This window comes from Mesocricetus auratus, unplaced genomic scaffold (assembly GCF_017639785.1).
Source record: "Mesocricetus auratus isolate SY011 unplaced genomic scaffold, BCM_Maur_2.0 Super-Scaffold_100008, whole genome shotgun sequence".
Classification (NCBI taxonomy): domain Eukaryota; kingdom Metazoa; phylum Chordata; class Mammalia; order Rodentia; family Cricetidae; genus Mesocricetus; species Mesocricetus auratus.
The window spans coordinates 2,735,613-2,807,701 of NW_024429192.1; the positions used below are offsets into that span (position 1 = coordinate 2,735,613).

Here is a 72,089-nt window from a genome sequence, read left to right on the forward strand (position 1 = left end):
ATATTTAGACTTAAACTTTTGTTTCTACCCCAGTCTCATACATAAATTATTCTGCAGGTTCCTATGATATTTTAAAATTGGTTTTATACATGTAAGTCTAATCCATCTGGGATTTATTTTTGATGGCACATAGCAAGAATTCCACTTTTACTGTTTTTTTTTCCTACTTGGAAAAAACGAAGTGTTTTTAGAGCATTTATTGAGCATTTTATCCTTTTACCACCAATCCAAGATGCCGCTTGCTTTACAATGCACCAGACATCTAAGCACATGACCAGAGTCCTAGATCCTCCAGTATGAGCTTTTCGGTTGACTGAATTGTCTCTGCTGAAATAGCACACATTTTAAATTTCTGTAACTGTACAGCCAGGCTTAGTCCCTGTTGGAGTGAGTACTAGATTGTTCTCCCTGTAAGAAATGAAAGTGCCTGGTTAACAGAGGGGCTGTGTCCAGCCAGACACACCAGAATGCCCTTCCTGAGTTTGGAGGACAATGAAAGAACAGAGTCATTGCGACCTCAAAAAAAAATGGCTGGATCGGTCCTTTGCTGCTCTGAGACATTAGTAGATCCCGTGGCTGGGCTCAGTATCCGAAAGCACAGAACACGCCGTGCATGGCCTGTCCCTTTTCACCACTCCAGGAAATGCGTTTGGTGTTGGTGAGCTATTTCTTACAAATCCTGAGATGCGTCTGATCACCTGTTTTGAGTCTTCATGTTCCAGGACGTGTGATGGGGATGGGGGGAGGGGGGCTCTCTGAAGCTGCATGGGTGGCAGGTGTCTTGCAGGCTTGGTCCTGATTTATGGCCCTTGTGTTTGTGAGGTGTGTTCCTTTCTAGTTTCATGGGGTAAGGAGCCATCCCTATTCTCTTCCTTTCCTGGGAAAACCGTATAGAGCTTCCAGATTTTTGGGAGAAAAAAATTGACAACTTTTTAAAATGAGAGCCATCTGATTTTTCTCATGCCAGGTTATCACCCAGCTCACACTCCGGCAGTCACCCCGTCTGCCCGTGTCTCCCTATTACTTTGAGTCCACTGATTTACAGAAATAATAGAGCATGGCTTCCAAAGCTAGGATGGAGAATACATTGGGGCTATCCTTTACATTAGCTACGGATCAGTAGCTATGGAGGAAGCCACCTATGACACCCATAGGACAACCGAAGAGCCCCACGGAGAGGTCCATGAACCAAAGAGCTGAAGTCTCCTCCCTACCTCCAGCTGACAGATGTCTGTAATCCTGGCCAGTGTCCAGCTGAAGCCTCTGGAAGGTTTGAGATAGAGCAAACCCATGAGCTCCTCACCAGGCCTCCTCACCAGAGCACCAGTAAAATCACAAACATTTGTGTTTTATGCTCCTGTGTTTTGAGTAATTTGTCATGCAGCTGTAGATAATAGATGCTTGAACGGGAATAATCGTTATGAATAAAAAACTCAAATGAGCCAAAGGATTAGGATGTTTGTTTATGACTAGAAACAGCTAAAACAAATGAGTTATTATAGTTCGGTTGTTCCCCACGAATGGAGTTTTCCAGTAAAGCCTGGGTATTTCCAGCAGGGAAAGCATCAGCTTTCACTGTGACCTCTGGAGCACACACCTAACCCACTGATGTGGCGCAAGGTTTCCCGGTGTTTGGCCAACAACAGGAAATGCAGACTTGGGTACGAGGTTGCTAAACCTAATCTCTGGTACATCAGCCCTTTATGCCCAAACCTGCCCAAGTGTCCCTGGAGACTGTGAGAAACTCCAGCTCCTCAGGCGACCAGGAGACTCAGGGCCTACAAGTGTCCAGGGAGGTCCATCAAGGCAGCAGTGCAGATGACAGTCTGGAAAGAGCACCCCGAGATCACCTGCTTGGTTGATGTGAACATTCGGTGTTTGAGTTTTCACCTACTCAGCAAGACCTAGAGGCAAGTCTGAAAGAACCTCCAGCGGAGTCAGTGCCTGGAGATCAAAGAGGAGTAGCGGCTTAGAACCAAGCACACAGAGTGACATAGCTGTGGTCATCTAGGGGGGATGGCTGGGGAGGCCTCATGGTCTGAACTGTGTCTCCCGAAAGGTGGGGAAGTCATCACCTCCAGTTCATAGAAATGAAAGTCGTCTATCAAGAAGTAGACTGAAGATTACCAGCTTTAGCCAAACTTTAGTAGGTGACCACTGCAGGGTGAATGGAGTGTCCAATACCCAACACTGCAGGATTAATGGAATGTCCACTGCCCAACAGTGGGTGACCTCTGAGGATAAATGGAGTGCTCACTGTCCAACAATAGGTGACCAATGCAGAATGCATGGAGTGTCCACTACCCCAACAGTAGGTGACCACTGCAGAATGCATGGAGTGTCCACTACCCCAACTGTAGGTGACCACCACAGAATGCATGGAGTGTCCACTACCCCAACTGTAGGTGACCACCACAGAATGCATGGAGTGTCCACTACCCCAACAGTAGGTGACCACCACAGAATGCATGGAGTGCTCACTGCCCAACAATAGGTGACCAATGCAGAATGCATGGAGTGTTCACTACCCCAGCAGTAGGTGACCACTGCAGAATGCATGGAGTGTTCACTACCCCAACTGTAGGTGACCACTGCAGAATGCATGGAGTGTCCACTACCCCAACTGTAGGTGACCACCACAGAATGCATGGAGTGTCCACTACCCCAACTGTAGGTGACCACCACAGAATGCATGGAGTGTCCACTACCCCAACTGTAGGTGACCACCACAGAATGCATGGAGTGTTCACTACCCCAACTGTAGGTGACCACCACAGAATGCATGGAGTGTCCACTACCCCAACTGTAGGTGACCACCGCAGAATGCATGGAGTGTCCACTACCCCAACTGTAGGTGACCACCGCAGAATGCATGGAGTGTCCACTACCCCAACTGTAGGTGACCACCACAGAATGCATGGAGTGTACACTACCCCAACTGCAGGTGACCACCGCAGAATGCATGGAGTGTTCACTACCCCAACTGTAGGTGACCACTGCAGAATGCATGGAGTGTCCACTACCCCAACTGCAGGTGACCACCGCAGAATGCATGGAGTGTACACTACCCCAACTGTAGGTGACCACCGCAGAATGCATGGAGTGTTCACTACCCCAACTGTAGGTGACCACTGCAGAATGCATGGAGTGTCCACTACCCCAACTGCAGGTGACCACCGCAGAATGCATGGAGTGTACACTACCCCAACTGTAGGTGACCACCGCAGAATGCATGGAGTGTCCACTACCCCAACTGCAGGTGACCACCGCAGAATGCATGGAGTGTTCACTACCCCAACTGTAGGTGACCACTGCAGAATGCATGGAGTGTCCACTACCCCAACTGCAGGTGACCACCGCAGAATGCATGGAGTGTACACTACCCCAACAGTAGGTGACCACTGCAGAATGCATGGAGTGTCCACTACCCCAACTGTAGGTGACCACTGCAGAATGCATGGAGTGTCCACTACCCCAACTGTAGGTGACCACCACAGAATGCATGGAGTGTCCACTACCCCAACTGTAGGTGACCACCGCAGAATGCATGGAGTGTACACTACCCCAACAGTAGGTGACCACTGCAGAATGCATGGAGTGTCCACTACCCCAACTGTAGGTGACCACCACAGAATGCATGGAGTGTCCACTACCCCAACTGTAGGTGACCACCACAGAATGCATGGAGTGTTCACTACCCCAACTGTAGGTGACCACCACAGAATGCATGGAGTGTCCACTACCCCAACTGTAGGTGACCACCGCAGAATGCATGGAGTGTACACTACCCCAACTGTAGGTGACCACCGCAGAATGCATGGAGTGTCCACTACCCCAACTGTAGGTGACCACCACAGAATGCATGGAGTGTACACTACCCCAACTGCAGGTGACCACCGCAGAATGCATGGAGTGTCCACTACCCCAACTGTAGGTGACCACCGCAGAATGCATGGAGTGTCCACTACCCCAACTGTAGGTGACCACCGCAGAATGCATGGAGTGTCCACTACCCCAACTGTAGGTGACCACCGCAGAATGCATGGAGTGTCCACTACCCCAACTGTAGGTGACCACCACAGAATGCATGGAGTGTACACTACCCCAACTGCAGGTGACCACCGCAGAATGCATGGAGTGTCCACTACCCCAACTGTAGGTGACCACCGCAGAATGCATGGAGTGTTCACTACCCCAACTGTAGGTGACCACTGCAGAATGCATGGAGTGTCCACTACCCCAACTGCAGGTGACCACCGCAGAATGCATGGAGTGTACACTACCCCAACAGTAGGTGACCACTGCAGAATGCATGGAGTGTCCACTACCCCAACTGTAGGTGACCACTGCAGAATGCATGGAGTGTCCACTACCCCAACTGTAGGTGACCACCACAGAATGCATGGAGTGTCCACTACCCCAACTGTAGGTGACCACCGCAGAATGCATGGAGTGTACACTACCCCAACAGTAGGTGACCACCACAGAATGCATGGAGTGTCCACTACCCCAACTGTAGGTGACCACCACAGAATGCATGGAGTGTCCACTACCCCAACTGTAGGTGACCACCACAGAATGCATGGAGTGTTCACTACCCCAACTGTAGGTGACCACCACAGAATGCATGGAGTGTCCACTACCCCAACTGTAGGTGACCACCACAGAATGCATGGAGTGTCCACTACCCCAACTGTAGGTGACCACCGCAGAATGCATGGAGTGTCCACTACCCCAACTGTAGGTGACCACCACAGAATGCATGGAGTGTACACTACCCCAACTGTAGGTGACCACCACAGAATGCATGGAGTGTACACTACCCCAACTGTAGGTGACCACCGCAGAATGCATGGAGTGTCCACTACCCCAACTGCAGGTGACCACCACAGAATGCATGGAGTGTCCACTACCCCAACTGCAGGTGACCACCACAGAATGCATGGAGTGTCCACTACCCCAACTGTAGGTGACCACCGCAGAATGCATGGAGTGTCCACTACCCCAACTGTAGGTGACCACCACAGAATGCATGGAGTGTCCACTGCCCCAACTGTAGGTGACCACCACAGAATGCATGGAGTGTCCACTACCCCAACTGTAGGTGACCACCACAGAATGCATGGAGTGTCCACTACCCCAACTGTAGGTGACCACCACAGAATGCATGGAGTGTACACTACCCCAACTGTAGGTGACCACCACAGAATGCATGGAGTGTACACTACCCCAACTGTAGGTGACCACCACAGAATGCATGGAGTGTACACTACCCCAACAATAGGTGACCAATGCAGAATGCATGGAGTGTTCACTACCCCAACTGCAGGTGACCACTGCAGAATGCATGGAGTGTCCACTACCCCAACTGTAGGTGACCACCACAGAATGCATGGAGTGTCCACAACCCCAACTGTAGATGACCACTGAGGATGAATGGGGTGCCCACTGCCCTGCCCAACAGAACGCTCCTTGCGGCCATTACCCAAGTAATTGGTGAGCATCTTGTCGGCTTCGTGTGAGAACCCGCCTGACATCATGGTGGAGTGACAGGCTCTCATGGTCTAATGTCCATAGAAAGCCCTAGGAGAGATTTCCAGGGCTTTCTCAGATCTGTAGACTCGGGCTCTTGAAGGTGGGCGCTTAGGAGTCTCAAATGAGCCCTCCATGTGCATGCTCTCTTTCCTTTCTACAGGGCACTGTCGTAGTTAGCTTGGTCATTCTCCTTTGACAAGGTGCTGTAGGAAATGACAACTTAAACTCATGACCTCACCTGGATGATGTCTGCATTGGGGACAGCGACAGTCTCTGTGGAATACAGACAAAGTATTGAAGAACTAATTATTGAGTGTTGGGCTTCCGTGAGTAGTGTGGCAGAGACGTCTCTTTAAATAGCTCCTTAGCTAGGCTGGCCACACTCCCGTGGGTCAGAAAGCTGTCTGGACTCTCAGTCCATTGGTTTTTCTGATGCATGTACCGGTCCCCTGCGGACTATGGCGAGAAGCCCCATGGCACCCTTTGCACGGTGGACTATTTCGAGCAGCCCATAAGTCCCTTTGTACAGGGGGACCATTGGGAGCAGCCCATGCCTCCTGTTGCTGCTCCGTGACTCCTGTTTCCACAGGCTAACAAGATGCCAAGCGGTGCTTGAGATTTAAGGGAAGGAATTTTGAAGTGGAAGAGTCGAGGAGACCCATGAGTTTTTCCTTTCCTGGAAACCGATGCTTTGTGGGATGAAGAGGGGTCTCCTCAGAACAATGCTAGTCTTGGAAGGGCACGTTTCTCCCATTTCCTGTGATTGCCACTAAGAAATCCCTAAATAGATGCTGCTCCTCTCTCTGTTCCAGCCCCGCCCACCCCCCCACGCTGCATGTGCATGATGGGTGTGGGGCATGTCACGTTTTCTTCACATTTTCTTTCAGCCGTATCGAGTATTTTAAGTGTGCTATTTCCAATTCGGTGCAGGAATTCTTAGACATGTGTTCAGTAGAGAACTGTTTAAATGGCATGAAAGTAAAATCTTCAAAGAGGGCAGGAAGCGCCAGATTTCATTCTGAAGAAATGGGTCTACTCTATTTTTGATGTCCTCTATGGACTATTTCTTTTTGTATTCGTGTGTGCTATATTTATCTACCTATATTTTCATTTACATGCAACATACTGTTAAAGATGTATTCTTTTTTATTTTATTTTATGTGTGCGGGTGCTTTGCCTGCTTGTATATCTGTGCATTACATGCGTGCCTAATGCCTACAGAGGCCAGAAGTGGGCGTCGGATCCCCTAGAATTACAATATGATTGTGGGCTGCCGGGGGGGGGGAGGCTAGGATGTGAACCTGGGTCCTCTGGAAGAGTAGCACGTGTTTTTATCGGCTAAGCCATCTCTACAACCCCCATGTGCTCCACGTTTTATACTTAAGCATATACTCCGGAGTAGACTGCAGAATGTTAAAACTATTTTGACTTTCATACTTTTGAAGTCTTGAGGGCAAGACCCAGACCGATGGTAGGCAAATCTATCACTGAGCAGCAACATCCCCAGCCTGGTTGCAAAAGTCAAGTAAGTGTTACAGGAAAACTCTATAGATTTCAAAGCACGAAGAACACAATGTTGCAGCCTTGGAAATGTTTGCTCTAGCCTTTCGGGAGTAGCAGAATGTATTTGACCTTCCTTAAGCAATCTGTTGTAGGGCTGTGCTACCCAGTCCAAGGTTACATGCCTCTCTTGCCAGGGCACAAAAACGTGATCTTACTCAAGGAGTCAAGAGTACCAGGGAGTTTGAACCCCAACGATCTGGTTCCCACTTGTTATACCAGATGCATGTTCTTCATTCTCTGGCTCCAGGGGACATTCTGGAAGAAGTGGTGTGTGGCCGTATTGACTACATCATATTTGACTGAAAGTATTGCATGGAAGATGCCAGGAGGAATGGCTCTCTATTTTAGGAAATATTGTAAAAAAAAAAAAAAGAGGAACTGGAAAAACAAATCGTTTGTAACCTCCTCTTGAGACTTTCATTAAGAGAGGTTATTCTCAGATGAAGGGGATTAAAGGAAAAGGGATTTCAGTGTTGGTTCATGCCAGACACTGAGCGACTGGAGCTCAACTTGTGATGAAATAATTGTACAATGTGCACTTTGCCGAGGCTGAGAGCTGTTCACACTACCCCACCCCCATTAAGGATCCTGCTAACTGGAAACAGGCTTCCTACAGATCACTGCAGGTTTCCTATAGATCACTGATTCTCAACCTTTCCAATGCTGCAACTCTTTAATATAATTCCTTAAAATTATTTTCATTGCTGCTCCATAACCGTAATTTTGCTTCTGTTACGAATCACAATGAAGATATTTTTGGAGACAGAGGCTTGCAAAGGAGATGTGACCTACAGATATAGAGCACCATTACAGGTGTTCTTCAGTAACCCATGGCAGTCTCTGCTTCAGGTCTGTAGAGTCTCTGAGAACATTTGTTCTCACCTAATGATGGGACAGGAGGGATGACACAGCCTCCCCCTCTTGTAGCAAGAGTGCAGTCAAGCACACACACACACACCAAAAAAAAAGGCGCAAAGTTTCTAGATGGTACTGTGAGCAGGAGCCAGCCTGGCAGGCTGTACTAGGTCAGGCTTTCTCCATCCCAAGGTGGCTGGGTCGGGTGGCACGCTACAGGGTTACTGTACCATTAGCACTGGCTGCATCCAGGGGACCGGGGGTATGTCATGTCTTCCATATCTACAGTTTGATTTCAAAGCTGTCATCACAGGTGAACAACTAAAGGCTGTGGGTGGGCGAGGCTCCCAGTGTCGTGATGCTAGCCGGTAGCTGTGGAAATCAATGGGGGATGTCTTTCTCCGATGCCCAGACATCTATATAACATGCTTCCCTGCCGTGCGTTTCATAACTTGCCTTTTAAACAGAAACATAAGGAAACAGAGAAGGATTAGCAGGTGGGAGAAAAAAAAACCCTCACTGGGCAAGGTTTCAGTTGGTTTTGTTTCCTGTAAGGATCAAATCCTGAAGTTTCCTTTTCTGCCCTTTCAAAAGCTAGAGTCTTGGACCAGAATAGGAGCAGGTTGGTAGTAGTAGCCCACCCCCAGAATCAGAGCTGTTAGAGTTCCTCATAGGCAACCTCCCCCTGACTCTACCTCAGAGATTACACTGCTCTCCAGAGACCAGGCAGGAAGCCTGGAAGGCTGTCTGTCTGGCCACCACAATGGTGCACCAAGAACATCACAGTTTCTTCACAACTTAAAAGAGAAGGAAGTCATTAATTTGATTCCTTTAGGCAAGGATTTCTGCATGATCAGGACTCGAAATATACAGTCTGGGTTTTTCACAGTTGATGGAATATGCAACCCATTGACTTTTCTTTATCTTAGCGCCAAAAGCATCAGAATGAAGACAAACAGGGTTAGTGGAGCGGTTCTGAGTCACATGACAACACAGTCCTCCAGACCCCAGTGCCCTGCAAGTGAACACCTCAGCAGCCTTTGTGACCATTCCTTTCCCTCGGCACACAGCCACACACAGCATTTATTTTGTCAGAACCTTGGAGAATCCACTGGAAGCACACAGCATCATTAGCAAGCCTGGGTCCTGGAAGGGTAGCACAAAGCGTTGTTAGCAAGCCTGGGTCCTGGAAGGGTAGCACAAAGCCTTATTAGCAAGCCTGGGTCTTGGAAAGGTAGCATAAAGAATCATCAGGAAGCCTGGATCCTTGAAGGGTAGCATACTGTATCATTAGCAAGTCTGGGTTCTGGACTCAGGATAGGGTATGGAAGAAGCTTGACTATCTCTGCGGGTCTGTGGAATAAAGAAAATGGTAGTGAATGAAGAGGCAGAGAAAGGAATTCTAAGAAGTAGGAATTCTAAGAATGAGCTCTATGATGGTGTTTAAATCTAGAGTCAAGGCAAAACTGGAGGTTTTCAAATAAGCCAGGGAGCTTGCAGGACCGAGGCAGTGAAATCCCACGCCGGCCATGGTTGAAGGAAGCGGCTGTATCCAGTTCTCTGCCAATGAGGAGGTTTCCTTCTCGGAGAAGTTTGCAAGTCTGATCTGTGGGGTTCCTGTTACCCCACAAACCAGGAAGCCTTTCTTTAGGCAGGCAGAAGCACAGCGAGTCAGTGGGGAAGAACATGGTGAGTTCTGACGGGAGTCAGCACAGAATGGCAAAGTTAACATAAAGCGGGAGGGACCCTCCTAACATGGCACACCGGAAGGTTGCAGCACTATTTTTATACTTTTCTCTGATATACATATATATCCTGAATTACCGCGTAATAAACGCTGATGTGGCACGCCCACCTGGAATCTCGGAAGACTTCGTGACACTCGGAAATGAGACTGCCGATGTAGTTAGTCAAGGAGCCAGATGAAAGCATGCTGGGTTACCATAGACGTGGAATCCCTTAAAGAGTCAAGAACACAGGACAGTGAATTCAGAGAAACAGTCCCGTGAAGCTGGAGGCAAAGCCCAGAATGATGTGGCCGAGGAGTGAGCAGGGACCAGGAGCGTCCCCCGGAACCTTGAAAGGCTGGGCGGTACTGACGGCATCTTGTTATTTGGACCTTTGGAGAAACAGGAGAATAGATGTTTTAAGCCATCAGGTGTGTGGTAATTTAGATAGAAATCCTCCCAGAAACCAGTTAGACCCAGTCTGAAGCTCAGAGGGTTTTCAGCCTTTAGACCATTTGAAAGAGGGGAGATGCTTGAGCCCAGAGATCCAAAGGCTTTGCTGGAACACCATTAGCCCAAAGCTTGGACAATTGGAGGCTGATTTCATATTCCATTGTTCTCCCTGTTCCCTGCTGATGGATTTTTTCCCTTCATCTATGTTTAGGGGGTTAATTATCTGGTGAGATTTACATTTGTTGTTTGTTTTCTATTTTTCTCTATTCTACTGCCTCCTGTCTGCCTTTGAGGCGAAGACCTTAAAAAACGCACACCTAAACGGCCGGGCACGCCTGCAGCTGTGTGCGTGAACCCACCTGTGTTCACTGTCGTACGTTATAGGACGAATGTCGTTGTGTGAGCGCGTACGCCTCCTTCTCCCGGAAGTGCCACAGGATAATAAGGAGGGCAGTTACGCTGTGGTCGGTCTTCTTCTCGGGTAGTCTTCAGATCTGCAATAGTTTCATCAGCCTCTGTGTGTGTGTATATGTGTGTGTGTGTGTCTGTGTGTGTGTGCGCGCGCGCGCGCGTGTGCGCGCGTGCACACGTGCTAGTATTCGCAATGGACTCTCTCACTGTGACCATCTTTTCCTTTAAGTCCTTGGGCACACACACGGGTGCTTCACAATCCTCGTGACTCCACAAGGTTCGTTTCTAACACTGGCCTCTTGACGTTCTGAGTCTCGGTTTGTTTCTACAAGTGTCCACGACTGTCTGATCGTCGTGGGTATTGAGGGCTCTTGTTTTGGATCCTTGCTCAGAGATGCTCCCCCTCTCGAGGCAGTGGGACCATAGCCTCTGCTCTCATGGGTTCAGTTGTTCCCATCCTGGCAGCTCCTCTGCCTCTGTCTCCTCCCCCAGGCCAGCAGCTTGCTGGTTAGGAACCGTATCCCCTGGCTTCATGTACCTCGAGGCTGCGGATGTCTGCGTGAGCTTCGCCAATTTCTGTTTCCTCTTGAACAGGTTAGGACGTGCCCTGGACAAGAAGCCATCCTTTAAGTGACCCGTCTTTAGTGCCCCAGCAACACTGACTTGAATGATCGTTTACCGCATCTGCCCACCGGAAAGTGTGGCTCCATTCCTCTGCTCTAAATTGAGGATTCTAAATTGAGCTAGCCATTTGAAGGGAGAGCCGGAAACGTCCAGCAGGGACTTGCTTCTCTGTTTGATCGAAATTTTCAGCACAGTGAGTCGCTCAGAGACCGTGGAGGTTACAGTTTCATCTCTCAACTTTTTTTTTTTTTTTTTTGTCTAGTTTGAATTCATGCTCTTCCCACGGGCAGCTTCCGGGAGCTGAAGGGATTCACCAGCCCTACCCTGTTGGTGTGCTTCCCTGGCCTTTGTCCCATACCTGGCTTGTCACCCCTGTGACACTAACACATTCAGAGTCTCCTGACTCCACAAGGCCTACCTGGACCATCAGCGGATTTAAATGTTCCCCTCCTGTGTTTGGACTTTTCAGAGAGACCACAGGGTCTGCGACGTTCTGCTGTCCCCCAGCTCCCTTATGGAGCTGCGGACGGTGTTGGGGACAGTTCCTGGAGACTGTGACTCAGCACACAGACTCGTTTCCTTGTCTGTGTGGGTAGGCGGCTGAGCCTCAGCTTGGGTTTCCTGGGTCGCCTGCAGGTGTGCTCGGGTTTGGCCAAGGGACTGTCAGGACAAGCCCAAAGATGAAACAGCAAGCTTATTTTTATTTTTTGTCTCCTGGGAGAAAATAAAACTCTGGCAGTCTCTCCAGACATGAGGATTTCGCTGTGTGCTGTTGTTTGCTGAACTGATCCCAGAAAACAAGCAAGCGAGCAAACGCAGTCCCTCAGCTGAGAGCCCCAGGGACTGTTGGGGCATCTACACAGCAGCAGGGGCAGGAGTGTGCACATCACCACGGGGTCCTTTGAATTTCACAACCTCTGAGGTCAACCTGCTCTTACACAGCCCTCCCTGTGCACACACAGCCTTACCCCCAGCAGACTCACCCCCCCAGATGCTCCATTCCCTACAGTTGAGGTGACCAGCTTGGATCCTGGAACAGAGCCTCCACCAACCACAGTGTAGCTGCTCTCCTTATTATCCGATGGCACCTCCAGGATGAAGGAGGCGGAGGCGGAAGTGCTCACACAACGGCATTCATCCTGTAACGCACAACGGTGAATGCAGGAGGTTCACACACAGCTGCAGACGCACCTGGCCATTTAGCAGAGCTATATAGAAAGTCACACCGAGACTGCATTAAGGGACGACCCTTCGCTTATATCTAAAGCAGGGCAGATGCGTTTATCCCTCCCAGCCCTTGCCGCAGAGATGAAGTGTGTTCTCATTCAGGTCAGTGTAACGTCAAGTCCCCCTTGGTCTTCCTGTGGCAGCCTTGAGGGGAGAGCGGCATCGGAACTGCTGCTTTCGGAGACAACAACTCTCTGTCTCCATTGTTTGCAGTTATAAATGGCGCTATCAATCTGAGAGCCTGAGCTTGGGCTCTCTGGGTAGTTACACAGCTAACAAGCTCCAAGAACAAGAAGCAAGGCGATAAATGTGACAGAGACCACATCCACCCTCCCTCTGCCCTCCTGCCTTCTTGTCGGCAAACTAAAAGGCAGCTCCTGGCTGAGAGCACGATTCTTGTCAACACTTTTCAAATTTTAATCTATTTTTACAGAAAATCGCCTTTAAAGTACCGTGATGAATTTTAGTATAAGAAATAATAAAAAACTGTGCTTCAGGGAGAAATAGCATCCATACCCTTCAGGCAGTGGCCAGGGAACTGTTGCCCATGTCTGAGCTTTATTATTTACTTTTTATTTATTTGCTTTACTGTCTCCGTGTTGTTCGGGGTCAGGAGAACTGTTCTCGCTCAGATTTAAGAAGACTTCTTTAGCCATTGAGAAATATAAGGGTGCCACACAACCCAAGTGAAGTTTCCTGTGTGGTTTCCTATGGCTGGTTTAACGCCCCATGGACAAAGGGTTGCAATGTTTAACAAAGGGTCACAAGGCCCTTGAACTTACCGGCGTCTGGGGAGAGGCCTGGGTGTTGCAGTGTGCTTGTGACTCTTCCAGAGGACCCGAGCTCAGTTCCCAGCGCCCACCTCAGTTAACTCACTGCTGCCTGCGACTGTGGCTGCCAGGGACCTGATGCCCTCCTCTGGATTTTGCAGGCATAGACCCACTCACATACACTGCTTTAAGGTCTTGAGCTATTTAGACCTAAAAACCATCAGCGCTAGTAATTTTCCTTGTTTATAAATACTGATTGGTCCCCTTTTCTAGAAGACTACTCAAACGAAGCTGTATCCATGACGGAGTGAAACCACAGACGTCAGTGGCAAGTGGCATCGTCATCAGAGAAAACGGCGTTAGCGGATGACGCTCGGTGACGTCTGTCACATCTCTGCCCTGTGCTGTCTGCTTGTCGGGCTTCTAGCTGTCCTGTCAGAGAGCTGCTGTGAGCATCACTGTTGTTAATAAGGGAAACGAGGCCCTCCGTTGTAAGGGACTGGTCGTAACCATGCGTGAAGTCCGTACGCGCTTATGGAATAGGCTGGTGCTTGTCTGGGGCCCTCAGACTCTCTTCCTTCCCTGTTGATGCGCAAGGTTGAGTTTTAGACTCATTCTGATTTGGGAGCCACGGGGCTATGTAGACGGTTGACTGTCGCTGAAAAGAGTTCGTCGCTCAAAATTCCCAAGAGGAGACGATGCCTACACGATGGGTAAACACATGGAGAAGCACAAGAGCCATTCAGGCAGGAGAGGGGGAGGGGGAGGGGGTGGAGGAGGGGAAGGGGGAGGGGTGGAAGGAGGGGGAGGGGGAGGGGGAGGAAGGAGGAATGGGGGAGGGGAGGAGAGAGGAATGGGGGAGGGGAGGAGAGAGGAATGGGGGAGGGGAGGAGAGAGGAATGGGGGAGGGGAGGGAGAGGAGGAGGGGAAGGGAGAAGGGGAGGAGGGAAGGGGAGGAGGGAAGGGGGAGGAGAAGGGAGGTGAGGAAGAGGGGAAGGAAGAGGGGGAGGGGGAGGAGAGGAAGGGGAGGGGAGAGAGAGAGGGGAAGGAGGGAGGGGAGGGGGAGGAAGGAGGGAGAGGAAGAGGGGAAGGGGAGGGGAGGAGAGGGAGGAGGGAAGGAAGGTCATTTATTTCCCAAAAATATCTGGGAAATTCAGGCAAATGTTGGGTTTAATCCAGAGGATTTGGGTCTGGTCTAAACTTAAATTTAATTTCAGCAATCTTCATCAGTTCTGGAGTTACCAGGACAAGTCGGCAGCTCTCAGCCAGAGGGTTCTTTTGAGTCTGGGCGGATCAAGCAGTGATTTTGTTTTTTTAATTGTCACAATGTGAGGCCACTGCTGGCATCTAGTGGCAGAGGCCTAGGATGTCTCCGCCATCTCCAGGTGCTCCCTGTGGCCTCCAGGACCAAGTATCCCAGTGTCCAATAACAATAGAGCTCAAGTTGAGAAATCTTGGATTGAACCAAACCCTTGGACCAGCCCAGGCTGTGTGACTTCCACCAAGGCAGAGCTAGTCTTGTAAACAAGGACTTACTGAATTGGGATGCCCTCCTACTTCCCTGTGACCCTTCCCAAACCAGGACAAGCAACTCCTGCTGACCCTGGAGTCTTGCTCATTGCACAAATTCACCAGGCTGGGCTGGAGTTCTGGGGATACTCAGCTGATCTTGACCCCTGGCCATGCTGACCCCTACGGGTCCCAACTAGTCACCATCCCCTGCAAGCGGAATCCTTCCTCACAGAGGTGAGCCTGAGGCGTCGCCGGGTGCCAGTGCTTTGTGTTTTCTGTGTGATCCTGTGCGAAGGAAGGCAGTGTGGTTAGATTTCCACCAGTCTTTCCAATCGAAGACAGAAACCCGGAGCTTGGACCTGGCTCAGAAACAAGGTCTTTCTATTAGCTATTTCTAGACCAAAGAAATAAATCACACACAGGCACACACACACACACACACACACACACACACACAGAGAGAGAGAGAGAGAGAGAGAGAGAGAGAGAGAGGGAGAGGGAGAGGGAGAGGGAGAGAGAGAGAGAGAGAGAGAGAGAGAGAGAGAGAGAGAGAGAGAGAGAGAGAGAGAGCAGAGAGCAAAGAGCAAAGCACTTCACTTTTTTCTTGGGAAGGAGAAGAAGTTGTGGATGGTGAAACCAATTGACTTAAACTGTTTCTCTTCCCTCGCATTTCTGGGTTAGAGAAACTGGGCTTGTACTTCTTGTTCCACGACCTTGGGTATAGTTTAGGGGCTTTAGACCCAATTCAACTAGATGAAATGACTTATCAGTACTGTGTCCTTGGGTGTGTGACTTAGCTTTTGCCTCAGTTTCCTTATTTGTCAAGTGGAGATAATAGTACTGCCTACAGACAGGGTTTCTGTGATAATCGGGTGGATAAATATTTATTAGGCGCACAGAGTGGTGTGTGACCTTCAGATAAAGTTGCCCAAGTGTCTGGATATGTTCTGAGGTCTCTCCCTAGCCGTGGCACTGGGTGAGTCAAGGGTGTGTTTTTGCTGATTGGATACTCACTTGGAACCCCAATGCTGGCCTTCAGCCAGCACCTGATTGAGAACCAGTACACTGTGTTTCCTGGGCTTGACTTCCTAAGTGGCGCGTGCTTTTAAGCCATTCCCATCAATAAGGTGAAGTAGAGAGGTCTTTGTTTACGCTGACTTTCCAGAAATTGTATTCACAGGGTTACGGCCTTTCTCATTGGACCATGTGCTATATGTCAGCTATATCAGCTCCTTCTTGAAGTCTTCCCCTGCTTCCGTCGGGTGTAGAGGAAGTTGTTTGGGGTTGGGATTGCTGGTGACAGTCATAGAAGGCACACAGAGTCAGTGAAATCTAGCAACCCTGTTCTGTCCCGGGAGATAAGGACCTAGAACGGGGAGGTCCGAGATATAACCAGTCTGGAAGGCTTCAGACAGTGCCTCCGTTCCCCGGTCCGTTAAAACCTGGATTGCCCAGAAAGGAGAGGCTGTGAGCCACCAGCCACTGTCCTGCTCTCTTCCTGGCGAGAAGAAATGTGGCCTCGGTGACCCTGGGAAGCCAGTATGGCCTTCTTCCCCACTGGGTTTGGTCTGGGAGTGTGGTGACAGCTTCTTGCTCCCAACTATCCACAGCCAGGACCAAACCAAGCTGTTCTGAAAATAGTGCTTATCCTTCTTTATGGTCAGTTGATCCCATAACCTCTGCTGCTACTGGTGGGAGGAGACAGGAGCTCGTCCAGCAGGAGGAGTGTGAATCTAGTTTCCACCTACGATCCTAGAGTAGTTCTCAGGCTCCTGCCATTCTAACTTCCCCCGCCATCACAGGCTGCAAGCCAAAGAAAAACTTTCTTCCTTAAGTTGGTTTTCGCAGGCTTTTGTTTTTTTTTTTTTTTTTTTGCCTTTATTTACTTATCACGGCAACTGGAAAAGAAACTAAGACACAGTATACATTTTTGGTGTGGTATTCAATATTATTATTGTCATATGTAATATACATTGATTCAATGTGTAACTGTCACTATAGTATTTATCTTGTGTACTGACATAATGGTCCATGTGTTGGTGTGGTGTTTATTAATATAGTATGTGATACATTAACAGTATGTGTAATGGGTCTTGATATAGTGTGTGGCAGTGTATTGAAGCCACACACAATGTGTGATCAGTACACCATTAAAGTAAATCGGATACTTGGAATAGGAGTTATGGCAAGGACAGCCTTGACCTAAGCCCTGCTCAAACAAACTATCTTGGCACAGATCCTTTCTCAAGGTTGTGTGCAAACAAAAACACAGGTCCTCAGTCTCAGGGAAGACCCGGACTTTCCATAGTCAAAGGGAAAGTCCACAGGAACCAACGAGGAGCCATGCCCCCCCACACCCACACAAAAAACCCACAAAAAATAAAAAACAAACACTTAAACTTACACATGCCACGTATAGGACTCCTAATCACAGCTATAGGCAAATCAAGCACCCCACCGCATCTTTAAGGAACAGTAATTTAGAACTCACTTTGCTCTGTGATCCCTGGTAAGAATTACTTTAAGGGCGGGGGTCAGTGTGTAAAGCCCTGTGCCTCCAAACCTGATAGTCCAAGTTTGGTTCCCAGAATCCACATGGTCTAGAAGACAAGAACAGACCCCGGTAAGTTGTTTTCTGACTTCCATACTCTCTCTGTGGCATGCGCGTGCCCACATGCTACACACACACACACACACACACACACACACACACACACACACGCAACTAAATAACTAAATAAACAAATAATAAAATAGGAACTTAAAAATATTTTAAAGGCTTTCAGAATTATAAACACTCTAAAGCCTCTTTCAAAGGGCCAACCGTCCTGTGTTCAAAGCCAAACCCCGAAGGACCAGGTCCCGCCGATCAAAAGACTAAAAGTTTTAGCTGAATGGACGAAAGATACACAGGTAAACAGGAATAGGCTGATAATTATAGATGATAGGTAAATAGCTCGATGGCAGATAAATGGTAAATAAAGCTAGATATACGGATGCATAGGACAGGTTCGTAGGTATGGACGATGGCAGGTAGATGAGGAAGAGATGTAGGTTCATGGGCAGGCAGAGTAGACGGGTAGTGGATTCACTGTGTCCATGTGTGCATGGGCTGTGCTTCCTCACTGTTTTTCCTCCTCAACCGTGTTTCAACACGCCTGAGGACATTTCTGCGCTGCAAGGTGTCCTACTCGTTGTAGCAGCGTCTTTGGCCCTACCAGGCAGGGAGCAGGAGCAGTGGCAACCAAAAAAAGTCCCAGACCTGCCGAGAGGCCCCTGTCAAATGTACAAATGCTCACAACCGAGAACTCCACTTTCTTTTCTAATGGACAGCACGGTTGTAGACCCAGAAGGCCTTGGCTTTGGCGCTCGCCTGTGGCCTCAGCCAGGTTCATCCCTCCAAGCATCCTTGTCTTCATCTGCAGGATGCCTGCAGCTGCCGTAGCTCCACACCGTGCCTTTGCTCGGTGAGTTCACGTGAGGCAACCCAGGGCTTCAGCCCTGTGGCTCCAGAGCCCCAGACACACCAGATGGTGAGAGTGAAGGAGCCGTTCGTGAACAGCAAGGAGAGAGGAAGAGGGAGTTAAGAAACGCCCGCACGTGCTCTGAATACTAGCCGGAGACTCCATCCTTGGGGGTCGCCATGTGAGAGCATTCATAGGAAATGGCGTCCTCTTGACTCGGGGTTAGATTTATGAAAACAGTGGCTCCTGAGGAAGACAGTGGTTAGCAGGGTGTAAGATAGATGCCCTGCGGTGCTTGGCAAGCAGGACACTCCGTTCTGCACCAAATCTTTCAGTCGTGTATTACAATCAGCAGCTAAGGTTGATCCGGAGCTCTCCAGACTCGTCCAGATCACCCCCACTGTCTTCAGCCTGGGTTATCTCCCAAACCTACAGATTCAAGCGGTTGAACAACACTGACGCCAGCCCAGGCATTGGGAGGGCAGGGTCTTGAGGAGTTCATTGTCACTGTGAAACTGGAGAGCATCAGGAGGTTGCTTTGTTTCCAGAAGACGGTTTTCTCTCTCTCTCTCTGCATCCTTGTAGTTTTTGCAGGGGAACAGCACAGGTCTTTACTAACTCTGGGAGGTGAGGAAGGTACTCATTAGCGGAGGAGGATGACTCGGCTGGAAGCCGCACTACCAGGTGGCCACCTAGCCTTCAGGAGGTGCTGGGATGGAGCAGGACTGATTGCCGCCTCTGCAGGAGCTCTTGGTTTCAAGCACGAGTATGCACCACCCTCCTGAGAGGAACAGGCAGGAAGCTGGAGGCTTGGGGATGGGAGTGTGAGGGCTTCAAACAGAACCAAAGAGCCCAAGTCAAGTCCAGAAGTCGGGCTTTTCCTGGAGCGTCCCATTCCTGGGGAAGAATGAAGCACATGGGGGCGGGGGGGGGGGGGGGGAAGGTCGGTGTCGCCATCTGGTCCCCAACTGACTTGGCAAGAAAAGCGCAGCAGCGGCCTTGTTGGCCTTTAATGCGACCAACCGCTGTTGGCTCGCAGATGAAAACGAATTGAAAGAGGAGCCAAATTTTACAACTGTCGGTAAACCTGTCGATGATCAGCATTGAAACTTCTGTGACTCCTTTCTTCCCATTTGTCACCATTTGTCATATTTCTGCACCCCACGTATTGGGGACGACGCTGACCAGATGGAAGTCAGGAGGCAGCCGTGGAGCAGGTGAGAATCAGATGGCTGGGGGGGGGGGTAAGAAAGGCTTCAGGGCGGAGCAGCAGCTCTGATCCTGCCTTTCCTTCCCGGGCTCTAAGGCCCAGCAGAGTCAACCAGGACTGTCTCGGAAATGATGGCACCCCACTTGGTCCCTACGCCACCATCAAGAGCAGGGTGCACGCCGCCTTTGCTTACCTGGGAGCGGAGGGTAAGAGGGCACCGCAGCAAAGGGAGGTATAGGCCTCCGGTAACGGTGCCTCCAGTGGGTGCGCTTGCCATAAAACCTTGGTCTGTAAGGCCAGGGAGGTCTGGGGTTTATTTCCCATCTATATCATCTAGGCTTTCTTTCCTGTTGTGTAGGTAAAAGGAATTGGAGTCCTGGATAGGTAGGGGCCTGCTTGGGATGCTCTACGCCCCCACCCCTCTTTCCATACCCCTTAACTAACTACAGCCTCACTACATACACAGGGGCCACACGCCTTCAGGAGGGGAGGGCTCAGAGTGGGGCTGAGTTCTTCGTCTACAAAGAATTCTTGCTTTGCTGTACACAAGTCCCTTGAGAATAAATATAGACATTCTTGAGTGATCAGAAGGCAAGGCAAACTTTAATTTATACTCCTGGTGTCATCACCTAACCACGAGGGCTCTTAGGAAACCCCCAGGAGACATCTGTACATAGTGAAGCTGCCTCCCTCAGAGACAATTTGTTGATAAAAATCGTCAAGATGCTATTGCTTATTGTCCTCCCATTAGCAACTGCTTGGTAATATTTGGATTTTGCTCTCAAAATGAAAAACTGGAAGCGCCCAGCTCCCCCTGCTCTGCCAGCTTCCTTTCTTCTCATGCCAGGGTCTGGACGCCGGCCTAGCAGCTCAGAAGTGGGTCCCGCATACCTGTTAAACTGTTGGGCTTTTTTTATGTCATTGGGAGGGGCACAGAATGTTTTTAAGCCGTCAGGAATCAAGGAATGTGAGGGCTGGAGGGATGGCCCAGCGGTTAAGGGCATGAATTACTCTTGCAGAGGATGCGTGTTCAGTTCTCAGTACCCACAGGGGGTGGCTCCCAGTTGCTGTGAATCCAATGCCCTCTTCTGGACTCTGCCGGCACTCCCATGTGTGTGAGCATGCATACACACTTGTGGGCACGCACACACATAGATAAGAATAAAGAAATGCGTAGGTAAGTAAGGATTTCAGATCGGAGGGTACCAGTAAGAATAAGACGAAAGAAAGAAAGGAAAAGAAGGGAGAAGGGGAAATTGACAGAACCCCCAGACAGAAAGGAAAGGACAGAGCTGGCCCAGGACTAGAGGTCGAGAGGTCTGGAGGTTGTTGTGTGCCGTAGGACGTGAACCCTGAAGGACTTGCTCCGATACCCGCTGGTTACTTGCCTTGGTTTTGCTTTTCTGAGACACACTCACACTCTGCAGACCCAGCAGGCCTCACGCTTGTAGAGATCTCTGCCTCTCGGGTGTTGGAATTACAGGTGTGAGCCACCATGCCACCATGCCTGGCTCGTTAACGCTTGACCATTCAAGGAATCTACTTATCTGTAGTCTGGCTTTACAGTCATAACCACCGCAGTGGTCACACCATGCTGAACACATGACAGCCTGTTCTTATTTCCATGGGTCGTGTGTGTGTGTGTGTGTGTGTGTGTGTGCGCGTGTGTGTGTGTGTGTGTGTGTGTGTGTGTCACAAGCAAACAAACAAACCCTTAGTCTTTTGTGTCCCACCCCTGAAGGCTGAGGGAACACTGAGGAAGAGGAAGTGGAAAGGGAGTAAGAGCTGGAAGTGAGATTGAAAGCTGGGAAATGCTGTCTTTTGGATGCAACACCACCACTGCTGTCTTTTGGATGCAACACCACCACTGAACTCATGACAGCAGCTCCGGTCACCTGCACACAATCAAGCCAGTTAAAACTCCAGTACATATGGGGAGCTCCTAGAGGTCCTGGTTGCTGGGAGAGGAGGAGTCACTTTAATCTGGAGATTTGGCTAGTGTTGCCCAGGCTCCAGCAGAAGGCTCGGTGGCCACATGCTCTTATTAGACTCAGTGGGTTGCCTTTTTAAAAGTCATGAGATTGGGAGGAAGATGTGTTGGGAAGGCCAGAAGAAACTGGGGAGGGGCAGCAGCACGCGTGGCATTTTTTAATGAACAAATAAAAACTATAATTAAAAAGAATCCCTCAAGCTTGAAATTGGCCCTGCAGTAACTCATGATGAGTACGCACGTAGCCGCCTTATAGCAGCTGCTCGGGAAACACACACTTTATTAAGTTGCATAACAATATATTTCAAGAACTGGGTGTAATTTAATTAATTTACAGGCAAATCATTTCCATTTACTGGCTTGATACCCAGGCCAAGGCTACCTGCATTCACTAGGTCAACCCGGGTGACGTCACAACAGTCCCACAATGCCGTGCAAGGTGTCCAGCAGTTCCACTTCGTAGCCGAGAGCACTAATGTCAAGAGAGTATTCCCTCTTCTCCACGATGGCAATTACTAAGTGGGCAGCCAACTTTAACTGGGGTCTCCCCGGTTCCCTAGTCACCTTACTAGAACCAAGTCCTGGACCCCAGTGCAAAAAACGAAAACACAGGACTGTGGCGACGCATTGTTCACGATCTAATAAAGCTACTGGAGATCAGCGGGCAGAGCCAGGCGCACCAGAGAGCTACAGAATCTGGGCAGTGGCGGCACACACACCTCTAATCCCAGGACTCGGGAGCCAGGCAGATGGATCTCTGTGAGTTCAAGGCCACCCGGGGCTACACAGAATGAACCAGTCTAAAAGACTAACAGAGCCCAGGCCTTTAATGCCAGAACTAGACAGGGTATACAAGGAAGAAACAAAGCCAGTGTTCGGCAGTCAGTCTCCAGCCATGCTGAAGACAGCACAGCAGTCTAGGATTCCGAAGCTTGGTGAAGAGCAGCGCAGTCTAGAGATGCAATCTGAGGTTTGGTGGATCCCCCACCCCCCCCCCCCGCCCCCGTTCGGTCTGAGCATTGACAGAGAGGTGAGAATGCTCTGGTGGCTGGCCGCCTTGCTTCTCTGATCTTCAGCTTGAAACCCAGTTTCTGACTCTGGGTTTTTAACTGTTCGTATTACACAGGTCTCTATGTTCAAACCGTATTAAGAGCTTCAAGATAGCCCAGGCGGAACATGAGAGCAAGAACTGAACACTTCTGCATGAGGTCCCTGGGCAATTGTCCAGGCACAGGCCTTTATGCTAGTAATCCGTGCATCGAAATGGATTCATTTCCTTAGTACCTATGTGAATTATCTGTGAGAGGAGCCCCCGCCCAAGGACTTTCCAGAAGAGGTGCTTTCGCGGGCGTTGACAATTGTGTCACATCTATACATTATGCAGGCACAAGAGAGGACTTCTCTCAAGGGCACAGCTTCTTAGAAAATCGCCGCAGTGTGGAGATTTTCCCAGTTCTGAGTGTTGTTTGGGTAGCTCGCTTTCCTGCTTTTGCCCGCAGGTCAGGGTCTCGCCCAGTGCGGTGCCCACTGGCTGCTCTCCTGCCTGGAAACCTAAGAAGGAAGAAGAACAGAGTCCAGACGCATCTGAAGAGTGGGTTTGCTGGGAGCCGCAACAGACGCGGGATGCTTGAAAAGTGGTTTCCTCTGCAGACCTCCATCCTGTTTCCTTGGGAGAACAGTGGGGGCGATCCTGCTCCTATGGTAGAGCTCACCTCGAGCTCCAGTGGAGGTTTCGGGTAGCGGGGTGGTCAGCCGAGTCAGAATGGTGTCGGTGGCACAGGCTAGCATGTCCTTTGTGCCTCGGGCCATTTCACGGTTGTGGAAGAAGTTTCCATAGCAGCGAGGTGGTCAGTGAGTCAGAATGGTGTCGGGGCACAGGCTAGCGTGTCCTTTGTGCCTCGGACCATTTCACGGTTGCGGAAGAAGTTTCCACAGCGCTCCTCCGCCGTTGGCTCCCCCCTCGCCCTCTGCCACTCCCAGCCCACATCCCTCTCGCTAGGTTTGTGGACTAGTTAAGCCTCTTGCAATGGAGACACCTCGTCTCCCCCACAGCCCTGCTTCCCCAGCTCTGGGCCATCAGACAAGCAAGCTAAAGACCTTAAGTCAAAGAAAGCCACTCCGCTGAGTGTGTCCGGCACCCACGTGACTCTGGGACGTGAAAACTGTTGATTCTGGGGGGGGGTCATGCTTGTTAGGTTGGGGTTTTCATAGTATTGACACCACCCAGAGATATCTCTGTCCCTAGAGAGCACACAGTCAGCACATTTCCAATGGCAGCAGGGGTTGAATTGCCTTCTAGATCTACAGGCCTTACAGGTTTTTAAGATGTAAAAATAAGCTGCAAATCCATCGTCAAGGCACAGAGAGTGTCTAATCTCACAGGCTAAGCTTCAGTTTGGCTAAATATCCCTGCTAATTCACATGCAGAGAGTTCCTGGCGTCTCAGAAGATGTGTCAGTGTGTGAGGGAACCTATACATCTGATATAGTTGTGAATGATCACTAAAGCACCTGTCTTCTGGAAGGTTCCCTCAGGGGGGCTCTTCTCACACAGATAATTCCCACGCTCACTAAGGAAATGAGCCCATTTTGAGACTCAGACTCATGAAGGGATCATTGCTGGACACTGGACATTTTTCCTTCTGGGGAACAGTCCTCCCTCCTTGGCCTTGAACAAAACAGGTCAATTCACCATTTTTTCTATTTCGTCTCTTCTGATTTGCATGAGGAGGATACCCATTACATTTCATGCGCACGGTGTCTAGTCACCTTCAAAGGCAATGGTGGACTAATTCCGACCAAAGGATTCCTATGGACCCCAGCTCTCACTTAGCATTGTGTCTGCCTGTGAGCTGAGTGTAAAACTCCAAACCATGATGTCGGATCTGGTTTGGGAGGTGAAGAAGGGAAGATGGAGATTTGACTCGGTGGCTCAAGTGTTTGCTGTGTGGGCATGAGGACCTGAGTTCAGATCCCCAGTGCCCTTCTCTGCATAGCTCTGTGTCCTGGGTCCCTACGCTGTTCCTGCTCACCTAGCTACTACCTTCATGGCATATGGGAAGAGGCATGGGCTTCAGGTGAAGGGAGGATAGCCTTCCAGGAGTCCAAGGTGAAGGGAGGATAGCCTTTCAGGAGTCCACGTCTCTAAGCACCTGGCTTCAGACCTCTAAGGTAACCTCAGTGTACATCAGCTCTGGACAGTCAACGAAGGGGTAGTTGCCATTCTCTGGCAGAACTTGAGCACTTAATGGAGATAATCTACAGGAGATGTTGAGCACGTAGTATGGCCACAAGTCAGAGCGGTAGCTTCCTCTCCCACTCCTCAACCCCAGTCTCCGGTGATCCCACAAGGACCCCCCCCCCCCAGAGAGCAAGGGGAAACTCCAACTCAAAGAAGTCCAGGTTCAGGAACCTCAGTGTGCACAGTGGAGAGCAATTGCAGAAGACTCCTTTGCCATAGTCAGGCCTCCTGCACACACATGTGCAGTTCTACATGTGTGAACACACGTGTGCACCCGTATGTATATGCAGAGAAGAAAAATATGAAACGCTTTGAGGTGAGGACCCTTCTTTCCCCACAGGCCTCTTCTGTACACCAGGCAGATCGTCTGTCTCAAGACGACTTCAGAACAAGAGCAGGTCGAGGAGAATAGGAAGAAAGTAAACAGTGTTGAATTATACAGGCAAGGTGCCTTGCAGGGTAGACAGCCGCCGAGTCTCTGGAGGGGAATCTGAGAGCACGTTCTCATGTCACATGACCCCTGTCCTGACCTCCTGGCTCCCCCAGAAGAGCCAGCAAGCATTGCTGCTGCACTCAGCCAGTCCCACCTTTCAAGAAAGTGAGTTACCTGGTTGTTCCTTCCAGGAAGACCCAAGCGCCCCTCTTTTCCATGCAATTGGCGCCCCCTAGTGGCTGAGTAGACCTTTCATCCCATGGAATTCTGAAGTCAAAGTTCTGGGGTTGGGCACAAGTAACTCTGCGCTTTGCCTAATCACTGGATTGGGGGTGCGTAGAGACGTGAGTGGACACACATGCATAGAGACATGAGTGACTGGGAGGAGGGTAGTAGCGTGAACTCACATGGAGCAGAGTGCCCAGCATGCCCAGAATGTGCTCAGTACACACAGTGCCCGCCTCTCCCAATGCTCCTCACGCATGATGCAGACATGCAGAAGGCTGTGTGTTTACCAATGGGCACTCAAGTTCAGGAATCACTGACAGCTTGAGAACGTTTAGCTGAGTGGACCTGCCCTTTCTCTTCAGGTTAGTGAAGCTGCTCCCCTAGGCTTTCAGAGCCCCGAGGAATTAAAGGATTCTGATTGGCTGCAATGCTTTCAATACTCGTGTGTGTGTGTGTGTGTGTGTGTGTGTGTGTGTGTTTATGCACATGCATGAGTGAGCACATGCACACATGCAAATGCATATGTGTGTGCACATGTATGTGTGTATGTGTGCATGTACATGTGTGTATGTGTGCATACACATGTGAATGCATGACTTGCTATTTCTATATTAGACTACCCTCACTCTGAACAGTTTTTTACATTCCATTTGAGCTTATATCTGTATCTCTCTGTACTGTCCAGCCACTCATCGCCTGACTGAAGTTTTAGCTTCCTTCAAGAAACTTATGTTCAAAATGGCACTGGGTGAAGGCATCATCCTCAGATTTACACTAACCAGGAAAAGGAGGAACACAGGTCACCTTCTCTTGGGGTGCCTCATTAAGCTGTGCCGCAGTCCCGTGTCTGCAGCAATGACTGACCGCTAACACACAAGACTGAGGGTCAATTCCAGAGTCGCATTTCCACAGACCGCGGTGTTGGCAGTGGATCGGTAGCACCAGCTTTGTGGAGTTTCCCAGAGCAGTAAGAAATGGAACCAACGACTTCACCACCACTCTGGTAATGGCTCAGCAAAGAGCTCAGTCACTGCCATGACGTGAGGAAGACTTAAGGGAAATATGCCAGTCATTCTTCAAGTTCATCTCAGGTCTCAACCTTTTTAAGTCCCAGAAGAGTTTCCCAGCCACCATCGAGGCACTCTCTGTGCCTGCTTTTGTAAAAAGCCCACGGAGCAGAACCGTTTCTGGGAACCCAGAAGACGCAGATTGTTACTACATAGCTGCAAAAATTATTGCAGTCTTTCAAAGCCGATCCCAGTAGGCAGTATGGCCAATATCGTCTTTGTTTAAATAAGATGATGCAAATCAGATGCAGATGATTAAGCTTTTGAAAGTGCCTAGAACACAGGAAAGATGTTTGCACAATGAGGCACTGTAAGAGCTTTTATTGACGACAGCGTTGCAGCTAAGTATGTGTTCACTAAATATGGAAACAGATGAGAACTAACAATAAAAAATGAGCTACAAGGGAGTTGCCATAGCATGAACTGGATGGACTAGTCCTGGGCTGAGCTTTAGGTCTTGGAAAAGAGAGCCTCATCATTCCAAAACATTCTTGACTTCCAAGTTTTCTCTGTAAAACAAAACAGATTCGTTTTAGAGTAAATGATTCATAAATCCACTGATTTGGGCAGAAAAAAGTCAGTGTATTGCCTCATTTAAGAATCCAGGATCACTCTGGTAGGCAGTATTCTACTGCCCATTGGGTATAAATCAAGACTTCCTTCAAGTATCCCAAGTATATAACCTCTGTTCGGGATACACTGTTTGTTTGTTTTTTAATGTGTCAACACAGTTTCCTGCTTCCTTATTCTTCATTATTATTATTAAGCCATTATCCCTTTGTGGACACATTAACCTTTCACTTCACAAATTTATAACCTTAACTTTAAAAAATCTGAATTTTAAATGGTTATTAAAATGTTCCCCAATATTTAATATTAATATAATTTCATAATTTATTTACTGCCTTTACTCACATTAGTCATTTATAAAAATAAAACGTTGCCCTTGCTTGATTGATTTTATTGGAAATTGCTCTTTGATTCTTTGATTCATGGACATGTTGATTGTTTGATAGTTTCTTTGAATAAAAATAAAATCCTTGTGTTCTACTCTAGGGGTAAATAAACTGCCTTGACTATGCCTTTTTTTTTCTAATTAACACACAAACTTGGTTTATAATCAATTGATGGCATTCAAGGGATTCTCCATTTTGTCATCTCAAACTTTCCTCATTCCTCTTGTAAATCAGTCCCGAAGTCCTAAGGACTATGTCAGATTTAGATCAACAACCCCACTCCTGGTTCCAGTTTCCTTATTCCTTGCACTCTTTGTTGCTGGGAAAGGAAGCAGCTTCATGGACAAAAAGCAAGAGAATACAATCATGGGGCAAGCACGGTACCAGCTCCACGGCTGTCAGATCCCATCCGTGGCAGCTACTTGCTCACATCTCAACTGACCAGGGCAGAGAAAGACTGGAGCTATTCTACACGTATCAGCTTCCTTGGAAGTGTGACTCCATGGATCCTGGTCGGTATCACCTCCAGCTGCTGCTCTGGCTGTCCATCATCTCTGTTCATTGTCTGTATTATCACCTACATAGCTCCCGTTTGACCGAAATCAAACTCCAATTTCCATAGTCCAAGCAAAGTTCTTCTATTTTTCACAAGCATTCATATGTTTTTCATAACAGTGATGACTATTCTCATAAGGCCATTTGCTGGATGGGACCCTACATCCTAAGTGGTTTGGGCTGCTGTCTCCTACTCTTTTTGATGTCTTTACTGGAATTCATCAGTTACTCCCTTGTACTTCCTAAGAGACTGAGTTTCAACCGTCTCAACCCAAGGGGCATGTCTCCACGGTCCCAACAACTCAAAACATACAGAGGGCGGTTCTTGCCTGCTTCTCTTCCCTAGTTATCCCCTGGGTAACACTCTCTAGTGATTACTCTCCACTATCATGTATGTTGATGACTCTCCACTATCATGTATGTTGATGACTCTCCACTATCTTGTATGTTGGTGACTCTCCATTATTATGTATGTTGATGACTCTCCTCTATCTTGTATGTTGATGACTCTCTGCTATCATGTATGTTGATGACTCTCCTCTATCATGTATGTTGATGACTCTCAGCTATTGCGTATGTTGATGATTCTCTGATATCTTGTATATTGATGACTCTCCACTATCATGTATGTTGGTGACTCTCCATTATTATGTATGTTGATGACTCTCAGCTATCATATATGTTGATGACTCTCTGCTATCATGTATGTTGATGACTCTCCACTATCATGTATGTTGATGACTCTCCTCTATCTTGTATGTTGATGACTCTCTGCTATCATGTATGTTGATGACTCTCCTCTATCTTGTATGTTGATGACTCTCCATTATTATGTATGTTGATGACTCTCAGCTATCATATATGTTGATGACTCTCCTCTATCATGTATGTTGATGACTCTCCACTATCATGTATGTTGATGACTCTCCTCTATCTTGTATGTTGATGACTCTCTGCTATCATATATGTTGATGACTCTCCTCTATCTTGTATGTTGATGACTCTCCATTATTATGTATGTTGATGACTCTCAGCTATCATGTATGTTGATGACTCTCTGCTATCATGTATGTTGATGACTCTCCATTATTATGTATGTTGATGACTCTCAGCTATCATGTATGTTGATGACTCTCCTCTATCATGTATGTTGATGACTCTCCACTATCATGTATGTTGATGACTCTCCACTATCATGTATGTTGATGACTCTCTGCTATCATGTATGTTGATGACTCTCCACTATCATATATGTTGATGACTCTCTGCTATCATGTATGTTGATGACTCTCCTCTATCATGTATGTTGATGACTCTCCACTATCATGTATGTTGATGACTCTCACTATCATGTATGTTGATGACTCTCAGCTATTGCGTATGTTGATGATTCTCTGATATCTTGTATATTGATGACTCTCAGCCATCATGTATGTTGATGACTCTCCACTATCATATATGTTGATGACTCTCTGCTATCATGTATGTTGATGACTCTCCTCTATCATGTATGTTGATGACTCTCCACTATCATGTATGTTGATGACTCTCACTATCATGTATGTTGATGACTCTCAGCTATTGCGTATGTTGATGATTCTCTGATATCTTGTATATTGATGACTCTCAGCCATCATGTATGTTGATGACTCTCCACTATCATATATGTTGATGACTCTCTGCTATCATGTATGTTGATGACTCTCCTCTATCATGTATGTTGATGACTCTCCACTATCATGTATGTTGATGACTCTCCACTATCATATATGTTGATGACTCTCTGCTATCATGTATGTTGATGACTCTCCTCTATCATGTATGTTGATGACTCTCCACTATCATGTATGTTGATGACTCTCACTATCATGTATGTTGATGACTCTCAGCTATTGCGTATGTTGATGATTCTCTGATATCTTGTATATTGATGACTCTCAGCCATCATGTATGTTGATGACTCTCCACTATCATGTATGTTGATGACTCTCCTCTATCTTGTATGTTGATGACTCTCTGCTATCATATATGTTGATGACTCTCCTCTATCTTGTATGTTGATGACTCTCCATTATTATGTATGTTGATGACTCTCAGCTATCATGTATGTTGATGACTCTCTGCTATCATGTATGTTGATGACTCTCCACTATCATATATGTTGATGACTCTCTGCTATCATGTATGTTGATGACTCTCCTCTATCATGTATGTTGATGACTCTCCTCTATCATGTATGTTGATGACTCTCCACTATCATGTATGTTGATGACTCTCACTATCATGTATGTTGATGACTCTCCACTATCATATATGTTGATGACTCTCTGCTATCATGTATGTTGATGACTCTCCTCTATCATGTATGTTGATGACTCTCCACTATCATGTATGTTGATGACTCTCCACTATCATATATGTTGATGACTCTCTGCTATCATGTATGTTGATGACTCTCCTCTATCATGTATGTTGATGACTCTCCACTATCATGTATGTTGATGACTCTCACTATCATGTATGTTGATGACTCTCAGCTATTGCGTATGTTGATGATTCTCTGATATCTTGTATATTGATGACTCTCAGCCATCATGTATGTTGATGACTCTCCACTATCATGTATGTTGATGACTCTCCTCTATCTTGTATGTTGATGACTCTCTGCTATCATATATGTTGATGACTCTCCTCTATCTTGTATGTTGATGACTCTCCATTATTATGTATGTTGATGACTCTCAGCTATCATGTATGTTGATGACTCTCTGCTATCATGTATGTTGATGACTCTCCACTATCATATATGTTGATGACTCTCTGCTATCATGTATGTTGATGACTCTCCTCTATCATGTATGTTGATGACTCTCCTCTATCATGTATGTTGATGACTCTCCACTATCATGTATGTTGATGACTCTCACTATCATGTATGTTGATGACTCTCAGCTATTGCGTATGTTGATGATTCTCTGATATCTTGTATATTGATGACTCTCAGCCATCATGTATGTTGATGACTCTCCTCTATCATGTATGTTGATGACTCTCCACTATCATGTATGTTGATGACTCTCCACTATCATGTATGTTGATGACTCTCCACTATCATGTATGTTGATGACTCTCCACTATCATGTATGTTGATGACTCTCAGCTATTGCGTATGTTGATGATTCTCTGATATCTTGTATATTGATGACTCTCCACTATCGTGTATGTTGATGACTCTCAGCCATCATGTATGTTGATGACTCTCTGCAAATGTGCATGTCCATCCTCAACCTCTCTCTAAACTTTAAGCTTCTATTTCCGTCTTGTGTCTTGACACCTCCACTCGTGTGTCTGAGATACAGCCAAACAAGCACGCCATACCCTTCCAGCTCTGTTACTGACCTTTTTGCCTTTACGGTTTGCTTTCTCACTCTCTCCCCTGCTTCCTTTTTGCCATTGGCCAGACTGAGAGCTTTCTCACAAACTACCTAATCATGAAGCGTGTTAGGTTGTTAGACGTAAAGGAAGTTCATTTCGGTGCACCTGAGAATCATCGTCTCTGCCTCAGTTTTTAAGTTACGTATGATTGTCATTGTGTGTCTATGCATAGCATTCTTCAGTTGATAGACACAGTCAACTCATTTCTGAAAGAAGACTACCTAATGAATCAACCGTTGACAAGGGGATATGTATCATGGGTCAAGATCAATGCTGCTACCCCAGATGTAATATAGTCCGCAATGGAAAGTCAATGGAGAACAGAGAGCAGTGGAAAATTACAAGTTAAAAAACACAATGATCTAAAGGCCACTGAAATTTACTTGACTGCCAGTTTTCTGCCTTGGAGGAATAATTTCCGAGGAGCCAAATTTAGCAAGAGAGATTTGAAAGGCATTGAGCAAGAAGTTCAGAATGAAATACACCAGGCATGGCCTCAGAAAGCTAGTCAATAACTGTGCATTTGCATTTTAACCCTTCCTTGTTGTTACCAAAGGTGAATTCCACAAGAAACTCCCTGATATCTGTACAAGATGTGAGGCACTGTTTATCTGCTTGCCTGATGCTGGGCCCATGTCTCAGCACTGTGACTACCGGAGAAGGGGGACCTATAATCTCTGCTAGGTGAGAGGACTAAGATGCTTGGTGGAAGACAGTGTATTTCCAGCGTTGAACAAACTCTTTTCCCTGAGCAAACAAATGAAGTTAGGCTGACTGCACCATACAGTATTGATGACAAAGCTGTGGTAGTTATTAATGTTGTCCCATAAGGACTTATCACTTCCATGTTCCAGCACACAGATTCCCAGTCTGGTTAGCTGGGATAAAGACTTACTGTGTACCAGATACATAGGAAAGCACTTGGCCTGCATCGACCCAATTCTTACAACAATCCTGTGGGGTAGGTATTCTTATTATCGTGACTTTATAGGTGGGGAAACAGGCTCAAAATAATTAAGCATTTTGCCCATGAGTTAGAGGTCAGTCAGGTTTGAACTCATTGTCTGTATTGAGCATTTCTCTATTTCAGCTACTCGAGGGATGATTCATTGCGTCTAAAGGAAGCAGAGAACAACTCTCCACGCTGAGCAAGGCTCACACACAGTGCTCAAGGACTCCTGCTCAGTTCTCAGGAGCCAGGAGAACTTTTTTTTTTATTTAGTTGACAGGGACTTCATTAAAGTTTTGTCTTATTGAGTGGCATCTTATTGATCAGGATTCTCCAGCAAGAGAACAAATAAGGGGTGTGTGTGTGAGCACACGCACACGCGCACACACACATATGGGACTGACTCACACTATGTTAGAGGTTAACGAGTCCAAGTTGGCTGTGTGAGCACATTTGCCACTTTTCTTGTTGCCCTAAAACAAACCGACAAACCAAAATGCATGCCAGGGGAAGGTTCCTGTGTCTCCTGGTTTCAGAGGGTGTGGTCCATCCCGAGAGGGAACACGGGACCTATAGGCAGCATTTAGGATCCAAACTACACCTTACTGTACAATGCTCACCTTTCACCATGTGAGTTAACCTCACCCTAAACACTTCCGGATTGACGCATAAAATTTACTATCCCAAGAAGATAGCTAGATTGAAAAATTTGAGGGTTAGACATCAAAGATGCCACCCACGGTGTCTCCCCAGTCAGCATGACTAAGTCACATGCTGCCCCTTGTGAAGCCATGGGAAGCATCCACCGCCGTCAATGGAGAGGACATCCGGCTCTGCATCTGGCAGAAACATAAAGTGACCTCAGACGCTTTTATGTCTGCTCTTTTGAACACTTATACTTCAAATGCCCTTTTAAACAAATACCAATATTCCATTGTTTGCCGTATGGGAAGCTGGTCACACAGGAAGCCGTGTTAGTTCCTAAACTTAGCTGATGGACACAGTTTTCCTAGTGCTTTATTTTCATTATTTCAACGGTGGTTTGAGCCCCTCTGTGGCGAAACCCCGACTCCAGAAGCAGTTCATCAATAGGAGACAGGCTGTGCTTGAGCTCATCCTGGGGTTGCGTTCTGATTGCCTCCTTCATTTTCGGAGCTCCTTGACTGCATCTGGGGCTCGTCCCCCGCCCCCTGCCGTACGTCCAGATACTCTGCTTGGCATCATGGAGAGCGAGCTAAGTTACTTGGAAGAATATCACCGCTTTGCTCTGGGGTCAAGGTCGTTTCATTGTCTGCTCGGGTAAGACGCACATACAGCTAGGGACACAGGACAATCCTCAGGCACAGGTTATGTGCAGGCGGCAGAGAGGCCGCAGCCAGGACACTGTGGGTTTGAGGAATTCACCCACAGCCAGTCATTTTCCACCCTTGTAATTCCCGTCTCCACACTGCTTGTGGGCTGCCGGCAGCCCCTTTGGGGGGGGGCCTCTTGCAAGAACGAAACACTGTCAAATACTTTCCAGTCACCAGCTATTTTTCTTGCTCATCCCATCAAAGGACTGAGAATGAACGTCTGAGACGAGGCACTCTCAAACCCACCACGGCTGTTAACTTTGCCCATGCTCTACCCCCAATCAGCTGCACTATTTCAATCAACAGACTGCCATTTGTAGTCTCAGCTAGTCATTTAGAAAGTTTCCTGGCATGGGGCATTTAGATTTTCACTCGGTCATGAGGGAGAAAAAAAAAAAAAACAGATCTCTTTAGTAATCATCAAGGCTTTAAAAAAAAACCTTCATGTAAGAGTCTGAGCAAGTCCCTAACTTGGGACTTGGGACACCCCAAGAACACCAGTGTAGAACCTGGTTTGAGAAATAGCATACTGAAAAGTAAATATTGTCCACTGGGACAGTGTTCCATGTTGACAGAGTGTTAAGTCCTAACATGGGCCCCTGGCATGGCCCGACAACGTGTAGGCCTGTTTGTCCGGATAATTCATGATAAAGTCAGATGTGCAAACACAGGGTCCACATTGGCAAATGCAAGAGCCAAACCCTCTTCAAGGCAGGTCACCTGGGATTCCAGAGGATGGAGCCACGAAGCCGTGGGATCATCTCATAATTTCCAAGAATCTGTAGTGGCGAAGGATCTCCCGTCTGATCGCTTCCTCCTGAATGCACAGCGTTCTACTAACGTCAGGGTTCGGATCGACACAGAATTGCTCTGCACCCAAATCCAGGTCTCTCTGGCATGCCAATTTTAAAGTCAAGGGTGGGAAATGGTTTGCTTGCGTCTCCACTGAGATACCCAGGGTATCTTCACTGTTACCCAAAGGGATTCGTTGTGCTGTTCTTTTGAAACTTTTTAATAATTTTCACAAGGTGTCTGCCGTTTTCGTTTTTTTGCTGTTTCTCCTTCCTTTAACCATCAGTTCTGGAGATTGGCATTTACTGCAGAGTGGCTATGTGATCCAAGACAGGCTGACAGAGCCCTAGTGGAAGTTTGTTCGATGCCATCATGGCGTGCTGATAAGAGGCTGATGCCTCAAGTAGGGAGGACTCATTGGTAGACATAGGACAAAACCTGGATTATTAAGAGGCTGCCTCTGTGTGACCCAGTGAAGGAGTCAGATTTGTTTGTTTCTCTTTGTTTTTAGAGACAGGGTTTCTCAACGTAGTCCTGGCTGTCCTAGAACTCACTCTGCAGACCAGGCTGGCCTCGGAACTCACAGAGATCCACCTGCCTCTGCCTCTCGAGGGCTGGGATTAAAGGTGTGTGTCACCAACGCCCAGCTAGGAGTCAAATTTTTAAAAGTAAATTTTTAATTCCAAAACAGGAAGCAAGGAAGAGCCTTGGGAATTCACCAAGGAAGCAAAAAGGTATCTGGAAAGTGCTGAGGGCAAAACATGTTTCAGATGCCCAGTTTCTTGGCCAGAGGAATGGAAGTGGAAGCTGCCGGGTAAGAGGGGGGGAGTCCTACCCCCAGGGCACATTCGTAGACCCCTAAACCTCAGAACCAGCTGTGAGCCTTATGAGGCAGTGGCTCCTCTGATAGGCAGGTGGACAATGAGGGAGCAGCCTGTTCCGTCACTCTCTGTGACCGTGGCCAGGTGTCAGACTCAGGGAGAAGCTGTGCGATACAGTAGTCACCAGACTGGAGGATGGCATCACATGGTTATCTCAGCGGATGCAGAGAAGGACTTCAAGGACGGTAAATGTCCCTTCAGTATAAGAGGACAGAAGACACATACTTCAGCATGGTGGACATGACACATGCGCGCGCGCGCGCGCGTGTGTGTGTGTGTGTGTGTGTGTGTGTGTGTGTGTGTGTGTGTGTGTGTGTGTGTGTATGTGTGTCCAGGACAGACATGAGTATGACAAAGAGATAGTCATCATTGTGCTAACTGTAGGGGAAAAAATGGGAAGAGCTTCTTCTAAACTCCAAGTGAGACAAGGGTGGCCGCTGGCTATACTCTTTTTCATACGGCTCCAGAAACCCTAGCCAGACTAAGGAGGGGAGAGGTCAGATCACCCTTTTCGGACACCATGACGCTCTATTTAAAAGCCCCTAAAGGCCCCAGTGGAAATCTCCTAAAACCAATTAGCACTCCTATTAAGTTATTGAGCTAAAGAAATGAACATTTTAAAAAATAGGCATTTCTTTTTTTAATGCACCAATGACAAATGTGTTATGAGAGGGGCGAGGGTAGGGGGGAATCTTCCCTGTCCACACAAACGGACTCGGTCAGTAGGAAGTTTCCCACACGCCTAAAATCAGAACTTCAGTGTGACCCGGCAGTGAGTCTCTTCAGTTGTGGCTATAAGACCTTCTTCATGATGAGAGAGAGATTCAGGAGACCCCAAGAGGTGACGAGGAGACCTCCAGCGGTGGAAAGAGACCTCAGGTGGTGCGAGTGAGGCAGGTTTGGTTTTCTTTGGTTTTTGTTTCTGCTCCAGCCCAAACTAATGGGCAAACGGGGCTGACGGATTGCTTCCGCGCAAACAGCGATTTTTTTTTTTATAGTCCTAATTGGAATTCCTCGCCCTCTCTGTTCCCCACTGTCTGGGGTCCTTTCAGGAGGTGGAAGCTTCCGGGTGTCTGAAATAGCCCCTGCCCCCTCAAAACTCCTGATACTTAAGGGTTCGGTTTAGACTTGGCCTCAGCTCAGCACCCCCAAGGACGCGGAGCTTCACTTGATGAGCACCCGGAGCTCCAAGTTCCCTTCCCTTTGCTGATCTGTGGGCTGAGCCACACCTCCCGGTAATGCGGCTCCCTGTGAGCTTCTGGGGGTCAATGGCATTGAAACCACTGCGCGGGGTGCGAGTTAAACCAGAAAGGGAGTCATCAGAACGGGGTAAGAGACACTGGGGGAGGCAGGGAGGACACACATGGCACAGGAGACATGAAAACGCGAAAGGAAGCTCTCTGCGGGGTGACAAAACCAGTAAGGGTGGCGGGAAGCGACCGAGGAAGGCAGCCTTGGGAGAAGGCAAGCTGGCACAAGGTACGGTGATGCATTTGTGTGGAAACGCCGTGGCGCGGACCGGAAGGATGCCTCGGCGGGCTGCAGCACACGCGTCTATCACAAGGCAAAACCCTAAATTTGACCCCCCAGAGTCCACGTGAAGGAGAAAGGAGAGAACCGACTCCACAAAATTGTCCTCTGACCACACACACACACACACACACACACACACACACACACACACACACACACACACACAGACATGCAATACTGACAACCTAGAAAGAAAACACCATAACGAAACCAATCGCTTTCCATATTAACTTAAAAAGTTAATTTTTAAAAAAAGTGGTTAACTCTGAAAATGAGGTGAATACTCTGCCAATACCCTGGCATAATCACGTGGGGCACGGTTACCCAGGAATATCACCCTGTAACCCATCAACATGGAAAATTACTTATCGTTCAAAAGTAAGAACGTAAGCTAAAGAATAAAAAAATATATTTTAAAAGCCCCAAAGTCAATGTGTGTGTGTTTTTAAAGCAAGTCATTGTGATTTAGAAAGCCTTCTAACTCAGGAACAAAGGGAAAGGAGAGCTTCTGCAGCCTACCCGCTGGCGGCCCTCTCTTGTTGACTTTGGCGTCCCGTTCTTTATTGCTAGCAAATTAATTTGGGCAGTGATCCCTATCTGAGCCTTTGGAATGGCTTGCAGGGCTGACTTTATTGCAAGGGGCCTGTTCTCAGCTGCCCACAGCATCCCTGCACAGGAGCCCAGGGCAGGCTGAGGTTCTGCCCACTGGGCACAATCTCAATGACCTGGAGGAGCTAATGCCTTTCATCTGAAAGAGCCCCACAGGTGAGTTCTGGCCCCAAATCTTCCCTCTTGCCCTCAGCTTCTGAAAGTCAGCGTAGGCACACCCAGGTAGCGGCCAGCGAGCTAAGCGCTGACACAGAGGGGAGTCTTCTCCTTGACACTCAACCAGCGACTGACTCCTTTCCCCTGGGGGTCCCTGTTTTCGGGTGGTTGCCTCTAATGCCTGTCCCCCCATCTCCTCAGATAGTGCCCTTGGCTCTCTGACACCTCTTTCCTCAGCAGCATAGCTCATTGCCTTCCAGTCTCTTGCTTGTCAAACCCCGCGTCCGTATCCTCCTCGAGGCTTTAACTAAACCACTCATCCCTGCGAAACTTCTAGGCAAATGTCACCGCTGAGGGTATTGGGAGAGTACACAAGAAACACCTGCCTTTCATAAACTCTGAGACACACCCCCGCACACACACCCTAGCCAGAAAGGACATCTGGGTACAAACAGGAAACAAGGAAATGAGTTGGGAATAGGGTATAAGTTAATACTGTTTGGGCTATTCGTGTTTCGAGGTTGATTCAAACAGATTATCTATCCATTCCATGATGAAAGACATGTCCCACCCATGTCCCATATGGAGAATCTGTAAGTTTCCTGTGGTTACTACAGGCATATGGGTGGCTACATGGCAGTTGCATCATTGAAAAGTGAGAACTCACAAAAGTGTATCTCAGGAGCTCCCCCTCCCCCCAACTTTCAGGCAGCTCCAGTGGTGAATCTTATCTCTCCAGCACCTCTTATAGCCTTCTGGAGGGGCCCCATGAATTGTGGTCCTTGGTGAGCTTCTAGAGTATTGTTGCTGGGGTTTTCTTGTCCCTCCAGGTCCTGCTGCCGATTCGGCCCCAAATAAATACACAAAGACTTATATTGACTTATTAAACTGTTGACCAATGGCTAGGGCTTCTTATTGGCTAGCTCTGTCTTAATTATTAACCCATTTCTATAAATCTATGTATTTCCATGTGGTCTTGGCTTACTGGTGAATGCCTGGACATGTTACTCCTTTTGGTGGCTACATGGTGTCTCCTCGTGGTCTCTCTCTGCCTACCTTTCCCAGAATTCTCCTCGTCTCCGAGCCCCGCCTTTCTTCCTGATTCTATTGGCCAAACAATGTTTTATTCATCAACCAATAAGAGAGACATATATACAGAAGGACGTCCCCATCACCTTATCTTCCAAATGTAAATACACTGTTCTCAGATGTGTCCTTGATTGTTACCCTGGGAATATGAAGCCATCTTGCTTTTAATTTTGATTAATTAATTGAACAAGTAAGCCATCTATTTTTAGACAAGGCCTCACTATGTAGCCCTGGGTGTTCTAGAACTTTGTGTGCAGATCAGGCTAACTTCAGACTTACACATATGTACCTGCCTCTGCCTCCTGAGTTTTGATTTTTGTTCATGGAATTATTTGATCTGATTAAGGCATCATCATAGTTGCCTCCTTAGTGATCTAAATCATTTGTCTCTGTCTCTCTGTCTCATCTCTCTGTCTCTGCCTGTCCCTCTCTGTGTCTCTGTATCTTTGTATTTCTCTGTGTCTCTGTGTTTGTCTCTGTCTCTATCTCTCTCCTTCTCTCTCTCCCTCCCCCGTCCCCTTCTCTCTCAGGGTGCCTGCACAGGAAGCTGCCCTTGCTGTGATTGAATCCGGCTCCTGTAAAGCTGGAGCAGACTCATTTGCTCTAACCTGTTCAGAGACTTGCGCCCGAAGATCAACGTCCTGCTAAAGGCCAAGACCTTCTGCCGACCTGTAGACTAGCAAAGCCTTACACACCTGCTCAGCTTTATCCAAGAGGATCGGCATTCTGCATTTACTTCTTTCATGCTAATCTTTGTTTGGCTTTTTGGTTTTATTTTTTTTAATCAGATTAAAGAGTTTCCATCTGTTTTCCTTTTGCTTCCAGTTTTTTGTAAACAGTGAGTGCAGGGTCCTGCTGTCTGCTCAGTGTCTTTTAGGATAGGTTTATGTATTCTGCTGTCAAGTTTTGTGTTGCGATAAAATGAGGTACGAATTACTTCCCATCTCCTCTCACCTTAGAATGAGTTCATACATAATATTTTAACCATTAGTGGTTTGTTTTGAGCTTTTATTTCTTCTTGAGTTAGTCTTGCAAAGTTATAATTGCTGTAAAACTGTCCAGCCTGGAACTTGAACCTATGGGAATCACATTGCCCTGTGGCCGTAGGCAGCCACCACATCTTGCACTTAATATAGCCTTCATTATTCCCTGTGTTCTTTATGTTCTACTCATTTCCCCCTCCCCCAAATAACCCCACCAAAGGCTTGCACATCTTATGAATCCTTCAAGGGCTAGCGTTGACTTTTCACTTGTTCAGTTTTCTCCATTGATTAGAATCGATTTGATCCCCCCATCTATGCCTGTGACATAGAATACAAGAGCCCTGGTCTGCTTCAAATGTATTCTTCTCACCCTCAATATGCAAACACCAGACACGGTTCAAGGTCGATGAACATTCGGAAAAGGGGTCTTTTCATTCTGATTAGCATTAAAGCACAATTTGACGAAAATTACATATTCACCAAGTGATGGTCCAAATAGGGCATAGATTACACTGGAAATGTCACATCTGACAAGATAAATAATAAAGGCAGGAGGGCGTGCCTTGAGGCTGTGAGCACACATATTTAGCCAAGTGCTGAAAATGCCCATTTTCTGAATTCATTTGTTGAATATTCATCTTAGTATTTATTCAGTATTTCCAGGCTCACTGGTGAACAAGTCAGACAGTCTCTGCTCTCCTTAACCTTGCATTTTAGAAGAGGAGATAAATAGGAAATTAAAAAGTCACATGATTTCTGAGGGAGATACGGGATGTAAAGAAAACGCATGTAGGGGGTTGAAAGATAGTGGCTCCGTCATTTTAGACTCTTTCTTTGTGTTGATGGACATCTGGTTGTGGTTTGAATGAGATGTCCCCCATGAATCTCAGACATCTGAGCAGTGGGTCCCCAGTTGGTGGCTGTCTGGGAGGGATGAGGAGGTGTGGCCTTGTTGGAGGAGGCGTGTCACTGGGAATGGGCTTTGAGGTTTTAGAAGTCTTGCTCCATTCCCTGTATCCCTCTCTGACTCCTGCTGTACCAGTGCCATGCCTGTCTTCCTGGTGCCACACTGCCTGCCATGATGGACGCTAGCCCTCCGGAACCGTAAGCCCCAAACTTTATTCTATAAGTGGCCTTGGTCATGGTATTCTACCCCAGCAACAGACAAGTAACTAATACACCTACCTTCATAAGTTTTATGGGGTTTTATAGCAATAAAATATAGTATATTTTGTATTTAGATTGCAAAATGTAACAAAGTCAGAAAAGGCAATTGGAATAAAAATTAAAATTTCATGTATGTTGATTTTTAAGAAAGGAAGACAGACATCTTCGCTAAAGGATGGATGGTTTTACCACTTTAGGAAACGTGATGGAGCTTTTCCCGAATTCCTGAGTTAAAAGGAAAACCACAGAAACAGCTGGCGACATGATTCCTGTGATATTCCTGCTCACCAGGTTCCTACTCTTTTTCTTCCGGTGCAATGAATATGTCCTCCAAGGGACCCCTGTAGCCTCCCCAGCTGTGTAGCCATGAGAAGATTGCCGTCAAGTTGACATAACTCAGAAGCAGTTGAGAAGAGATTCTCGATTGGGGATTGGCTATGGTGGGCGTGTCTGTGGGGGAATGTGGTAGTCGATTCATGTGCACTGTTACCTAGGTAAGGAATCCCCTCCTATGTGGGAAACTGAGTGAGGGATCGAGCAAGTGAGCATGGGTGCACTCATCTCTCCCCGCTCTTGACTGGGGACATGATGTGACTGTGAGGCTCCTGCCTTGGTTTCCCCACAAGGACGGATGGTGACCAGGGTTTGTAGGCTGAAATAGCCTACTTTCTCCCACAAGTTGCCGTTTGCCAGATTATTTACTGTGTCAACCCAACTGAATCCGTAACAGCCATTCATTCTACAGCTTCGGCTGTAGAAGCTCATAAAGTAGCTACATAGGCAAGGTTGCCAACCCACAGTTATGGAGGGGGACTGACTGCTCTGTGTTGAGCTGACATCAGAAGATGAACACCTCATGTAATTCTCCATGACCTTCCCTATCCTTTCAGTTCAGATTTATTTTAAGATAGGTTCTTTTCTGGTGAAATTTCTTTCTGAAAAGCAAGAGGAGACCCTTGTAACATCTCCAAAGAGAAATGATAAATTCTGGAATATATTCTCTGTCAGAGAGCACCATACATTGACTGATGTTTGGTTGCTCCGTTGCCATCTTAGACAGTGCTGGATAAAAGCTACAGTGCTCTCTACTCCTGAAGACATCACTGTCATCAGCCCAGCATAGATGTACCCTAATTAAACCTTCCGTTCTTACCCCCAAATTTTCTTTACTCCCTTGAATTCTGTCAAAAAAGAAGTTATTTTCTGGAGGTTGTAGAGGCACTGGATAGCTAATGTAGGTGCTCATGAGATATTACAAAAAATGTATACTACTTTGAACTTTTGAAAATGTTTTCTTGTCTGCATTCTCTATTTTCCACAGGGATTGTAAGCCAAGCCTTCATTGACAAAGCACAATTGCAAATGAAAAATAGGGTTGGTCAGAGAACTAAGGAAATAAGACTTTCTAAAATGACCTGAATGGCTCATGAAATTATTCACTCAGGTGCCAATCACTCTCCAGGATGACTCACATATTACTTTTATTGTGTTGGCTGCAAATGACCCAGTCCCAGATGGCCAGCCCTTACTTCTTTGTAATCCCAGCCCTACCTGGAAGCAGGAAGTCCAAACTCACATCCTTATTAAATGTAAAACCAGGAGACATGTTTCCTGGAATCATGCATTTTCATTAGCGTTACCAAGTTCCATCGACAACACCGAGTGCAGAGCACAAGAGGAATTCACCCTCCCAGGCACCTAAGCAAGAGAAGACGAAGAAGAAACGGACTAAACGTGAACGGCGTCCTCGTCAGGGTCACTACTGCTGTGATGAGACACCAGGACCAACAGACAGCAAGTTAGGAGGAAAGGGTTCGCTTGGCTCACGCTGCCACATTCGTCGTCCATCCTTGATGGACGCCAGGACAGGAACTCAAACAGGGAAGGGGCCTGGAGACGGCGGCTGGTGCAGAGGTCATAGAAGAACCCTGCTCCCCAAGGCTTGCTCAGATTGCTTTCTTATAGAACTCAGGAGGCGCCAGCCTAGGGATGGCACCAGCCACCATGGGCTGCCCCCCCATAACTAATGAAACGCCCTACGGACCTGTCTAAACCCTGATCTTATGGAGGAATTTTCTTAATTGAGGTTCCCTCCTCTCAGATGACTTTACGATGAGTCAGCTTGTCATGAAGGTAACCAGCGCACCTGATCCCTTGCCGACACCCAGGCACATCACTTCTCAGTTAGAACTGATCCCCAGGATGGCATATAAACATTAAAATGACAACACAAAATGTAAGTTGACTTTAAAAGTCCACAGACTTTACAAATTCAAGCATATTGAAAGCCCGGGCTCTTTAAACACCTTTTAAAAGTTCAAAGTTTCTCAACTGTGGGCCTCTGTCAAACAAAATTTAAGTTAAATACTTTCTTCAAGAAGGGAGAACCAAGACACAGTCACAATCTGATCAAAGCAAAACAAGATTCCAACTGTGTAGATCACTCCAGTGCCAAGCCTCGGCTGCTCTCTGAGACTCCCTCATGCCTTCAAAACCAGCACCACCTGGGTGACTCTTACACGTGACCAAGATCAGCCACCAGAACAAGGTGCAATGATGATGACCTCGGGACCACAGCGGTGTGTGCTGACCCTAAGGAATCAGTTCCCAGATTTTACCTTGGTGATTAAAAGACCTTCTTAAATCACCGTTAATTTCTCAGCTGACCAGCATTGAGTATCCAGCAAAGCAAGGGTTGCACCTTAACGGTTCTGGCATCTTGTTAATCACAGCTGATTCTTCAGCCCCAGCTGATCAGAACCACAGACTGTTAATTCACAATAAGAAATGACCCTTACAGAGTCTTCAAACGTCCCTCTGAGACCACACAAGCCCAGCCTCCAACTTCTGCACTGCCCCCAACATTCTCATCTCCCAAGTTCCTACATAACAGCCCACAGAGCTCTTGACACTCAATGGCCTTTCTAGCTCAAAGTTCCAAAGTCACTTCCACAATCCTCCCCAAAACATGGTCATGTCCATCACCTAAATAGCTCCACAATCCTTATACTAATGTCTGTTCCTAGTTAGGGTTACTATTGCTGTGATGGAATGTTGTGACCAAAAGCAAGTTGGGGAGTGTGTTTGACAGTTTTTTTTTTCAACTTAACACAAGCTACAGTTATCTGAGAAGGGAGGCCAGCGATTATTAGAGAGTATTGTTGGGAGACCGCTTCTGGGAAGTAAACATAAGACCTGGAGGTGTCAGTCATCTAAGTCAGTCAAAAGTCAGTCTACACGTTCCAGGAACTCCTCCCTTCCCAGCGCAGTTAAAAGCCCCTGGGCCTGAAATGAGGAGTTCTTATGCCACCTGCTTACTCAAACTCCTGCTCTGTGGAGTAAGCATTTTGCTTTCCCTTTTAACAAATCTTTGCCTTTACCGTTGCCTTTCTGGGTTTTGTTCACATCCAATAGCATCATGATGATCGGCAGTACGTTAAGCAAAGATGAAGACGTCCAGCATCCCAAACAACGAGTTGAGCCAGATCACACATACTAAAGGAAACAATGGAAACGAAGGGAACATTTGATGATCCTCAGTCTCCAAAGGCTGTAGGCATCTTAGGAATGAAGAGATGTCACGTCTGATTCTACAAAAACAGCTCATTCTCTTGTCTTTTAAAAGCATAAGAGAAAAACAGAGTTGATCAGAATCATAGCAAATAAACTATAAACAAGATCAAAGTCAGAGTATGCTGGCCCAGCAGGTGGGGAAGTCGGAGACATTGGACCTCCTGAATGTGTGGGTCCTCAGTGGCACCTAACCCTCAAACCTGAATAGTAGTTTTGTGTTGTGTTAATTTGGCTAGTCAGTGATGCCCAGTTATCTCATGATACACTCGCTTAGGCGCAACCTTGAAGATATTTTTCCAACCACCCACCATCAGCTGACTTTAAATATAAGAGATTGTACCTGGCAATGGGATAATGTGTGTGAGCCTCCTGTCTAAAGATCAAAAGCTTGAAGAGGTACAAAGTGTGTCTCAGGCAGGCGCGTTAGTTCCAGCCCGTCAGCCCCCTTCCTGATTGTGAACTTGCTAATGTCCCCACTCAGAGGAGCCGGTCCACAAAGTCAGTGTCTGTATATGTTAAAATAAAATGAGAAGTATCTGTCTCTCTACCCTTCGAACCTACAGCTTCCTGTCTAATCTCTAACCATCATCTGGATCACTTATCATATGTCTATGTATCGTCAACCTCTATCTGTTTTACATACGCCAGTTATATCTGTCATCTACCCACCCATCCACAGTGGCTCTTTTTTTAATTCTTCTGGAGATTTCTGGCTGCTGCTGGGCCTTATTTCAATATGAATGTGTTTCCAACAGCTGTTAAGTTTCTGGCACAGGCCGGTATCTACTGTGACTGAATTTTATGCACACTTTCATGACCGTGTGGGAGATTTTGTGATGATCTATCTGCCCAGGCTCTGAAATGAGACTGAGCAGGTAAAAGGGTTGGAAATGAGCCTGCATGAGGCTTCCCTCAGGATGGCTTTACAGCATCTAATGAACATAACTTCTGGCAGCCCGGCAAGTGTGCACAGCCAGCCTGAGCTCTTGGAGCGATTGTCCCTGGAAAATGAGGAGGTACACTCTCCCTTCTAGCTCTTTCTACTCACCTCTGCCCGTGCTGTAATTAAACTTTCCAATATCTGGGACTCCAACACTTGAATGATTTTCTTAAGAGAAGGCAAGGGACGCAAAGCGGTTCAATTTTAATTAAAGAGAAGTTCATTACAAAAAAATGAATAAATGATGGTGCTGGTAATTACCAACTCAAAAACCACAAAACCTGGGCATGTCTGGTTGGGAACACCAGTTCACTCCCATACTTAATTAATCAAATTTTAATTTACTCCTGATTTCTGTGATTGAGGACTTGCAGTCAGACTGGAAACTAGAGAACAACACCCTGGCTTTGGGGCTCCTTCCCTCCCTCCTTCCTTCCTTCCTTGCTTCCTTCCTTCCTTCCTCCCTTCTTTCTTTTCTTTTTTTTCTGTCACAGTAGCCTTGAAAGCCCCTATGCCTGGCTTTCTCAGATAAATTTTCCTTCTTGCTGCTTACTCACCCTGGCAAAACAAGGGAGGTTCTATAACCTCACACCGTTAGGCAACCGAGATCCCGGTGGAGAAGGGGCGCCTCTTCTCTGTCCTGTGAGTGAAGGATTGCTTCCCTTCTGGCACGCTCTCCCTGGAGCTCAACTGTCAATGCTATCTGCTTTCTGTTCTATCTCAATCATCCCGTGTGTTTTACCTTCCCCACACAGCAGGAGAAATGCTTTAAAAGATCACTGTCGAGGTCTCTGGATAACCATAGTCGGGCTGGGGCTGTAACTCTGTCTGCAGGGCGCTGCCTAGCTTGCATGAAGCTGTGAGTTCCATCCCAGACACCACAGGAAGTGGACATGTGCCTGTAGTCCCGGGACTTGGGAGATGGGTGTAGGAGGGTCAGCAGTTCAAAATCATCTTTGGCTACACAGAGCATTGGAAGCCAGCCTGGGCTATGAAAGACTCTTTTAAAACAGATATAGAACAATGTAATAGATAGCCATTGTCTTAGGGTTACAGTTTCCGTGATGAAACACCATGACCCAAAAAAGGCAAGCTGGGGAGGAAAGGGTTTATTTGGCCCACATTTCCACAGCACTGTTCATTAATGAAGGAAGCCGGGGCAGGATCCTGGAGGCAGGAGCTGATGCAGAGGTCAGGGAGGGGAGCTGCTTACAGGCTTGCTCACCATCGCTTGCTCAGCCTGCTTCCTTATAGAATCCAGGACTGTCAACCCAGGGATGGCACCACCCACCATGGACTAGGCCCTCGCCCATCAATCTCTAATTAAGAAAATGCCTTACAGCTGGGTCTTATGGGGGCATTTCTTCAGTTGAGAGTCCCTCCTTTCAGATGACTCAGGCTTGGTGTCAAGTTGACATTAGACAAGCCGGGACAGTCATGCCCAATGCCCAGCAACGCCCTGTCCAATTAGGAACAAATCATTTGGGAATTGTCTTCTAGATCAGAGTTTATTCTTTAATGAAGTAGGTGGGGTTGGAGGGGAGTGTTTGTGACACTCGCTGGTGCCATTCCGACTTGCTGCATTGATGCGATAGAATTATTCTGAAAAATAATTTCCAATAATCAGGCTTGAGGGCTCTCAGATGCTGCAATGTTTCATTGCTGTTTTTAAACACCTGTCTTCTCAGCCTCCGAGCTAATTAACGGTGCTTTGTTTACGGAAACATGTCAATGTGGTTTAAGATGAACGCACTCTTTTTTTTCTCCTTTTCTTAGTTGCTTTTCCCTCCTTTTCTTCTTCCAAACGGTAGTATCTGTTAAGGGAAACCTGGCCACCCTGTAAGTGAGTGTTGTTATTTAGAGATTAGTACTAATGAAATACAGACTGTCAAACCACCTGTCACAGATTACCAAAGTAGCAGTCCCAGGATGGACACAGTTTCTCTGTTCTGCAGAAATAATGAGAAAATCCTTCTGAGATAAACTATCACGTTGTGACATTTTGGCTGTTCCAGGTAAAATGAGGGAGGAAGATACTCAAGGGCTTTTGTCACAAGGAAAATAAAATAAAATTTACTTTCCCTTAGAGCAAGGCTAGGACTCTGCGCATGTCTAGCTGCATTACTTTCTGCTGTGGAGACTCTCTCCTTGCGTGTGGTAGGGAGTTTAGCAGCAGGCTTGGTCTTTATGTTCAAGATGCCAGTAGGATACTCCCCATTGGTGACAATGAAAAATGTCCCCGACACTGAAGACTGGGGTCAGGTTGCATAAAAAGTCATTCCTGGATTGGAATGGATAATCTAAAGCCACACGACCTCAACTTGATCATGCATGAAAGTCTCATATCAGAAGTCACACGTGGGGAGTTAATTACTGCATGCAATGGAAGCTGGGAGTGTACTGTTCAAGTCTCCAAATGCACCTGTTTCCCCCCTCTGAGAGCTAGGTGCATGAGAGTATGTCTACTCACGATCGCCATTCTGAAGTGACATCGGTGGTTCTCGCCTCTAGCATGAGCCTGTGGTGCCCAGATTCCCTTTGCAAAGAGCACACGGGATGAGTGTGCTCACACTGACTTCTTGGGAGGATGAGCGATTGGCCTCAGTAAAATGAGCATCAAATATAATTGGTTTGCCATAAAAATAAATGAACTGTCTAATAGTGTCTGTTTCTTAAATGTGATTATACCTAGGGATGGGCATGATTACAAATTAATGGATCCCAGTTTTAGCAAAAGTAATCTCCGTTCTTCCTCTGTGCCAATTTTTTTTCTGTAATAGCGTGTGTGGTGACAGATGTTGCTACCTGCAGGCAGAACTGAGAACTCTCCTCTTTCACTGGCTAAAATGGGCTTCTCTGGGCTTTGCGGTTGGTGGCTATTTGTTGGAGCTCAGCAAAGGGTGATGTCACACCTGTCAGCGAAGCCCTGCCATATCTTTAGCCATCACAGAACTTAAGACTCCTTAAAAACTCAGTTGCCTAGGCCGCTGGCCTGCTTATAAGTATACCTGGTGCTAGGAAGAGAGAGTGTGGTTGTTTTTTACTCTTCTGGCTTTTGGGGGACCCTCCACCCAGCTCCCAAATAAATCATACACAGGGTCTTATTCTTAGCAATGAATGCCCGGCCTTAGCTTGCCTTATTTCTTGCCAGCTTTTCTTAATATAAATTATCCTGTCTATCTTTTCTGTCTGGGCTTTTTCCTTTTCTTACCTCTGTCTATCTTACTTTCCCTCTTACTCCACAGCCGGCTGGGTGGCTTCCATTGCTCTTTCCTCTTTCTCCTCATTTCTTCTACTTATTCTCTCTGCCTGCCCCACCCATCCTTGCTCCTGTCTCCCTATTGTCCGTCCAGCTCTTTATTAGACCATCAGGCATTTTAGACAGTTTCAAAGCATTAAACAAATGCAGCACAGACAAAAGTCACACACCTTAAAATAATATTCTGCAACGGGAGAGTCTTAAAAGTGGAGAGGCTTGACTGTGGGATGTAGCTCACTTGGCAGACTGCTCACCTATCTGGACAAGACCCTGGGTTTGGTCTCCAGTCTTGGTAGTGTGTGTCTGGAATCTTGGCATTTGGGAGCTGGAGGCAGGAGGACTCAAAGTTCTAGGACATGCTAGGAAGACACGGCTCATGTCCATGATTATAGCACCTGGGAAACAGACACGGGGTTTATTGTGAGTCTGAGCTCAAGGTCAACCTAGGTTATCTTGATAGTGAAGCTATCTCCCTATCTCAAAGAACAAAAAGAACAGGATAAAGTATAGCATCAAGTACATATTATACACACACACACACACACACACACACACACACACACCACACACAAGATGCAAAAGACGCACACAGAGACACACACACAAACCACACACACACAGACACACCACACACACATACGTCACCCACACATACACACAGACACACACACACACACACACACACACACACACACACAGGGTTTTACCTAACTCCCGGGAAGGTGTGCCATCAAAGACACTTTAAGTCTCATTGTCACCATGTAACCCATCTCCTCCTGACCTTGTGGACCACAGCTACAGAGAGACTGATGGAGCCGAAACCCTTCCGGGTATACGCAGGACCACGAATCAGTCCTACTGACATCTGGCATATCTAGACATGTTCTCCAGACAGACTGCCAGGGAGACACTTAAGCCACACGGAGACACTGCTGGTGGCACACATGGCCTTCATTTCGAGCAAGGAGCACGAAGGTCATGACTACAGACTTACCATCTGGTGAATCTGGCAAAGAAAGCTTCCTGGGACTCCAGGTGACTAGAAACTGGGCCAGAAGGGCACCATCCCATCTTCCTGGTATAGCTCTAAGCTCAGGCCGCAGCGCCCCACCTACAGAGCTGGAAGAAACGAAACCTGCAGTCCCTCCCTGCCCTTTCTATAAAGGGGTTAGCCATTCGAGTTCATTGACCATCTTCTTTGTGCTATAATCTGTCCGGACCACGAACATTTAAATTATGGCTTCTGCCTGTGTAGTTTATGGTTCTGGACATGATAATTAGGAAAATGTATGCAAGGATACCAAGGTGACAATTTTCACGCATCGTCAGAAAGCACTGGGCCCGCCAAGGTGAGGAGGGACACGGGGCATTTAGTTCTGTTTGCTGAAGTTAGTTCAAGTATCTTTCAGGATGAGGCTCTCATTCCAGGCTCCTATTCAGGAAGAATCTGAGATTTAAATGCGAAAAGAATAATTAAAAACCCAGAGACGGGTATTGGGATTCAAGCTGAAGATCAGAGAAGCAAAACAGGCAGCCACCAGACAGCTCCTCTACTGAGGCTGGGGTAATCCTGTCCTCATCATGGCTGCAGACTAATTCCCTGAGACTGAATGCCCACTCTGAGCCCCTGCTCCAGTCTTACATACCTCTCTAGTGCTGAGATTAAAGGCATGCACCACCATCACCCAGCTTCTTTGGCTACGGCTAGTATGGCTACTGGGATTAAAGGTGTGCACCACCACTGCCTGGCCTCTGTGGCTGTGACTAGCATTCTGATATCCAGGCAAGATTTGTTAGAACACAAACAATATATTGCCACATTTAAACAGTGTCCAGTGAGGAGGAGACTTACCTGCCCTGTCTATTTCCCTCCTGGCTCTGCCACCAGGAGAGACAATAGCCCTGTCTGTTTATGGACGAGCAGAGTGTCTTGGTCTCCTGGGTCTCCCCATGTCGCCTTGGCAGAATAGCAGGTACTGGATAATTTCAAGAGAATAGAAGATATTTTTAAAAGAACACCCCCATGTTTTCAGCAAGTATGCGATGGATTTAAAGATCAATGCCACTTCCTGGGCTCAAAATATCTCCAAATTCTTGGCCTCCCCTCCTGTGTCTGAGAACCCTTTCCTCAGCATCACGCCGGCTCCGAATGCAGGGTGCAGGATATGCCACGGTGATCGGTGGTGAGAGAGTGTCTGGAGGCAGGAAGTGTTCTTAAAGCCACTGTGGCCACTGGGTGCAGGAGCTTCCCAGAGCGAGGGTCAGAAGCCGCCACCAGCTGGGTGGCTTAGAGAGAGGTCTAGGTGGAGACGCTCATGGCCTTGGCTTCTTCTGGAGGCCGTGGAGGAGAACCCGTTTCTGTCCCTCCTAGACTATGGCGTTTGCCAGTAACACTCCCATTCCTTGGCACACAGAGATACTGCTTGGTCCTGCACTTCAGCCAGCTGTAGCGTCCAACCCCCGCCCCTTCCGATCTGACTCTAAACCCCTCTCTTAGATAAAGGCACTAGCATTGCAGCCGGAAGGAGTGAATCTGAAAATACCTTATCCTCACGTAACTGTGCCTTCGAAGGCCCCATTTCCAAATAAGGGACCATTCGCAACCACAGAGGGTAACCCCCTTTATGGGGAGTGGATGAGATTCAACGCACAGCACTGGATATGTGACCTAAGTAAGGGCATCAGTGAGGAAGGGGAGATGGGAGGGTGTGACAAGCTGTTCTGAAGGCAGACTTGATAAAATGCTGAACGATAGGAAAAGGGAATGATGTCTGTGGGTTCCAAGATGATTGTATTTATAAACGAGAGAATCGCACATCCCACTTGTCAACATTCTCACGGCATCCTCGGAGCTGTCCGTCGGCTACTTCAGAGGAGGACACCGGACTACCTCAAATCTACCCTCAGGATGTAGGTGTTCCAGGAAATTCACATGGGAGAGAAGGCGGGAGATGAGGAAGGAGGTAGAGGGGGAGGAGAAGGGAAGGACAGAAAGTACGGGTTTAAAAATGACTACATCTAATTCTAGGCGTCCCCTGAGATTGACCATAGCTGGTCGAGCATCCCTAGAATGTCTAGAAAAGACGAGCATTTGAATCAGTGGGGAAACCCAGCCTCAACTGACATCATCGGATCCATCCAGGGCCTCAACTGAACAAGAGGCTATGCAGGAGTAATTCCCTCCCCATTGCTAACATCTGGACTGAGACTCCAGGTCTCCTGGTTCTTGCACCTTCTGACTGAAGGACTTAAACCAATTGCTCCTTGGTTCATGAGCCTCTGGGCTCAGATTTAATTACACACCAGATTTCTTGGGTCTCAAGTTGACAGATAGCAGATGGAAGGAGTCTCGGTCCCCGTAACACGAGCCAACTCTGTCTTCTCTTGGTCTTTTCACACTGTTAAGTCCTGAAGAGCAGCATTTTCTTTCTCATCTTTCCAGAGCACAGAGCAGGCCAGTGTCAATGCACTGTCCAGTCATGGTTCTAACGGGACATGCTTCACCCATGTTGTCTTCTTATTGGTGGCATCTTCACGTGAGAAAAAAGTTTTTTTAATTATTTATTATCTATCATTTGTAAGGAAAATAAAGACTTTGTTGACAACAAAGTTTCACGCACATTAATTCCCAAGAATTGTCTGGAGATGCATTACCACTTCTTGAGAAGTTATCGCATATCCATTTGGAATTTGTGAGCAGATGGTAGGAACCGAGATGAACCTCGGAAGTTGAGGCTGGGGGGTAACGATGGATTAGGAAGTCGTGGTGGCCCCTTCAGCCCTTTCTTTCTCTGTGAAAGGAGAATATAATAGGATCCCTGCACACAAAGATTCCTGGGGTGTACCTATGTTGTACCTCCCTACCCCATCTCCTGCCTGTCGACGCCGCTCACAGTTCAGGTACAATAAATTAGAGTTGTGGGACCGCCGAACCCCTGCAGATCCTCTTGTCCCGTAGATGTCATAAGGAGACTCTCTTCAGAATGTTGCCTCCCAGATACGGGGAAACATAAGTAATGAAGCCACTGTGAGTTATTTGTTTTTATTGCCTCAGATGAAATTGGACTGCAAACATGCTTAGAGATTTCGGATTTTTAATTGTGACTAATTACACTCAGACTCATAAAACAGCAAAACAACACCCAAGTTCAAATTAGAGAAAGGTGGAGATGAGCCACAGAAGTGAATTCATCAGCGCGTCTATGCTCTGCATCAGCTAGCCAGGTCCACACCTTGCCAGGTCGAGACAGGCGTGCGGGTTTTGAGGCGCCACAACCAACCACCATAGCAGAGTCAGTATCTTCTCCTCCAGCTCCCGGGGGTCAAAGTCGGGGTTGACTCTGTTCGTTTTCTTTCTCTAAAATCTACAAACAGCATCTGTTAGACAAGAATACCTTTGCGCAGTGGTCTCATCTGGAGGATACTACGGTGTAGATCGATGACCCCACTCACAAGGGTCTGCAGGAAGGTATCTCCAGTGACCATTATCACCACCATGCTGGGCTGCTCATGTCACCTCCAGCCTGGCGGCTGCCACCTCTCAAATCTCAGATGATGAAGGGATTGTGGAAGTTTACTCTCTCTCTCTCTCTCTCTCTCTCTCTCTCTCTCTCTCTCTCTCTCTCTCTCTCTCTCTTTCTCTCTCTCTCTGTCTGTGTCTCTCTCTCTCTGTCTCTCTCTCTCTCTCTCTGCCTCCATCCCTCTCCCTCTCTCTACCCTGCCCTCTTTCTATCATGCTGTGTATGTGTGTTTGTGTGTGTTTCCCATAGATATCATGTTTTGACATCATAAAGAAGCCTTCTGGCTCCGTCTTGGTCTGTCCAGGGGCAGCAAAGACTCAATCAAACAGCACGACTTTGATGAGCAAACTCACCTGCCCAGACCCATCTTTCTCCATCTGGTCGACACACCCCAGGAGACAGTGTCATCAGCTGTCTGTATCATAGGGCCAACAAAATGTAGCTGGAAACTATGTGAGGGGAGCTGCACCTGTAGTGAGCAAGTACAGTTGACTTCTCACCCCGACTCCTAAACCACACCAAACAATCCCTATTTACATCGTATTAAATGTTATGAACAATGTAGAGATGGGATGAAGTACGTGGGAGGGTGCACATGCGTCATATGCAAATGCTACGCTGCTTCCCATGCTAGACCTGAACATTCATGTATTTCTGGTAATCATGAGTGTGCTGGATAGCTTTATGTCTACTTGACATAGGCTAGAGTTACTGAAGAGGGAGCCTCAATTGGGAAAACGCCTCCACAAGATCGGGTGTAGGCAAGCCTGTAAGGCATTTTCTTAATTAGTAATTGATGGGGAAGAGCCCAGCCCATTTCAGCAGTTCCCTCCCTGGGCAGGGGGTCCTAAGTGCTATAAGACAGCAGGCTGAGCAAGCCATGGGGAGCAAGCCAGTAAGCAGCTCCCCTCCATGGCCCCTGTAGCAGCTCCTGCCTCCAGGCTCCTGCCCTGAGTTCCTGTCCTGACTTCCTTCCATGATGAACAGTGATGTGGAAGTGTGATTCAAACAACTCTCTACCTAGTTGCTTTAGTCATGGTGTTTCATTGCAGCAACAGCATCCCTAACTAAGACAGTATAACTCCTAGAACCAAGCTTCTACAGGGCATAGTGGGTTCATCCCACCTCTCAGAACAACAACTGAGTCCTATAGCCAACCCTAAGATATTCTTCTGCATCTCCAAAGGAAAAGTTTGTGCTTTCTCCTGCCTCCTGCTGCCTGAAGACCTTTGGGCTTTCCCACATCCCCACATGAGGCACCGTCTCTTCTGTTCCCAACTCTGATTAGTACAGTAAGTTTGTTTCCCGAGCCTCTATTGTGTCACCTCTTGTGACTCTCCCAGAACCTCACGTGCAAACACACACACACACACACACACACACACATCTGCACATACATGCACACATTCACACACATACACCTGTGTAAGCATACATATACACCCATGCACATCTGCACACACATGCACGCACACATACACACACCTGCACACACACACACACACACACACACACCACTAAAACACCCAGCTGTGTGTGTGGAACACATGAAGACAGCATCTTTTGAACCCTCATGTACAAAACACCACAGACGACTGTGAAAAGTCAAATACAGCTCCTTCCAGCACCCACAGTCTGGAGCTGTAATAAAACATGTACAAAACAGACAATCAGTTGAGTGGTGGTAAGCGCCGCTGATGAGCATGGTGAAGGCTTGTTGAAGAACTTAGTGCCTGTCTCCTGTCTTTCCTGGACCATGAACGCACAGGCTGAGACACAACACAAAATTTAGAAATGGCCTGCCTTAGTTAGGGATTTTTAATGCTGTAATAAGACACCATGACCCAAAGGAACTTAGGGAGGAGAGGGTTTATTTCATCTTACACTTCCACATCACCGTCTATCATTGAAGAAAGGTAGGTCAGGACTCCGGGCAGAAACCCAGAGGCAAGAACTGAAATAGAATCCATGGAGGGACACCGCTTACTGGCTTGGTCCTTGTGGATTTTCTACCCTGCTTTATTAAACCATCCAGGGGTGACACTGCCCGCAATGAGCCCTTGCCCATCAATCACTAACTGAAAAAAGGCCCAGCGTCCTTGCCCATAGGTCAGTCTGGTGGGGACATTTTCTCAATTGAGGTTTCTTCTTCCCGAAGGACTCCAGCCGTGCCAAGGGGACACAAGACTAACAAGAACTTGGCCTCCTTTCCCAGGAAACACGGATCATCAATCTCATCCCTATAAATAGACACAGTGGGCTTCCAAGCAGTTCATAATGACTTCATATGGTGTTCGCCAATGTCCCCCATTCAAGCACAACTGGACATTGCGCAGTGGCTCTCTGAAAACATTAGTTCAAATAAATTGAGCTTTAAATTGCTCGGTGAAGTATGAAGAATTCGTGAATAACCCAGTTACCCCTCTCCTCTCAGACTGAACTGCTTTACCAGAGTTAACTGAGTTTGCTATTCTCTATATCCCTAGAAGAAGCAGCCAGCTGTCTCTTCCTAATTCAACAGAGACAGCCATGATGTATCTGTAGCCACATATAAAAAATCAAGTCTAATGAAAAGAAAAGATGATGTAAGATGGAGAGGAGGAGGAGGAGGAGGGAGGGGAGGAAGAGAGGAAAAGAGGGAGGAGGACAGTGAAGAAGCCTGGCACTCACCGAATGGCTAGACTTTCCGGAAAGTGAACCCCAGGGGTCGACCAGTTTCTGTCCCTTTGCTATGACACGTACCACCAGGCCTTGATTTTGCGTGGTCGTTGGAAGTGTGTTACCCAAGTCCCCATGTTTCCATGGCAGTCACTTTACAGACTGAATCCTCTCCCTAGACCACCATGATTAGTCCTGTGATAACGTAGGCTGCAGCATGAGCACGGAAGGTAAAAACGGGGTTCTGTCTGCGTCTGTGGTTATTTCCAGAAGAAATAAGCACTGGATCGGTGAATGCCCCGATGAAGAGCTGCTCTCAGTGACGTGGACAGGCATGACTAGTATGCTGAAGATGGACAAGAGCAAGAAGGTAGAGATTGTGACTGAGCTGGGTTATGGCTCCCACCTGGGATCAGACCTTCTGGCTCAGATTGGACTGTGTGGTATTGATCTTCCAGGTCCCAGGCCCTAAAAGCCAACCTCCATCCCGACTTTCCTAGGTCTCCAGTACCATGGGTTTCTTCGATTTCCATTACTGCATAACCTAGCCATATAATGATGTGTGCTCTGATGGGATCCCAGTTTCTGGAGAGTCCTGCCTAACACAGTCATCTCTGTATTCACGCAGGAGACATCAAATCACTAAATGGGAGAGACTTGAGACACAGAATCATCACAGCAGAGTCACCCATCACATGTCACAAGGGACACTTTCGTGGAAAAAGAAGGCTACATGGTATATTTCTGGTCGTAGAAACTTAAGCAGAACGTAACAGGAATTGTTACGGCCACGCCCTTTCTGGAAGCCAAACTCCTGTCCAGGAAAATGTCTGAGGTAGGTGATACCTTCCACAGTCACTTTCCAGGAAGGCAGGGGATGGGAAGCAATGTTCTGAGGATTTGGTTGACTGTCTCTGAGAGGCGGAAGGGCACCCGCTCATGGTAGATGCTGTCTTGAGTCATGACTGTCATGGCTGAGACACCTGGAAGCGAGCACTTAGCAGCCCGCCTCTGTACCATCTGACTCTTGCTTGCCATTGTTGCTTCTCCCAAGAGAGTCCCCAAGTTTGCAAACACTGGAAGAGGACTAACTTGAGGCATTGAACTCTGGACATGACTGTCTTGGTATTCTCTCAAAAAAATCCTGACAACTGTGCTGGAGTGTACAACCCAACAGCCTTGCGTAAAAAAAAAAAAATCCTGACAACTGTGCTGGAGTGTACAACCCAACAGCCTTGTGTAAAAAAAAATCCTGACAACCATGCTGGAGTGCACAACCCAACAGCCTTGTGTGGACTGTTTGCTCAGGTCCACGCGGGTGTGAGGTAGAACAGATGGCATTTCGTCTCTAAAGGTCAAAAACGTGGCTTTCCTGTTCTGCCATTTAGCCATCCCAGAAATATCTCAGTTGCTGAGGGACTGGGATCTATGGTTTTCTCTGCCTGAACTTTGCAGAGGACCCAGGAAGCGGACAGTTAATGGATGCAGAGGTTGAGCAAAAGCCTTTGAATGGAAACAACATGATCCACTGTCTCGGATTTTAACTTTTAGACATCAATCACCAATATCCTTAATGAAACATAATATGGTTGTTTTGTATATAATTACGGATCTTTGGAAACCATTAGGAAAACTTTGCCCAGATAATTGTTTAATTCTATGAGTAAGAAGCAAAAAAAAAGTCATTCGGAGAAAGTAAATGTTGGTTTAGACATAAGCACAGCATTCCTCCTCTATACAAAGGAAACCATACAAATGACTCTAACCAGATTCTGGCCCATGCCTCTCCCACCCTTTCTGGAACGTGGGTCTCCCTAATTCCAAGGGCAGCAGGCTCATGACACAGAGGCCTGTCTGGCTTGGGGCCTGGGAGGTGCTGTCACTGATGTTGGACGTCAGTGCACCACAAAGTGGAGCTAAGATAACCTATCACTTGTTAAAGAATAAACCGTTCTGGAGGCACCTGCCTGATGGTCACTGTGTGGTCTGACACACCCTCCTTCCTGGTCCCAGTTCAGTCTGAAAGTGTAGACACCATAGCTAACCTCTGAAAAGGGGTTAGTATAAAAAACAGAATGTTTTCCTCCACTGTGTGTGCCCTTTATAAATCCCTCTTCTGTCCTGAGATTTGAAAAGGTCTCGCTGCAACATAAACATCAAACTAAATGGAGAGAAACTCAAAGCAGCTCCACTAAATTCATGAACAAGGCAAGGCTGCCCACTCTTTCCATACCTACCCAATATAGTGCTTGGGATTCTAGCCAGAGCAGTAAGACAACACAAGGGGATCAAGGGGATACAGACTGGACAGGAGGAAGCCTTTGCTTTTCGGTGCTGTTGTCTCAAATTTTTTCAGCTTTACTTACAAACAGATTATCCTCTTTGAGGTTTAGTTTAGGTTGAGTGTACCTCATCATAAACCCACCGAGAATTTATGTGGAATTTTCTAATCCTAGAAACTGGTTTGAGAAAACCTTGCATCTTTCTGTCGTTCAAAATTAAGGCAGTTTTCATTTAAGACATTTTCCTCATGTAGCTGTCAGGCCTCCGTTTTCGATTTTCATCCTCTACACTAACTGGCTATGCGAGCTGTTAGTGATGTGTGGTGCTAAGGCAAGCAGGGGATCGTTCACATCAAACACTGTGACTGCTTTTACTCTGGCTCTCAGAAGGGTGGTTGGTTTTTATATATTCCTTTTGTATCTAGAACTAAACAACTTGTAAGTTGAGGATGTAGCTTTTGGGGCAGTAAATGACTTTATAATCTCCTAGTTAAAAAAGGTAAGTTCTCTCTCTCTCTCTCTCTCTCTCTCTCTCTCTCTCTCTCTCTCTCTCTCTGTCTGTCTGTCTCTGTCTCTGTCTCTCTCTTTCTCTCTCTGGTACATATCTTAATATGGTGTCTGAACCTTGCAGGACACTAAATGACATTGTTAGCAACATGCATCTCTCTCCTGCTCTGATTCTCGGTTTCAGTGGGAACACTTCGGCATTTCATGACCATGTGGCTCTGGCTCTTTGGCGTAGATTTCCGGTCCCACACTGAGAAACAAAGCTACCTTCCCTGTTGAAGAGACCTGGTTCTCTGAACTTTTCAACAACAGTGGCTAAAACTACAGTTGTCCTCGTTATGGTTTCTATTGCTGGGAAGAGAAACCATGACCATGACCACGCTTCTGAAGGCAAGCACTTAACTGGGGCTCATTTACAGTTCAGGGGTTCAGTCCATTATCGTCATGGTGGGGGAAAATGGCAGAGTGCAGTCAGACACGGTACTGCAGGAGTAGCTGAGAGTCCTACAGCTTGCAGGCAACAACAAGTCAACTGAGACACTGGGCTGTATCCTGAGCACAGGAAACCTCAAAGCCCACCCCCACAAGTGACACAAGTTCTCCTACAAGGCCATAACCACCTCAACCATCCACACCTCCTATGAGATTATGGGGCCAGCTGCAGACAAACTACCACATCTTATACCACATCTTTGCTTATGCTCCGAAAAGCAAATCAGATACCATCGACCGGTGTCCACATCGTATTTCATAGGGGCTAGATTACGGTTTTAGAGGTTTGGTTCATTATTGTCATGGTGGGAGACATGGCATTTTTGTGGGCAGACATGGTGCTGGAGAAGGAGCTGAGAGTTCTCAGGCAAAAGAAGGAGACGGTGTGCCATGCTGATCATAACTTGAGCATGTAAGACCTCAAAGCCCGCCCCCACAGTTACCCACTGCCTTCAACAAGGCCACACCTCCAAATGTGCCACTCCCTGAGCCTGTGGGGCCATTTTCTTTCAAACCACTATGACCGTAGTAGCAATAAAAGCTAGTACTGATGGAGACTTTCCCAACTTAGGACAGTTGTCACCCTGTCTCTCTCTCTCTCTGATGCAGGCCCTTATTACTCCAGGTAAGCATGTGGGAGCAGTGACCGGGGTATTCTGACAAAGAGCCACTGGTCACACAGCTGCTGGATTCCAGGGTCCAGCTTTGAACTTCGCAGGTGGTTGTAGTGACGCATTGTTTATGATTTATAAAAGTTTGCAGGTGATTGTAGTGACACATTATCTATGATTTACTAAAGCTTGACTGAGGATTCAGAAAAGCAAAGTCAGCCTCAAGCTATAGAGATCAGGCTGTGGTGGTGGTACACACCTTCAATCCCAGCATCCAGAAGCCAGGAGGTGGTGGTGCACACCCTTTCATCGTAGGACTCGGGATTAAGAGGCGGACGGATCTCTGTGAGTTCAAGGTCCACCCCGCCTACACAAGACTGAATTAGCTCAATGGAGAATTATAGCTCACACCTTTAATCCCAGAACTAGAGGGGTATAAAAGACAGGAGAAAGCATTCAGTATGTGTCGCTGATTCTCCACCACACTGAGGAGAGGCAGCAGTTTGAGAGTTGGCGAAGAGCTCATGCTTGGATCGGTCCTTTCAGCCTGAGCTTGAGGTGAGAGCTAGTGGCTGGCTGCTCTGCTTCCCTGATCTTCAGCTTGAACCCCAGTATCTGTCTCTGGGTCTTTTGCTTTTCACGTTACAGGTGATCATAGATATTATCCTCTGCAGTATATTGTACTGGTTTGTTCTTATACAAAGAGTGTGATGGTGTCTCATGAACCACACGCGCACACACACACACGCACGCGCACGCACACGCACACACACACACACACGCACACACACGATTTCCCACCCATCTCAGCCTGCTCTGTGCCCTCTCATGGCTGCGGTCCAAGGCTCTTTCTGTCTGCCTGTGATTGACTTTGACCAGCTGGGTCGCTGACCTGATGTTGGAGGATGGAGAGAGAGAGACTCAAATGTGTTTCATCTCATGATGACTCCCCGGACATGCATGAACCTTTGGAGGCAACGGGTCCACATTAACTCCTCCACCACAGCTTCGGCATTGAGTTTGAGCTCCAGCTCTTACCTGTCCGTGTTGCCACTGAACGATGACGGTGACTACCATGGCTGGCCCACTGCAGTCGCCTCATATATCCCCTGAGCCTCGCCAAGCCGCTTATGAGTGACTCATTTCCTGAAGTCTCTATTTCGGGGAAAAACCTCACAGAGACCATGGCCAATACAGGCACCAGTTTAATTTGGTTTTCGTTTTTTAAATTCATTTTTACTTTCTGACGTTTCATACACGTACACAGTCAATGTCAGTCTCCTTTTCCCGCTAAGCGCCCATCCCATTCCCTGCTCCTCTCTGCTGGAACTCTTCTCAGCAAGTCGCCCTCCAGCTTTCCTGACTTTGGTGTGTGTGGGTGACCTAACCGTTACTCATGCTCATGCAGACCCATTTCTTTTTTTATTTAAAAAGGTATATGTTTTAAAACTCTGAGAAGATAACATTAAACAAACAAACAAAAAAAAACTTCTCTTACTGAAGCGCTGGCGGTGACATTGTAGAGCCACAAAGAAAAAGTATTGATAAGAGGGACTTTGTTAAAATTGCAAACCCTTATAGTCCTCAAGTTTCACTGCACAGGGGAAGGGAAGATGGACCCTCAAACGGGAGACATGCTCCAAAAAGCAAATCGGATACCATCGACTGGTGTCCAAAGTATTAAGAACTCTGAAAACTCAACAGTAACACAGCTCACTTTAAAAAAACGTACCAAGCACAGGAACAGATTCCTTACCAGAGTGTAACGTGTAAGCTTCCTACCAGCTGCCGCCATTTGTTGTGGGATTCCTGCCTGGGTTCTGTTGCTGCTTTAGCCCCCAAAGAACACACGAGACACTGTATTAATTATGACGCTGTTGGCCGTTTGCTTGATTTCTTGTTGGCTATCTCTGACACAATTATTAACCCGTAACTGCTAATCTGAGTATTTCCATGTCGCCTTCTCTTACCAGAGAAATGGTCCAGACTCTTCTCCCACATCCAACATCGTGACTGACTGACTGTGCCTCTCTCTCCCAGAGTCCTCCTCGACTTCTAGTCCCACCTATCTTGCTTTCCTATTGGCCAACAGTGCTTTATTCATCCACCAATAAGACAAACACATACGCCGAAGGACATCCCCCATCACCAGAGAAGTCTTCTGATAGAGAAAACACACAAAAGACACTCAGCATCATGTCATTAAAGGATCTGAAAATTAAAACTACCAGGCATCCCTGCCTACCCACTGAAATGACCCAAGTCCCAAACACTGGCAAGGACAAATGCTGGCCAGCACGTGGATTAGCGGATACCCTTGCTGGTGAGAATGCAAAAAAAAAAACAACAAAAAAAAACAAAAAACAAAAAAACAGGACAGCCGCTTTGAAAGACAGCTTGGCAGTGCTGTGGTTTGGATCTGAATGACCATCTTTGAAATGCACAGTGTTTCCTTTGTTTTCGTTTGGTAATTTCTTAAGTTCATTTTCAATTACACATTTTTTTTTTCTTTTTCCCAGACAGGGTTTTCCTTTGTAGCCCTGGCTTTCCTGGAACTCAGTCTGTAGACCAGGCTGGCCTCAAACACAGAGACCCACCTGCCTCAGCCTCCTGAGTTCTGGGATCAAAGGCGTGCAACACGAGACCCAACACGAGACCCAGCTGCACATTTCTTTTAAATAAGAAGGCTTAAATGTTTTATTCACACCACAGTCATTTAAATCTATAATGCTGTAGTTTAATCAATAATGATAAACATTTAAGCTTTGTGATATAGGAATACCTAAAATGACAAATGCTCGGGAACATTCTGTTATGAGTCCTTAAACTGGTGCCTGAGTTGGATTCATCACAACCACTGTCTCAGAGGTGAGGAAGTCAATAGGCTTTGCGGAGATGACATTTGTAGATGACATTTCCAGTTTGCCTGCTTTTGCTGGTTGTTTTCTCGTTTTGACTGGTTTTATTGTCTTTTTAATAAAAAAAAAGGGGGTCATATATTTTGTTTCTGGTTGTCATCATTTTCTTTAAATCCTAAATAAGCCCGTGACCCTGTAGTTACTATTTCCAAAATATTTGCAGTTTCTGATGACCTTGCCAGAACACTGGCAGCTTGGCATTTCTTTGCCCGTCTTTTCCATCAGGCTTTGGTGTGAGGGTGGGGGCGGGGGCGATGGGGGCAAGTGGGAGGCAGAGGGAGGGAGAATGCCTTTCACCTTCGGAACATCTGAATACAGATACCCTATGGCTTCGACAGGGTTTTCAATAATCGCTATTACTTTTAAAGTATACCTAATTATTTTACCTAATCTTCCACAGTTGTGCATTCTATTTTTTATTTTGTTTTCATACATATTCAGTGTATATTCAATTTTTTTTCTCTGCACTGGCATAGAAATCAGTGTTTTCTAAGGTCTTAACTATTTACCATTACCTTTTTTTAAACAAATGAGATTTTATGTTGATTCCTAGGTCTAACCTTTCCTCCTTTAAGTCTTTGCAAATGCTACTTTGGTTTTAAGTCTGATATGAATTATGATGGACAAGTTTGAAATGAGGATTATTTTTCTTAAATTGTAAATAAATTCACTTTTCTGCCCCCACCCTTGGGGAGTAGGCATTTGTCTTGAGATTTACAAATCCCTCAAGGCTATACATAGTTGGGAATCTATGCTTTTACTTGGCTGAAAATAAAGCACTTTAATTTAAATTTGTTTGAGGGGGGTAAGTGTGCTCTTTCACTTTAGATTATGTTTCCATTCTGTTTGTTGTATTAAAATGCATGCACAGAACGGAACTTCCTTCCCAGGCCCTCGGTCTGCCATGTTTGTTGTCTTTAGTCTCAGCGTTGTTTCTCTGTGAAGGTTACGTTCTATTTAAATACTTACCTGGCTTCGGTTTTACATTTAGAGATCAGGTCTTTCAGGGTTTCTTCCTAAGCACAGCGTGAAGTGTGAATCCATTTTATCCCCCACACAGATGAATCAAGTCTCTCCAACACCATTTACAAGAAAGTTCATAATGTCCCCAGTGACTCGGGGCAAGTCATGGTTTCCGCAGTACTTGTCCCGAATCTCCTCAACTCCCAAACGGAAGTCTGTGTATTGTGAGAATGTGTTATTATGAAAAGTGTCTCTTAGATTCTAAGAAACTAGGTCTTTTGTTGGATCGCATGGCCAGGTTAACAATACACCTGTGGTCACTTAGTCTTAAGACCACAACCCTGCTTTGCTTAACCTGCCTTTAAGAGAACAATCAGTGGCTAGCAGCCAACCTTGCTATTCTTGGATTTCCAGTGGAATCGATGTCCACACCCTAACGCTGATGCATAGCTGTGATCTTAAGTCAAGTGCTGTAGACACATTGTAAAATCTTCATTTACTTGTTGCCCATTTTTAAGGCTTGGTTTTCCTTGTATGTGCATCTGTGTGTTAATATGTACATGTAAACACCAATGGCAGTGGAGACCAGAAGTGAACGTTAGGTGCCCTGGAGCCAGCTATGGGTGGTTGTGACCTGCCGGATGTGGGTTCCGGGAACCAAACTCTGGTCCTCTGCAGGAGAAGTAAGTGCTATTAAACCACTGAGCTGTCCCTCTGCCCATTTCTTACAACACAGCTTCTAATTGCTTTGTCATTCTCTGCTGCCCTTGTAAATAAAACCCGCTTTTCCGATGTCTTCTAATATGCAGGGCGGTGAAAGAGCCTTGTGACGTGTAATAGTTTCCCTGTAACTTCCGGGCACTGTTGCCTTTCCCCCTTTACTGTCAACCCTTCCCGTCACTTTCCTCTTCCCTGGGAGATCATCCTCTCTATCCCGACAAACACCAAATCTCCACCTTCCAGTTCCTTAGTCCCTAGTTCTCAGGTCCCTAAGTCCTCAGCCTGTAGGAAGCATCCCAGCCCCCAGGGTTGGCACCTCTGATCCCGGGGTGGGGGTCCCTGTTCTGTATTCCCACTGAAGTCTTCTCTCTTCATTCCACATTTCCCTGTGAGAAGTAGGAGTGGTGTTTTGTTTCTACCTTCCCAGCCGGAGGCATCTCCAAGCTGGTTAGTGCCAACCTTTCTGCTTTCCCAGGAGCTGGACTGAGGGAGGACGCACCCATTAGAGTCTGTGGGAGCCGAGTAGCCCAATTGGGGAGTTCTCCCTGAAGTTAGCGAATGACGAGATGTCACCAGATCACCCACCACGCACGACTGTAGCTGTGACGTCACAAACAGAGCAGTGTAAAACAGAACGTCCACGGGACGCTCTCCCTTAGTCCTGTTTCAAATCAAGAAGTGTTCATTCAGAGGACACTACCGAGATCTGTCTTGTCCATGTGCCTCTGAAAGCAGTAAGCTCCCTTTGGAACCCCTGAGGAGAAATCTCAACCCAAAGCCATTTACATACGCAACAAAAGTGAAAATCAGCCAGCGAGACTGCACCACACTGAAAGCTTATGCACAGCAAGGTGAGAAAACATTACATTTAAAAAGGTGTGTGGCCTGCAGTTTGGGGGAAATATTTGCAAATTATAGATCTGTGCCGTGTGTCTGGCAAGGCATTTAAACATATACATACAACACAATAGCAAAAAAAAAAAAAATAGATAGCTTAAATAACATGGGGCAATTTACCTAAGCAAATATTTCTCCACTGAAGATATCAAAACGGCCACCAGAGAAATATCAACAAAACCACATTGAGATATCATGCCTATGTTAAGAGCTTAAAATGGCTGTCACCAAAAAAAAAAAAATGTCATCGGGGACAGGGTTTGGGGGACAACCGTTTTATGATGGTGGAACTCTAAATTAAAGCAGTATGGAGATCGCTCAGAATACTTAAACAGAATTAACATGCTGCTGGGTACCTTTGCTGGGCGGTGGTGCATAAGCAGACATCCCAGATACAGACTAAAGAAACAAGGTCACTCAGACCTAACTTCATGGCACCAGTTACTTTAACTGGGATTACTGTAGGAACGCGTGTAGGGAGCCACTGAAAGGAACATGTGCAAACTGCAGGGGCCTCAGCATTGAACAACCCCACCCCTCTTCTCGGCAACTGTTAGCCGCCTCCACATCCTTGAGCAGGACCCTGTGAACCCTGTGAACCGTCTCCTCCTGCACCAGGAGGCGTCTGAGCTGACCCAGTCTTGCAGGCTCATGTGCAGGCAATCGCAGCTGCCCAGTGGTACCTCACCTGGAGCTCTTCAGCCCCGGTCTTTCGTCTGGTTCTGGCTCCTTTCCCCACAGTGCTTCCTGGGCCTTGGAAGGAATCGGATAGAGGTGTGACTGATTTCCCCGACTTGGGACTGACAGCCTGCTGTGTCAGAATGGCCTCCTGAAGGCCTGTGGGTTTCCCAAGCCAGGGGTTCTGGTGTGCGAGCAACTGCAGCGGAAGTGATCTGCATTGTGGGGGACGGGGACCAGAGACATCCCGGATTAATGATGCAGAAGGAGGCATCATCCTGTGGTTTCTGCTGCAGCTGCTGCGGACCAGGAAACACGAACTACAAAACAATTAGGCAACGAAACTATTCTTACCGATTGGTGGGCAGGATCGCAAAGGCCCATCTCTGGTCAATCCAAGCAAGTGACAGGTGGTCTTGGAATTCTCCAGCTAAGGGAATGTCGAAGAGGGTGTTAGGGAGATCTTAGAGACGATGAGAATGCTGGGCTTTGGGGTTATTTTAGTGATGACTAAACTATACACATACATAGTCAGCCATAATGCACGGCTCCGAGAGAGGTTTTATGATCTCTTTCCACCAATAACCATGAAATGGTGGATGTGTAAATCTCACCCATAGTAAAAATTTTACTGTGTGTATATATATTCAAAGGCAAGTCATATACCTTAAATCCCTACAGTAAGAAAAACACAAAAGATAAAAACGGCTCAATTGAATTTGGTTAGATTTTGTTGTGATGCCCCTGACTGTTCCAGCACCGGTTTACTAAGCAAATATCCCTCTAAAGAATGGCAGCTTTTACTTTCTCCAATCAAAGATGAGTTCAAGGGAGTAAATCAGGCTTCTGAGAGACAGGTCTCTATGGAGATAGCTACGGTAGGTGGGCGGAACCCGTTTTTTTAAATCTCTGATGGTAATTACTACCCTCAGTTATATAATCATTATTTTTCTCAAGTATGACTCTCCTAGACATCTTTTTTGACAAACTGCACTTTCAGCGTGAATCATCATTAGAAAATTATTATCCATACTGTAGTTAATAGTTTAACGAATTTGACTCAATATTTTCATTTTAAAAATAAATAAACTCAGAGATTCTGAGCAGCACCTGGGGGCGTTTCCTCCCACTCTGCCTGCGTTTCTTACCATGTAGAACACAAACGAGGCCTCTCTTCCCTTCCCCGCAGATGTATGGCTGTGCAAGCTCTCACACTTGTTTTGCGTTTGTTTTCTAGGCAGACACAGGGCGAGGCGCTGCTATATAAACACAACACTCCCCCATGTGTTCCATACTGCCTACCAGAGCCTTGTCACTGCTGCTGCCCCGTGCGTCACTCTGGTCCTATTTCAGACTGGTCAGGAGCCTCTGCCTGGCTTCCCAGGACCATTTCCAACTGACTCTTTTCTTCCCCATCTTACCCTCTTCTACACATCTCCCTCTCTGGTGGCGCCAGAATTTGGCCAAGGATAGGAAAAAAAAATCTTGTTCCATGCCAACATTAAAAAAATCACACACACACACACACACACACACACACACACACACACACACACGTATATTAAACTAGACATATATCTTTTGCTGCCTAAGCTTGTTGTCCTGAAACTGGATCCATAAACCAGACTGACCTCAAATTCAGAGATATGCCAGCCTCTGAGTCCCTGGGGCTGAGATTAAAAGTTGTACCCTACACACATCCCAGGCTCTGAGCTTTTCTTTAGTTCCTTTTCACAAGCTGGAAGTTTAGCTAGGAGGGAGCTTGCCCTGAGGTCACCACTCCCTTTATTCCATTTCTTAATCCATTTATCTCCTTAAACACAGGACTTAGCCCCATTCTACTTCCCGGAGCTGTTTTTATTTTTCCCCCTCAAAATTTATGTCTGGCAATTTACCCTGCTCAGCTTGCTCCTTTTCATTATAAATCTTTATATGCACGAAACACTAGTCACCATAAGACAGAGTCTGTATTGGGGTATTTTGAGATTTCTTCTGCCAACAGAGTTAATCCGAAGTTCTTCAGTTTAGCTTCAGCCAGACTTTTTGGACAAGGACAAGAGGCAGCCACCCCCCAGCTCCAGAATATCACAAGAACGATTTCTAGGCAGCATACTAAAACTCTTCTCCTCGGCAGCCTCTTTAGTGAGTTCAAACAACCCTCAGCACCACTGTCTTCCATGCTCCTACTAGTGTAGCTCATTAGGCAACGCTTAAAGCATCCACTGCTTCCCTGATCCAAAGTCCACATTATACCAAACAAACACAAGGTCAGGCCTACACAGCAATACCCTAGTCCCTGGTACCAACTTCTGTCTTAGTCAGGGTTTCTATTGCTGTGAGGAGACACCAGGACCACAGCAGCTCCTATAAGGAAAACATTTAACTGGGGGCGGGCTTACAGTTTAGAGATTCAGTCCGTTATCATCATGGCAGGCAGACATGGCGGCGTGCAGGAGCTGAGAGTCCTTACATCTTGCAGGCAACAGGAAACCAACAGACTGTCACACTGAGGGAAGCTTGAACCAAAGAGACCTTAAGCCCCGCCCCCGCGGTGACACACTTCCTCCAACAAGGCCATACCTCTTAACAGAGTCACTCCCTTTGAGGGTCGTTTTCTTTCTAAACGCCGCATTTCTTTGTCTGGAATATCCACGGTGCTTAAGTCACCCGGCTTGTCGCCCTATCTTGGATTTCAGACCAGTTTCCTGAAGTGGCAGTATCTGTACCCCAAGTTTCTCTAAATATGTTGCTCAATAGTTCCACATCCTCAGACACGCTGGGGACTCCCGGGCTGACACAGAGAATCCGTAGTGTTTAAACACCACCTCACACCATCACAGGAGGGGTAGCGAGTACAGCACAATTATGTGTGAGGGACGGAGAGGGGGGCTCACATTCACAGGACTTTCTACTTCATTGTCCATTGTGTTTTTATCATATGGGGAGGAACACAGTGTAGACACACACACACACACACACTGATACACTGATGGGGAGAAACATAGTATGTATACACACACACACTGATACACTAATGGGGAGAAACATAGTGTGTATATATACACACACTGATACACTAATGGGGAGAAACAGTGTGTACACACACACACACACACACACACTGATACACTGATGGGGAGAAACAGTGTAGACACACACACACTGATACACTGATGGGGAGAAACATAGTGTGTATATACACACACACACTGATACACTAATGGGGAGAAACAGTGTGTACACACACACACACTGATACACTGATGGGGAGAAACATAGTGTGTACACACACACACACACACACGTGCGCACACGCACACACACACTGATACATACAGTATATGTGGTTTGGTGCCACCTGTAGTCTTGGGAACCCCAGGGCCCTCTCCAAATGTACCCGCCTTGGGTCTGGGGCCACTGAGCTCACAGCAGCCTCTTTCCTATATGTGTAATAGTTGGCTCTGGAAACGCTGCCTCTAATGTAATTCATGACTCTCTCCAGCGAAGATCCCATCACCACCGCAGATGAGAAAATGATCCTCCCTCCCCAGAGGGACCATTTTTCATTCATGCTTTGGGGTGGAAACAGACATTTCTGTATTCCAAGCATCCGTCACATCAGCTTTATTTATAGCCAGCTTTCCTAAGCTCAAACACTGATTTTGGACACTTTGACTCATATTTTCAGAGTCATGGAAATAAAAGAGCGTATTGCCAGAATTCTAATGTCTCTCTCCATAAAAACTATCAAACTGGTACAAAATTAGTATCTCAGTTGTCAAGTATGAACATATGTGTGTTTGTGTGTATGTATGTATCTATGTGTGTATGAATCTATGTATGTATATATCTATGTTATGTATGGTACATGTATGTATGGTGTATGTATGTATGTATGTTATTTTGTGCAGTAAGAAAGTAATTCATGGAATTAAAGGGCCAGCACTCAGTTTGACAAGAGAGTCCAAGTTCTGGTCCACTGTAAAATAGGACTGGCTTTGCCGGGCGTTGGTGGTACACACCTTTAATCCCAGTACTCAGGAGGCAGGAAGATCTCTGTGAGTTCCAGGCCAGCCTGGTCTACAGAGCATGTTCCAGCACAATCTCCAAAGCAATACAGAGAAACTCTGTCTCGAAAAACTTAAAAAAAAAAGAAGAAAAGAAAAAAAGGTTTGGCTTTAACAAGTTTCCCCTAAGCTCAGAAAATCAGGAGAGGTCAGCTGGACCCCGGGGACCCAAAGGATCAGTACAGCATGAAGAATGTAGCAGATCCTCAGGATCAGTTCAGCATGAAGAATGTAGCAGATCCTCAGGTCCCTTCCCACTTGGAAAGCTAAGACCCAGGATAGCCAAGCATGTGACGAAAGCTGTGTAATATTTTAGGCAAACAAAACAAAAACATCACTTGTGAAGGCATCCTCATGTGACTCACTCGGAGGCATCTCATCCTGAGCCAGTCTTGCCTATGACAAAAGGTTAGTGGTCCTTCATTTGTCTGTCTGTCTGTCTGTCTGTCTGTCCCACATCTTCTTCATCCTTTACCAGGGAACAGGGGAAGCATAAATGCCTTCCTCGTTTCTCTTCCCGACACGGCCTCAAACAGAGTGCCGACGTGAGGGAGGTGGTGGCGGATCTATGAAACACCCAATGTCGTGACGAGTTTACAGAACGCCAGGTGACAAGGTAAGAAGGAGGCAAATGGAGGCTGGCTGCCTACGGTCTCATCGTCACGTTGCTTTCTCTTTTACATACTTTCGTTTCCTCCCTTTCCCCTTCCTCTCTTTCCACACTTATTTTTCTCTTTCACATGAGTTAAATGACAACATAAAAGGGCCAGTTTCTACACTCCTCAAGAGTAAATAACATATGTACATACGCATACACATATGCACACACACATTTATATGTATACACACACACACACACACACACACACATAGAGAAGACTTAATCTCCAAGGACAATAAACTTAGAAGCAAAAGACCTTGATAGAAGCAGAACATACCCCACTCCAGCCAAGAGCTAGCTGTGACTTTGAGACAGGTTCTCTGGCACATGGCTTAGCTTCTGCATTTCTTTAAAAGGGCCTCAGGAGAGCCAGGCATGGTGGTGCATGTCTGTGGTTCCAGCACTTGAGAATAGAGGCAGAGGGACCAAGAGTTCAAGGTCAGCCTCAGCTTCGGAAGAGCTTTCCAAAGCTAACCTATGCTACACGGACCCTGCCCCCAAGACAGGAAGGACATCCTATCTAGCTTGGTAATTTCATGGATTTGGGGGCAGGAGATCTGTGACTGGCCAGAGCACAGGGAAAAGCTGGCTGCTACAGCCTTGGCAGGTCCTTCCCAGCCACCTTCCTCAGAAATCCTCACGATATCCAGGTGAGAGACGGCAACAGAGAGAGATGACGTGTGTCTGCGGACAGAGTGAAAAGCCTGAACTCTTCTGCTCACAGCTGTCTGGCTGACATCTTTTCCTCCATAAAACGCAGGTACACAGGCCCCTTGCTTCCTCTGCCATGGAACTCAGGGAAGGCTCCATAGGCACAGGGCAAATTTGGGCCTTCTGCTCTCAGATCCAGCATGCAAAGAATTTAGAAATAAGTATCCTCTGGTTATAACATCGAGAAGAAGACCTTTCCTCTGAAAACTATGGACATTTGTTGGACATATCAAAACAAAACAACAAGAAAAAAACCCTGAATTTTCAAGGCAAACTACCACAACCCTATATTAAGGGCACAGCCAAGATCTGTTCATCTGGGGCAGCGGCTGCGGGACCACAGACAGATAAACGTGCCCCGGCTGGCGACTTTAGTCAGCATCGAGCACAGGCCAGCACAGGGACCAAGAGTTGTAGAGTGTGTGGTCCCAAGGCAACCTGATGCGGCCACTGGCTTCACCTCCAGGGCTCTTACAGTTTCCAGAAGGAGGCACTGCAGATGTCCCCAGCCTGTGACATGGAGGGGAGATGAATTCTCTTTGGGAAACATATCTGGGGCAGAGGCTCCTTTCAAACTTTCTGTCTAACCCCAGACAAAAACACCATCAACATGGAACGTGGCTTCACCAAGACAGACTGGGGAGGCTACAGCCTGGGAAGCAGGAGGTGTTGAGGGGCAGATGGGCAGATACTCTAGAGAAGTGTGTGTGCGTGTGTGTGTGTGTGTGTGTGTGTGCGCGTGCGTGCGTGCGTGCGTGCGTGCGTGTGTGTGTGTGTGTGTGTGTGTGTGTGTACAATGGAGACGCTTGCGGAAATCAACCCAGGACCCAGAGCCCTCAAGCACTGAGCTCTAACCTCGGGCTGGC

General features: G+C 47.0%; 4 long non-coding RNA genes across 4 annotated transcripts; 2 read left to right on the forward strand and 2 right to left on the reverse strand.

Annotated features, from left to right (window-relative positions):
* Positions 1-6,658: 6,658 nt before the first annotated feature.
* On the reverse strand, positions 6,659-11,788 carry LOC121141861. Its single transcript, XR_005878786.1, has 5 exons — positions 11,587-11,788; positions 11,083-11,151; positions 10,493-10,627; positions 9,809-10,072; positions 6,659-8,409 (listed from the first exon to the last, which is right to left on the reverse strand). It is a non-coding gene; the product is annotated as an uncharacterized LOC121141861 (long non-coding RNA).
* Positions 11,789-12,212: 424 nt separating this feature from the next.
* Positions 12,213-15,128, forward strand: LOC121141862. The gene is made up of 3 exons (XR_005878787.1): positions 12,213-12,497; positions 13,439-13,878; positions 14,383-15,128. It is a non-coding gene; the product is annotated as an uncharacterized LOC121141862 (long non-coding RNA).
* A 3,964-nt stretch (positions 15,129-19,092) lies between these two features.
* On the forward strand, positions 19,093-21,549 carry LOC121141863. Its single transcript, XR_005878788.1, has 3 exons — positions 19,093-19,358; positions 19,448-19,557; positions 21,093-21,549. It is a non-coding gene; the product is annotated as an uncharacterized LOC121141863 (long non-coding RNA).
* A 31,017-nt stretch (positions 21,550-52,566) lies between these two features.
* On the reverse strand, positions 52,567-54,407 carry LOC121141864. Its single transcript, XR_005878789.1, has 2 exons — positions 53,412-54,407; positions 52,567-52,902 (listed from the first exon to the last, which is right to left on the reverse strand). It is a non-coding gene; the product is annotated as an uncharacterized LOC121141864 (long non-coding RNA).
* Positions 54,408-72,089: the final 17,682 nt, after the last annotated feature.